The 72,089-nt window shown below is 48.7% G+C and overlaps 1 protein-coding gene across 1 annotated transcript; it reads left to right on the plus strand.

Moving 5' to 3' along the window:
- Positions 1 to 18,270: 18,270 nt before the first annotated feature.
- Positions 18,271 to 41,583, plus strand: CCDC25 (coiled-coil domain containing 25). The gene is made up of 10 exons (XM_077291796.1): positions 18,271 to 18,477; positions 19,480 to 19,566; positions 19,799 to 19,846; positions 19,937 to 19,976; positions 31,874 to 31,925; positions 32,010 to 32,085; positions 32,261 to 32,364; positions 33,053 to 33,255; positions 36,237 to 36,282; positions 41,042 to 41,583. The coding sequence occupies exons 2-10, from the start codon at positions 19,542 to 19,544 to the stop codon at positions 41,069 to 41,071; spliced, it is 624 nt and encodes a 207-aa protein (XP_077147911.1). The 5' UTR covers positions 18,271 to 18,477; positions 19,480 to 19,541; the 3' UTR covers positions 41,072 to 41,583.
- The last annotated feature ends 30,506 nt before the right edge of the window (positions 41,584 to 72,089 follow it).

The raw sequence follows: 72,089 nt of genomic DNA on the forward strand, positions 1-72,089 counted from the left end.
AAATGACCTTCGGGCGTATTGAATGCGGTTTTCCATTCATCACCTTGCTTAATGCGCACAAGGTTGTACGCACCACGAAGGTCTATCTTGGTGAACCACTTGGCACCCTTAATCCGGGCAAACAAGTCAGACAACAGCGGTAAAGGATACTGAAATTTGACAGTGATCTTATTCAAAAGCCGATAATCAATACAAGGTCTCAAAGATCCGTCCTTTTTTGCCACAAAAAAGAACCCCGCACCAAGAGGGGAAGAAGACGGACGGATGTGTCCTTTCTCCAGAGACTCCTTGATATATGAACGCATAGCGGTATGTTCAGGTACCGACAGATTAAACAGTCTTCCCTTAGGAAATTTACTGCCCGGGATCAAATCTATAGCACAGTCACAGTCCCTATGAGGAGGCAGTGCACTGGACTCAGACTCACTGAAGACATCCTGATAATCAGACAAATACTCCGGAACTTCCGAAGGCGTAGAAGAAGCAATAGACACAGGCAGGGAATCCCCATGAATACCACGACAGCCCCAACTTGAGACTGACATAGCCTTCCAGTCCAGGACTGGATTATGGGTCTGTAACCATGGCAGCCCTAAAACAACCAAATCATGCATTTTATGTAAAACCAGGAAACGTATCACCTCGCGGTGTTCAGGAGTCATGCACATGGTAACCTGTGTCCAATACTGCGGTTTATTTGCTGCCAATGGTGTAGCATCAATACCTCTAAGAGGGATAGGATTTTCTAATGGTTCAAGAGTAAAACCACAGCGCTTAGCAAATGAGAGATCCATGAGACTCAGGGCAGCACCTGAATCCACAAACGCCATGACAGGATAAGATGACAGTGAGCAAATCAAAGTTACAGACAGAATAAATTTAGGTTGCAAATTACCAACGGTGACAGGACTAACAACCTTAGCTATACGTTTAGAGCATGCTGAGATAACATGTGTAGAATCACCACAGTAGTAGCACAAGCCATTCCGGCGTCTATGAATTTTCCGCTCATTTCTAGTCAGGATTCTATCACATTGCATTAAATCAGGTGTCTGTTCAGACAACACCATGAGGGAATTTGCGGTTTTTCTATCACATTGCACCGAATTAGGTGTCTGTTCAGACAACACCATGAGGGAATTTGCGGTTTTGCGCTCCCGCAACCGCCGGTCAATTTGAATAGCCAGTGCCATAGTATCATTCAGACCTGTGGGAATGGGAAAACCCACCATAACATTCTTAATGGCTTCAGATAGGCCATTTCTAAAATTAGCGGCCAGTGCACACTCGTTCCAATGTGTCAGCACGGACCATTTCCGAAATTTTTGGCAATACACTTCAGCCTCGTCCTGCCCCTGAGACATAGCCAGCAAGGCCTTTTCTGCCTGAATCTCAAGATTGGGTTCCTCATAAAGTAAACCGAGCGCCAGAAAAAACGCATCAAGATCAGCCAATGCCGGATCTCCTGGCGCCAGCGAAAAAGCCCAATCCTGAGGGTCGCCCCGTAAGAACGAAATAACAATTTTTACTTGCTGAGCAGAATCTCCAGATGAACAGGGTCTCAGGGACAAAAACAATTTACAATTATTCACGAAATTCCTAAACTTAAACCTGTCTCCGGAAAACAGTTCAGGAATCGGTATTTTAGGTTCTGACCTAGGATTTCTGATAACATAGTCTTGTATGCCCTGCACACGAGTAGCCAGCTGGTCCACACTTGTAATCAAGGTCTGGACATTCATGTCTGCAGCAAGCATAGCCACTCTGAGGTAAAGAGGAAGAAGAAAAAAAAAAAAAAAAAACTCAGAATCTTCTTTCTTATAATCCCTCTTCTGCAATGCATTAAACATTTAATACTGGCCTGGCAAACTGTTATGACCCCAATGGCGAGGGTCTCAGAGGAACGTGGAAGTCTGCAGAATACAAAAATCCAGCTCATAGGGCAGTGGTAACTGGGTTGACCATATATCTACTCCTAACGCCAACACTAGAAGTAGCCGGGGATCATTCCTACGTTGATTCTAGATGACACGCGCCAGCCGGAGAATCTAGCTACCCCTAGTAGAGGAAAACAAAGACCTTTCTTGCCTCCAGAGAAGGGGACCCCAAAGCTGGATAGAAGCCCCCCACAAATAATGACGGTGAGGTAAGAGGAAATGACAAACACAGAAATGAACCAGGTTTAGCACAGAGAGGCCCGCTTACTGATAGCAGAATAAAGAAAGGTAACTTATATGGTCAACAAAAACCCTATCAAAATCCACACTGGAAATTCAAGAACCCCCGAACCGTCTAACGGTCCGGGGGGAGAACACCAGCCCCCTAGAGCTTCCAGCAAAGGTCAGGATATAGATTTGGAACAAGCTGGACAAAAATACAAAACCAAAACAAATAGCAAAAAGCAAAAGGCAGACTTAGCTGATATAACTGGAACCAGGATCAGTAGACAAGAGCACAGCAGACTAGCTCTGATAACTACGTTGCCAGGCATAGAACTGAAGGTCCAGGGAGCTTATATAGCAACACCCCTAACTAACGACCCAGGTGCGGATAAAAGGAATGACAGAAAAACCAGAGTCAAAAAACTAGTAACCACTAGAGGGAGCAAAAAGCAAATTCACAACACCTAACACTAACACCCAACACCAGACCTCCCCAGGCCAAGGAGGGATCAGGTAGAATGTGTGGGTGGAGAGTGAGGAGTTGTCAGGGGAGACAGGAGGGAGGAGTAGAGGAGTCTGTGAGGAGAGGCAGAGCTGAGCAGACATGGGAGTTTGCAGCTCCTGTGAGTGGAAGGAAAAGAAAGAAAGGAAGGAAGCTCCCAGGAAGAACAGAAAGGGTGTCAGGGGCATGGGAAGTGCGGAAGCCACCAGTGGGGCCCGCATCCAGTCTGACCAGCATCATGTTGGAGGGACCAGGTCGCAGAAAGGGGAACCGGCCCCTGATCTAGTGGAAGGACTGCAAGATTTAACTAGAAACCAGGAAGCTGTGGCGTATGTAAGAGCCACAACCATATCCACCTAGAACATACTAAAAAGGCAGCCGGATAGAACCCAGGGGACTCGTGGAGTGGAGACCAGTGTAGAGAGACGGCCAGGAAAGGCTTATAAAATGGGGTTCTGTGGGGAGCTGTACCAACTCTGCTGCAATACCATTAACTCCAGTGGTCCCCTTTAGGCAGTGTCGGCCATCCCTGGCCGAGTACCACAGGTGGCATCACGAACATTTCCCCTTTATCCCCCTTACAAACTTTATTCCCATTTCCCATCTTTTATTATTTTCATTTCACCACCCCTTTAATTGGATGTCCAGGGCCACGGACTGGGTCACTGCTGCCGTGACCATCCCTTTTAAGAGCTGTGTCTGGCCCAGTACCGAGTATCCCACTCGGGACCATGCATACCAGGACCGGGATGGGGGCTAATCATACCAGGATAGGGATGGGGCCATGCATACTAGGATGAGATGGGGGACCCTGCATACCAGGATAGGGATGAGGGGGACCATTCCTTCCATGATGGAGATAAGCGGGCATGCATACCAGGATGGGGATGAGGGGGGCCATGCACACCAGGGTATGGAAGAGGGGGGCCATGCATACCAGGATGGGGATGAGGGGGACCATACATAGCAGGATAGGGATAATGGAGCAATGCATACCAGGATGGGGATGAGGGGACCAGGATAGGGGATATTAAGTACAGAATTGACTACTTTTTTTGCTTCAATTTTTATTCCTAATATCATCCTCTAAAACTTAGGCGCGTCTTATGGTCCGGTTCATCTTATAGTCTGAAAAATATGGTATTTTGTTGTTTTGCAGTCGAAAACAGCATAGGGAGAGAACAGTGTAAGTGTAGGTAGAGTGATAGGAGCTTATAGTGAGCGCTATAAATTCCAAAAAGCTCTTTTAAGAGCTGAAGATTGTGAAAAGATTAATTATTTGTAAGGTGGAGATAGCGTAGGGAAAGATCTAATAGGAGGGAGGGTGAGAGGCAGGCACCTGGGTGTTCTCATCATTGCAAGTACATGCTGCAGATCTCTGCTATTTTCCACTGTGTTGTACAGTAGTTAATATTAGGAAAAGACTGTGGGATTAGGGTGCAATAGAGAGGGTTTCATCCACTACATAAATATACAAATCAGCAAACAATATTAGGAGGTACCAGCATTTACCAAACCATTTATGTGAGCTACATAATATTGCTGTGTAGCAGTCTGTAAATTTTTTTATTTACCACAAAATATTTTTCCTCAGTACCAGCATAAAGTAATATCCATTTTAAAAGCTAATTGCTAAGTAATATTCCTCGTCTATTGCTTAAATACCTAATATTTATCTAGCAGTTGTGCGATTGGTGAAAAACCTGACAAGCTACGGAAACGTCACTATTTACCAGCACCTGGATACCTTGGGTTATTTTTTTAAAACTTGGCACATTGTGCAACGGTGAAACTGGTACTCCCTATCTGTACCTCTGGTAATAACTGCTAAATGTATTGTGAGGTCCCCATCACGGCTTCTTTCAGCTTGTTTGATACAGATACAGACCCCATGGGGTAATTATTGGAAACCTTTGTACATTGTGCATTGGTCAAATTTCTACTCTCAATTTCTTTATTGTGTTGCCCTTCTCACATGTATCTGGTAGCCTGATGTTGATTTTTGGGTCTGCAAACATTAGACATTTTGGAACATCAATGCATTAATATGCTCCACACAACTCTTCAGGTTTCAGCCTTTCATAGAATAATAATATGAGTAATAAAATGTGCTCTCTCTATATATATTCTTCTAGTTTGAAAATCTTACCCACACATCCCTTTATAAAGGGAAATTCGACAAAATACCTCTGTTAGCAAACGCCATATACTGCTCATATACGCAGCACCCCAGTAGGTGGGTGGAACACCTTGGTGCAAAACCTGTGTCTGACGGTGAAACCACTGGCCCTTCTCCTGTGTTGTGTCACTCCCAATCAGCTGTCCAGGAAGCAGGCACTGAGGCCTCCAGACACAACAGTCAGCAACCACTTCCAGTTCTTTGTCCCAGCGCAGTTTTCAGTTGTCCCTTGTCAGCATATATGTCTGTTCACAAATTATTAGATAGGGCAGACACTTTTCATTGTCCGGTGTTGGACAAAGACCATTGCTGACTTTTCGAGACTCCTAAATGAGACTTGTGTCTCTTTATTAAACTGTTGCTTCCCTTACATTTTCTAATTTTGGGTCCTTATAAAAAATGGTGGTGGATTATTGCCCAGTTTCTGTATATTTTAAGCAGGTCTAAGAGACTTGGTTAATTCGCTCCACAGACCTATTCAGGCCCCAGCCTTACACATATTGGAACATGGTCATTGCCACGCCAAGGCCTTCACATGAACTCTGTAGCACTGCCTGTCACCTCAGTAATACACTCCACAGACCTTGTCAATCTCTGGGTCATATCCTGAAATTACTCCATTGTTGCTCAAAACCATAAAAAAGATCCATTCTGCCTTGGGTACTTTCCAGAAGAAGTGCTTGGTCTTGTGCAGATTGGTCAATGGCGCTCCTGGATCTTTCCCCTGAGGTGGCTGCTTCCAAGTAAATGAGGCTTGTACATGTTCCTGACATGGGTTTCAGGCCTGACAGACTGAGCACAATACAGGCCCTCGCTTGTTACACTATACTCAGAATTTACTTCTAAGGCTAGGTTCACATTGCGTTAGGGCAATCCGTTTAGCGCTAGCGCTAGCGGATTGCGCTAATGCAATGTTTATTTAGGGGCCGTGTTTGGGGTCGCGTTAACGTCCCCACTCTCGCAGATCCCCGATCTGCGAGAGCGGGGAACGGACCTCGGGCGCGCCGCGGACGCTGCAAGCAGCGTCCGAGGCGCGTCACAGAAGAACGGCACATCACTAGCGCGAGCCGAAAAAGGCACGCGCTAGTGATGCGCTGCAGGAGAAATTTACATTGCTGTCAATGGGCACGCTAACGGACCCGTTGCACGGCGTTAATTGCGACATTTTCGCCGTGCAACGCTGTCCGTTAGCGTGCACACATTAACGCAATGTGAACCTAGCCTAATGCTTTTGGTGTCTGGTAGAATCCAACTTCCTGACATTGATCATACAGCTCCCCAACTCCTGTATTATATTCACCTTACAGCGGCTTCACTCGCTATGACAGTGGCTCCATTGGGATCCGGTAGCCAAAATGAACTGTGGAGCTCACAAAACGCGGGTTTCACAGCACCTGGTGGCCCTCTGAAAATTAAAAGTGAGGGCGACATAATGACATGGTGGTGGTGGGCAAAGGTGAAAATTCAATTGGGCATGTTTTAGCTGGCATTGCAAAATGATGGGGAATATGTATTCCACTATATGGCTAACAATGGAATGAAGGTGGTGGCGGTGGTGAGGCAGAGCGGATGCTGCGTGCCCGGTGTCGGTGATGAGGTTGAGAGGATGTTGCAGGCCCGGTGTAGGCGATGAGGCAGAGCGGATGCTGCAAGCCCGGTGTCGGTGATGAGGCAGAGAGGATGTTGCGTGCCTGGTGTCGGTGATGAGGCAGAGCGGATTTGGCATGCCTGGTGTCGGTGATGAGGCAGAGTGGATGCTGCATGCCTGGTGTCGGTGATGAGGCAGAGCAGATGCTGCATGCCTGGTGTCGGTGATGAGGCAGAGCGGAAGCTGCATGCCTGGTGTCGGTGATGAGGCAGAGCAGATGCTGCATGGCTGGTGTCGGTGATGAGGCAGAGCGGAAGCTGCATGCCTGGTGTTGGTGATGAGGCAGAGCGGAAGCTGCATGCCTGGTGTCGGTGATGAGGCAGAGCGGATGCTGCGTGCCTGGTGTCTGTGATGAGGCAGAGCGGATGCTGCAGGCTCGCTGTTGGTGATGAGGCAGAGTGGATGCTGCAGGCCCGCTGTCAATGATGATGCAGAGCGGATGCTGCGGGCCCGGTGTCGGTGATGAGGCAGAGCGGAAGCTGCATGCCTGGTGTCGGTGATGAGGTAGAGCAGATGCTGCATGCCTGGTGTCGGTGATGAGGCAGAGCGGAAGCTGCATGCCTGGTGTCGGTGATGAGGCAGAGCGGAAGCTGCATGCCTGGTGTCGGTGATGAGGCAGAGCGGATGCTGCGTGCCTGGTGTCGGTGATGAGGCAGAGCAGATGCTGCAGGCTCGCTGTTGGTGATGAGGCAGAGTGGATGCTGCAGGCCCGCTGTTGGTGATGAGGCAGAGTGGATGCTGCAGGCCCGCTGTCAATGATGATGCAGAGCGGATGCTGCGGGCCCGCTGTCGGTGATGATGCAGAGCGGATGCTGCAGGCCCGCTGTCGGTGATGATGCAGAGCGGATGCTGCAGGCCCGGTGTCGGTGATGAGGCAGAGTGGATGCTGCAGGCCCGCTGTCAATGATGATGCAGAGTGGATGCTGCAGGCTCGATGTCGGTGATGAGGCAGAGTGGATGCTGCAGGCCCGCTGTCAAAGATGATGCAGAGCGGATGCTGCGGGCCTGGTGTCGGTGATGAGGCAGAGCGGATGCTGCAGGCCCGCTGTCGGTGATGATGCAGAGCGGATGCTGCAGGCCTGCTGTCGGTGATGATGCAGAGCGGATGCTGCAGGCCCGGTGTCGGTGATGAGGCAGAGTGGATGCTGCAGGCCCGCTGTCAATGATGATGCAGAGTGGATGCTGCAGGCTCGATGTCGGTGATGAGGCAGAGCGGATGCTGCAGGCCCGGTGTCGGTGATGAGGCAGAGCGGATGCTTCGTGCCCGGTGTCGGTGATGAGGCAGAGCGGAGGCCATTTTCTCGAAGCGTTGGGCCACCGAAGGCGGCACCTGCACAGACTGGGATCACGGCCTTGCCGAGTGCCACCTCCAGCCGCCATCTTCCTGAAGCCATGAAGCTTTATTGAAAGATATTTCTGATCTTCTATTTAAGATAAGGAAAAAAAAGAATAACTGCATCTCCACAACGCTTCCTTCTGTCTTTGGACGTAGATTCTCTCCCTAAGGGCTCATACCCACTTGTGAGCAAACCGGACGAGTGCAATCTGATAAAAAAAATTGGATTGCACTCGGACCAATGTTATTCAATGGGTGACGTCTCATCTGCGATTTTTTTCTCAGCTGAAATCGGACTGAGAAAAAAATTGCAGCATGCTGACGAGACTCGCCAATGCAAGTCAGTGGGTGCGAGAAAAAAAACACACAGCACTAATAATAATAATAATAATAATAATAATAATTTTATTTATATAGCGCCAACATATTCCGCAGCGCTTTACAACTTATAGAGAGGACTTGTACAGACAATAGACATTACAGCATAACAGAAATCACAGTTCAAAACAGATACCAGGAGGAATGAGGGCCCTGCTGCTCGCAAGCTACAATCTATGAGGAAAAGGGGAGACACAAGAGGTGGATGGTAACAATTGCTTTAGTTATTTGGACCAGCCATAGTGTAAGGCTCGGGTGTTCATGTAAAGCTGCATGAACCAGTTATCAGCCTAAGTATGTAGCAGTACAGACACAGAGGCTATTAACTGCATAAAGTGTATGAGAACATGATGTGAGGAACCTGATTATGTTTTTTTTTTTATTAGGCCACACAGGGATAGTTGGGTTAATGCGTTGAGGTGGTAGGCCAATCTGAACAAATGAGTTTTTAGGGCACGCTTAAAACTGTGGGGATTGGGGATTAATTGTATTAACCTGGGTAGTGCATTCCAAAGAATCGGCGCAGCACGTGTAAAGTCTTGGAGACGGGAGTGGGAGGTTCTGATTATTGAGGATGCTAACCTGAGGTCATTAGAGGAGCGGAGGGCACGGGTAGGGTGGTAGACTGAGACCAGGGAGGAGATGTAGGGTGGTGCTGAGCCATGGAGTGCTTTGTGGATGAGGGTAGTAGTTTTGTACTGGATTCTGGAGTGGATGGGTAGCCAGTGTAATGACTGGCACAAGGTAGAGGCATCGGTGTAACGGTTGGTGAGGAATATGATCCTGGCAGCAGCATTCAGGACAGATTGGAGCGGGGAGAGTTTGGTAAGAGGGAGGCCGATTAGTAGAGAGTTACAATAGTCCAGACGAGAATGAATAAGAGAAACAGTAAGAGTTTTTGCATAGTCGAAAGTAAGAAAAGGGCGAATTCTAGAAATGTTTTTGAGATGCAGATAAGAAGAGCGAGCCAGTGATCGGATGTGGGGGGTGAATGAAAGCTCGGAATCAAGGATGACCCCAAGGCAGCGGGCATGTTGCTTTGGTGTAATGGTGGAACCGCACACGAAGATGGCAATGTCAGGCAAAGGTAGGTTGGTAGAGGGAGAGAACACGAGGAGTTCAGTTTTTGACAGGTTCAGCACTATGTAATATCAAAAAAACCGAAATCATAATGAGCCTAACCCGGGAAAAGGAAACACAAGTGTGATAATTAATAATAACCCGGGCTCTTAATTCATTGCTCCAGCAACATTATATAAAAAGGAGAAACAGGGAGCCTAGAGTACAAATGTACGAAAATAGTTTATTTTTAAAATGTAGGACATGAAGCAAAACAAGATAATAGGGATACCACGACAACACATAGAAGGGAACAGAGAAGGAACAACTCGACCTGTCCGCCCCCCAAAATTAGATGTAATAGCTATAAATAGGCACAAATACAGGATGAAAAATAGTAAGTGCCAATATCGTGCAAAGTACTGGGAGGGTGGGAAGCACAGAGCACATGGTGTAAACACGCTGCTGTGTGACCAAGCAGAGAGACAATCTAAGGGCCAGTGCCCTGTACATTTATGTGAAAACCCGCCACACAGCAATAAAAAGTAGAAGTACCATGCTTACCACAATGAAGGGAGGTGGACAGGAGAGGGTCCCACCGGTGAAAAAGCCCCAACGCACGTTTCGCAGCGCTCGAACGCTGCTTTCTTTCTTTGCTGTGTGGCGGGTTTTCACATAAATGTACAGGGCATTGGCCCTTAGATTGTCTCTCTGCTTGGTCACACAGCAGCGTGTTTACACCATGTGCTCTGTGCTTCCCACCCTCCCAGTACTTTGCACGATATTGGCACTTACTATTTTTCATCCTGTATTTGTGCCTATTTATAGCTATTACATCTAATTTTGGGGGGCGGACAGGTCGAGTTGTTCCTTCTCTGTTCCCTTCTATGTGTTGTCGTGGTATCCCTATTATCTTGTTTTGCTTCATGTCCTATGGAGCGCCCCCACACCGCCGCAGGGCCGAGGGGTACCCGGAGCCGGGCCTCTAGGTCTCAGTCCTGGGGTTGTCACGGTGGCTAGACCCGGTCCGTGGCCCTGTCTGTCAGTGGGGGACGTCCGGTGCAATAAGTGATGTTGTAGCGGTGCAGTTGTGGGGTGCAGGTCGCGGTAAATAACGAGGACACCAGGTTGCAGTCTCTTTACCTCTTTACTGAAGCTCTCTGGGTCCTCAGTCCGGAATACGGCTCACCAGGCTGCGCAAGTCCGGCCAGTCCAATGGCACTTCCAGAGCTCTCCTTGCAGGTGGAAATCGGTGCCTTCCTTCTAGCGCTATGTGTTGCAGTCCTTCCCTGCTGTGCTTACGGAAAGTACCCCACAACTGTTGTGTCTGTTTCTCGTGTTCCCTCACAACAACTTAATTCGCAATGATCTTCCTCGTCCCTCCAGATACTATGGTAGGAACGCACCCGTATGACGGGGAGGCTCGGAGATCTTCCGGGACTCTATCTGCGCCCCTCTCCTGTTGGTACCCCCCTTTGCCTTCCTGGGTGATGCGTGAGACAGTCCGCCTCAAGCTAACTGCCCTGCCGTAGGTCTGAGGTATGGCTTGAAACTCTTTACCTCCTCGGCGTTCCGGCCACCGGTAGTGCGCCTCAGTAAGGTGCTGCCTCTTTCAGCACAACCCTCACTGGTATCTCCTTTCGCTTGATTTCGTTTCTCACTCAGCACAATCTATCTCGCTTCTTAGTCCTTCCTTGGGCACCGCCGCTATGCTGAGCAGGCACGGTCCCGTTACGTTCTTTCAATGCCAAGCCTCTGCCAGGATCCCACCCCTGGCAGAGACCCTACAGTCTCTCCCTTCACAACACCCTCTGCCACCAGGTGTTGCTCCGTTCAATCCCGTCAGCATTCTCTCTAACTTCCTGCCTGACCCCCAGTTTACCCACTATGGTGGGGAGTGGCCTAATGAATAGCACCCTTAGCTCCCCCCGGAGGCCCTACTGTGAAATGTCTTGGTGACTGTGATACCTGCTCAGAGAACTCCTTCCGTGCCATCGAACGCAGCATGGCCCCCCTTAGTGGCTGAACCATGCTACTGCAACGACCAGGACTCTGGGGCGCTGCATCCTACAATTTAAAAATAAACTATTTTCGTACATTTGTACTCTAGGCTCCCTGTTTCTCCTTTTTATATAAGGTTCAGCACTATGCAAGTGCTGTCCGTTTTTTTCTCACCGGTGTCCTTTGAAAAGCCGGCAATTCATGTGCGGTGTACAGTGAAATCACACTGACAGGTTAAGAATAGAAAAAATAGAATAGATACAGTATATACACATAGAATACTTATATATATATATATATACGTATATATATATATATATATATATATATATATATATATATATATATATATATATATACACTAGCTGTCGAACCCGTTCTACGCCCGGGTGGCGAGCATTTATATTGGTATATGGTCACCATCCTGGTATGTGCTGCTCCCATCTTGCTCTCCCATCCTGTCATGTGCTGCTCCATCCTGCGTCCCCATCCTGTCATGTGCTCCCATCCTACACCCCCATCCTGTCATGTGTGTGCCCCCATTCTGTCATGTGCTGCTCCCATCCTGTCATGTGCTCCCATCCTGCGCCCCATCCTGTCATGTGCTCCCATCCTGCACCCCCATCCTGTCATGTGCTGCTCCCATCGTGCGCAATCATTCTGTCATGGGCTGCTCCCATCCCGCGCCCCCATTCTGCCTGTTCCTGTTTCCATTCTGCCATATGTTGCTCCCATCTTTCTCTCTCCGGCTCTACTGCCCGAGTGCGGCTGTGCTGAGTGTGGGCGGCTGTGCTGAGTGTGGGCGGCTGTGCTAAGTGCGGGTGGCTGTGCTGAGTGCGGGCGGCTGTGCGTGGCTGTGCTGAGTGCGGGCGGCTGTGCTTGGCTGTGCTGAGTGCGGGCGGCTGTGCGTGGCTCTGGTGAGTGCAGGCGGCTGTGCGTGGCTGTGCTGAGTACGGGCGGCTGTGCGTGGCTGTGCTGAGTGTGGGCGGCTGTGCGTGGCTGTGCTGAGTGCGGGCGGCTGTGCGTGGCTGTGCTGAGTGCGGGCGGCTGTGCTTGGCTGTGCTGAGTGCGGGCGGCTGTGCGTGGCTCTGGTGAGTGCAGGCGGCTGTGCGTGGCTGTGCTGAGTACGGGCGGCTGTGCGTGGCTGTGCTGAGTGTGGGCGGCTGTGCGTGGCTGTGCTGAGTGCGGGCGGCTGTGCGTGGCTGTGCTGAGTGCGGGTGGCTGTGCTGAGTACGGGCGGCTGTGCGTGGCTGTGCTGAGTGCGGGTGGCTGTGCTTGGCTGTGCTGAGTGCGGGCGGCTGTGCGTGGCTCTCGTGAGTGCGGGCGGCTGTGCTTGGCTGTGCTGAGTGCGTGCGGCTGTGCGTGGCTCTCGTGAGTGCGGGCGGCTGTGCGTGGCTCTGGTGAGTGCGGGCGGCTGTGCGTGGCTGTACTGAGTGCGGGCGGCTGTGCGTGGCTGTGCTAAGTGTGGGCGGCTGTGCGTGGCTGTGCTGAGTGCGGGTGGCTGTGCGTGGCTGTGCTGAGTGCGGGCGGCTGTGCGTGGCTGTGCTGAGTGCGGGCGGCTGTGCTTGGCTGTGCTGAGTGCGGGCGGCTGTGCGTGGCTCTGGTGAGTGCAGGCGGCTGTGCGTGGCTGTGCTGAGTACGGGCGGCTGTGCGTGGCTGTGCTGAGTGTGGGCGGCTGTGCGTGGCTGTGCTGAGTGCGGGCGGCTGTGCGTGGCTGTGCTGAGTGCGGGCGGCTGTGCTTGGCTGTGCTGAGTGCGGGCGGCTGTGCGTGGCTCTGGTGAGTGCAGGCGGCTGTGCGTGGCTGTGCTGAGTACGGGCGGCTGTGCGTGGCTGTGCTGAGTGTGGGCGGCTGTGCGTGGCTGTGCTGAGTGCGGGCGGCTGTGCGTGGCTGTGCTGAGTGCGGGTGGCTGTGCTGAGTACGGGCGGCTGTGCGTGGCTGTGCTGAGTGCGGGTGGCTGTGCTTGGCTGTGCTGAGTGCGGGCGGCTGTGCGTGGCTCTCGTGAGTGCGGGCGGCTGTGCTTGGCTGTGCTGAGTGCGTGCGGCTGTGCGTGGCTCTCGTGAGTGCGGGCGGCTGTGCGTGGCTCTGGTGAGTGCGGGCGGCTGTGCGTGGCTGTACTGAGTGCGGGCGGCTGTGCGTGGCTGTGCTAAGTGTGGGCGGCTGTGCGTGGCTGTGCTGAGTGCGGGTGGCTGTGCATGGCTGTGCTGAGTGTAGGCAGCTGTGCGCGGCTGTGCTGAGTGCGGGCGGCTGTGCGTGGCTCTGCTGAGTGTGGGCGGCTGTGCTGAGTGCGGGCGGCTGTGCTTGGCTGTGCTGAGTGCGGGCGGCTGTGCGTGGCTCTGGTGAGTGCGGACAGCTGTGCTTGGCTGTGCTGAGTGCGGGCGGCTGTGCGTGGCTCTGGTGAGTGCGGGCAGCTGTGCGTGGCTGTGCTGAGTGCGGGCGGCTGTGCGTGGCTGTGCTGAGTGCGGGCGGCTGTGCTGAGTACGGGTGGCTGTGCGTGGCTGTGCTGAGTGCGGGCGGCTGTGCTTGGCTGTGCTGAGTGCGGGCGGCTGTGCGTGCCTCTGGTGAGTGTGGGCGGCTGTGCGTGGCTCTGGTGAGTGCGGGCGGCTGTGCGTGGCTCTGGTGAGTGCGGGCGGCTGTGCGTGGCTGTGCTTAGTGCGGGCGGCTGTGCGTGGCTGTGCTGAGTGCGGGCGGCTGTGCGTGGCTGTGCTGAGTGCGGGCGGCTGTGCTGAGTACGGGCGGCTGTGCGTGGCTGTGCTGAGTGCGGGTGGCTGTGCTTGGCTGTGCTGAGTGCGGGCGGCTGTGCTGAGTACGGGTGGCTGTGCGTGGCTGTGCTGAGTGCGGGCGGCTGTGCTTGGCTGTGCTGAGTGCGGGCGGCTGTGCGTGCCTCTGGTGAGTGTGGGCGGCTGTGCGTGGCTCTGGTGAGTGCGGGCGGCTGTGCGTGGCTCTGGTGAGTGCGGGCGGCTGTGCGTGGCTGTGCTTAGTGCGGGCGGCTGTGCGTGGCTGTGCTGAGTGCGGGCGGCTGTGCGTGGCTGTGCTGAGTGCGGGCGGCTGTGCTGAGTACGGGCGGCTGTGCGTGGCTGTGCTGAGTGCGGGTGGCTGTGCTTGGCTGTGCTGAGTGCGGGCGGCTGTGCGTGGCTCTGGTGAGTGCGGGCGGCTGTGCGTGGCTCTGGTGAGTGCGGGCGACTGTGCATGGCTCTGGTGAGTGCGGGCGGCTGTGCGTGGCTCTGGTGAGTGCGGGCGGCTGTGCGTGGCTCTGGTGAGTGCGGGCGGCTGTGCGTGGCTGTACTGAGTGCGGGCGGCTGTGCGTGGCTGTGCTAAGTGCAGGCGGCTGTGCGTGGCTGTGCTAAGTGCGGGTGGCTGTGTGTGGCTGTGCTGAGTGTGGGCGGCTGTGCGTGGCTCTGCTGAGTGTGGGCAGCTGTGCTGAGTGCGGGCGGCTGTGCGTGGCTCTGCTGAGTGTGGGCAGCTGTGCTGAGTGCGGGCGGCTGTGCTTGGCTGTGCTAAGTGCGGGTGGCTGTGCTGAGTGCGGGCGGCTGTGCGTGGCTGTGCTAAGTGCGGGTGGCTGTGTGTGGCTGTGCTGAGTGCGGGCGGCTGTGCATGGCTCTGCTGAGTGTGGGCAGCTGTGCTGAGTGCGGGCGGCTGTGCGTGGCTCTGCTGAGTGTGGGCAGCTGTGCTGAGTGCGGGCGGCTGTGCTTGGCTGTGCTGAGTGCGGGCGGCTGTGCGTGGCTCTGGTGAGTGCGGACGGCTGTGCGTGGCTCTGATGAGTGCGGGCGGCTGTGCGTGGCTCTGGTGAGTGCGGGCGGCTGTGCGTGGCTCTGGTGAGTGCGGGCGGCTGTGCGTGGCTGTGCTGGGGGCCTGAGCAGGCGGGGACACCGGTGCGCTGTGGGGCTCAGGTGCCGGAGTCGCCGCTAGCTCAGGCCCCCGGCACTTTCTATATTTACCTGTCCCCCTGTTCCACTGCTGCGCGCGGCTCCATATTCTGGGTCCAGTCCTCTGGCTGTGACTGTTCAGTCAGAGGGCGGCGCGCATTAAGCACGTCATCGTGCCCTCTGAACTGAACATCTCAGGCAGAGGAGGTGGAGGACGGAGGCTCGCGCAGCGGTGGAACGGAGGACAGGTAAATATACTCACCCTCCTGGCTCCGTGGCTCGTCCCTGCTTCTCCGTTGGAGATTGCGATGTGCGTTCACTGCTTACACATACCGCGATCTCCTGGGAGCATCACTCTGTGGGGTCCAGACTGCGCCGGCGCTTGCGCTTGCGCAGTCTATAAGGGCTTCAGACAGAGTGACGCTCCCAGCGTTATATTATAGATGTCAGTGACACACACATACAGTTAGGTCCATATATATTTGGACAGAGACAACATTTTTCTAATTTTGGTTATAGACGTTACCACAGTGAATTTTAAACAAAACAATTCAGATGCAGTTGAAGTTCAGACTTTCAGCTTTCATTTGAGGGTATCCACATTAAAATTGGATGAAGGGTTTAGGAGTTTCAGCTCCTTAACATGCGCCACCCTGTTTTTAAAGGGACCAAAAGTAATTGGACAATTGACTCCAAGGCTATTTCATGGACAGGTGTGGGCAATCCCTTCGTTATGTAATTCTCAATTAAGCAGATAAAAGGCCTGGAGTTGATTTGAGGTGTGGTGCTGCATTTGGAAGGTTTTGCTGTGAAGTAAACATGCGGTAAAGGAGCTCTCCATGCAGGTGAAACAAGCCATTCTTAAGCTGCGAAAACAAAAAAAAATCCGAGAAATTGCTACAATATTAGGAGTGGCAAAATCTACAGTTTGGTACATCCTGAGAAAGAAAGAAAGCACTGGTGAACTCATCAATGCAAAAAGACCTGAGCGCCCACGGAAGACAACAGTGGTGGATGATCGCAGAATAATCTCCATGGTGAAGAGAAACCCCTTCACAACAGCCAACCAAGTGACCAACACTCTCCAGGAGGTCGGCGCATCAATATCCAAATCTATCATAAAGAGAAGACTGCATGAAAGTAACTACAGAGGGTTCACTGCACGGTGCAGCCACTCATAAGCATCAAGAAGAAAAAGGCTAAAAAACATCTAAAAAAGCCGGCACAGTTCTGGAAGAACATTCTGTGGACAGATGAAACCAAGATCAACCTCTACCAGAATGATGGAAAGAGAAAAGTATGGCGAAGGCGTGGTACAGCTTATGATCCAAAGCATACCATATCATCTGTAAAACACAGCGGAGGCAGTGTGATGGCTTGGGCATGCATGGCTGCCAGTGGCACTGGGTCACTAGTGTTTATTGATGATGTGACACAGGAATGAATTCTGAGGTCTTCAGAGCCGCCATACTGTGCGCTCAGATCCAGCCAAATGCAGCCAAACTGATTGGTCGTCGTTTCATACTACAGATGGACAATGACCCAAAACATAAAGCCAAAGCAACCCAGGAGTTTATTAAAGCAAAGAAGTGGAATATTCTGGAATGGCCAAGTCAGTCACCTGATCTCAACCCAATTGAGCATGTATTTCACTTGTTAAAGACTAAACTTCAGACAGAAAGGCCACAAACAAACAGCAACTGAAAACCACCGCAGTGAAGGCCTGGCAGAGCATCAAAAAGGGGGAAACACAGCGTCTGGTGATGTCCATGAGTTCACGACTTCAGGCAGTCATTGCCAACAAAGGGTTTTCAACCAAGTACTAGAAATGAACATTTTATTTAAAATTATTGAATCTGTCCAATTACTTTTGGTCCCTTTAAAAACAGGGTGGCACATGTTAAGGAGCTGAAACTCCTACACCCTTCGTCCAATTTTAATGTGGATACCCTCAAATGAAAGCTGAAAGTCTGAACTTCAACTGCATCTGAAGTGTTTTGTTTAAAATTCATTGTGGTAATGTCTATAACCAAAATTAGAAAAATGCTGTCTCTGTCCAAATATATATGGACCTAACTGTATGTATTTATATTACATAGATAGAAGAATAGTCGTTAATTCATTTGTCAGCTTCTGTAACGTTAATGCAGGACCTGACAGGATAGAGGACACGGGTTACATACAGTAAATACACATAGAATAGTTAGATACATAGATGTCAGTGACGAGTACAATTAGTGCAGTGTGTGCAAATTATGGGACTTGTATGTATTGAATAAAAGAATATTTTTTGGGAAAAAAATGTCGTTTGCTCCAGTGCAATTTTCTGCGCTAGAGAGGGAAAGCCAATGCCTGTGGGCCGATATCAGATATTGATAGCAATAAATATCAAATATGTGTATTTTTTTATTTACTATTATTTTATTTTGAATAGGGTGAATGTGGGGTGATTTGAACTTTTATTTTTTGTTATTTTTTCACTTTTTACTTGTTTCAATCTTGAAGCTGCAATTCTCGGATCGCCTGCAGCCTTGCTCTGCGTAGCAGAAATGCTCCTCTGCTAGGAATGCCGGCCAGTGGACGCTGCTCCCAGCAAATGTCAATGACAACTGCAGTGATCTCCTGGTTGTCATGGCAGCTCATCAGCGACCAGCGGTCATGTGACAAGAGCGCCGATGGGCCGCTTTTGTGACGCACTTCCAGGGTGTGCATGTTAAATCAGAGATTGACAGCAGCATTTAACATGTTAACAGCCGCAGGTGGATTGTGATTCCACCCGCGGCTGTTAGGGGCACATGACAGTGGATGAAATCAGCTGACATGTGCCAGGAAAGATGCCGGCTCAGCGCTGGGGCACACATCAAAGGGGGAAAACTGACATGTGCCATGTCGTGAAGGGGTTAAGCAATGTTTTATGCATCATGAACATTCGTTATTCCATTCGTGTTGCCATATTCTCAGAGGAGCATTCCTTTACCTTGCCCCCTTTCTTCTCTGTCCCACATATTTTCTCCCTTTTTATAGCAATTTTATATTGGAATTATTGGGTTAATAAAGTGTCAGTCACTTTTATTTGTCCTCTTCTTGCCTCTGTGCTTCCCTTTGATACATTTATTATTAATCATTAGCATTACCTCTCCTGACCTGCAGGTGGCAGCAGTGCCTCTTTCATTTCGTTCGCTCTCGCAGATGGCCGCAGTCCTGTGGTTTCCTTTCCCGACCACTAGATGGCATTGTCCGCGCTAGCGCCGATATGTGCGCTATCATACACTGACCGCGGTCGTTGGTTGTGCGTCACTTCCGGTGTTTAAGCCGGGCAGGAAGCGTCCGGTGGAAGAAAGAACCGTGGTGAGTGTCGGGGTATTCGGGTTGGTGTCATGGTAACCGGGCAGGACTCCCCAAGACAGGAGTCACTAGTAGCAGCCGGTCCGGTGTGCGGGGCGGTTGGGGGCTGCTAGCTCAATAAAAAGCCTAAAAGCAGCCAATCAAATCTCTTCTTACATTTTCTCAGCGCAGGATAACGCATGAAAGCTGTGTTCTGATTGGTCACTTTTTCCCTTCCTGCCCAGCAGTGAACATCTGTGAGCGTCTCCCCCGCACTGACACAGTGTGACGAGCAGAGCAGCTGTGTGTGGTGACGGCAGCTGTGTGTGGTGATGGCAGACGTGCTCATCTTATTGGGATACCACAGGACGGGGTGGAATCTTGGGCTTTTTCTATATAGCGCAGTATAAAGATGGCGGCGAGGGGCCGGGCTGCCGTCCGCCGGGTAATTCCTGGGCTTTAGGCTGTGGTGCCTCTGGCAGCGACCCCTGCGGTGCGACTGGACGTGGTCGTACTCGACCACAACCAGCATATCTCTAGACCTACAGGCGGACGCCATGGCGTTTGTTACTTGTCGCTGTGGCGGACTCCATCGGGGGCACAATGCGACCCCTCCACAGCTCCAATGACCGGACTACACAGCCGGTGTCACTGCCAGAGTCGCCATGTCGCTTCGCTCTTACTCCGGACCTTATTGTTTTCTCACGCGTCCATCACAAGTAATATCGGCTGCCCGGGATTTATAGGTTCTGAGAATCTGTCCAGAAGAAGAAAAAGAGATGAACCTGGTTTGATCTGCATCTGCCCCTGCTACTATGGCAACCAAGCAGAGACTGACAGCAGCGGTCAGAGAGCCGGCACTAAATGAGACCCCCGGGGCTGTGCATTAATGATCAGTGCCCGATGGAGGACGACCCCGGCTGTCACCGATTGGTGTAGACAGGATTAAGGAATAAAGCTGGCCTCTGATTGGCCGGACCTGTCTTGTGAGATCCTCGGCATTAACCCTTGTGATTCCTTCTGCAGATCTCCTTATTCTCCCCTGGATCACGTGAGAGGGGCGCAGTCACCGTCCTCAGGGGGGCGCTATGGTGTTCTACTTCACTAGTAATGGTAAGTGCCTCGTCAGTGGGGTCCGCCAAGTGCAGACCCCAATAACACCAGGTCCATCACTATTCAACCATTCACCACATGCTGATCAGAAGGACTCCCGACACCCCCTGCAGACCGCGCTACACAATGGGGGGGATAATGTCCTCACCCCGAATCTCTTATCTGGGAATGGAGCTATTGTCTCCTGTTATCAGCCACTTCAGCCGCCATCATTTCTTTTCTTCTCTTGCAGTCGTCTCTCCGCCGTATACGATATACATGGGAAAGGACAAGTACGAGAGTAAGTGATGGGAACAGGGGGCCGAAAAATAATGGGGGCGGCCGCCATCTTCTCACATGTTCCCTATGTTTCTATTTCATTCTCTTTCAGATGAAGATCTTATAAAATACGGCTGGCCGGAAGATATCTGGTACGTGATAGTTGTATATAACCTCCATATAGAGGCCGCCCCGCGCTCTGTATGATGTATAACCTCCATAGAGCCTCCGCTCCGCGCTCTGTATGATGTATAACCTCCATATAGAGGCCGCCCCGCGCTCTGTATGATGTATAACCTCCATAGAGCCTCCGCCCCGCGCTCTGTATGATGTATAACCTCCATATAGAGGCCGCCCCGCGCTCTGTATGATGTATAACCTCCATATAGAGGCCGCCCCGCGCTCTGTATGATGTATAACCTCCATAGAGCCTCCGCCCCGCACTCAGTATGATGTATAACCTCCATAGAGCCTCCGCCCCGCACTCAGTATGATGTATAACCTCCATAGAGCCTCCGCCCCGCGCTCTGTATGATGTATAACCTCCATACAGCCTCCGCCCCGCGCTCTGTATGATGTATAACCTCCATAGAGCCTCCGCCCCGCACTCAGTATGATGTATAACATCCATAGAGCCTCCGCCCCGCGCTCTGTATGATGTATAACCTCCATACAGCCTCCGCCCCGCGCTCTGTATGATGTATAACCTCCATAGAGCCTCCGCCCCGCACTCAGTATGATGTATAACCTCCATAGAGCCTCCGCCCCGCGCTCTGTATGATGTATAACCTCCATACAGCCTCCGCCCCGCGCTCTGTATGATGTATAACCTCCATAGAGCCTCCGCCCCGCGCTCTGTATGATGTATAATCTCCATAGAGCCTCCGCCTCGCGCTCTGTATGATGTATAACCTCCATAGAGCCTCCGCCCCGCGCTCTGTATGATGTATGACCTCCATAGAGCCTCCGCCCCGCGCTCTGTATGATGTATAATCTCCATAGAGCCTCCGCCTCGCGCTCTGTATGATGTATAACCTCCATAGAGCCTCCGCCCCGCGCTCTGTATGATGTATTACCTCCATAGAGCCTCCGCCCCGCGCTCTGTATGATGTATGACCTCCATAGAGCCTCCGCCTCGCGCTCTGTATGATGTATAACCTCCATAGAGCCTCTGCCCCCTGTATGATGTATAACCTCCATAGAGCCTCCGCCCCCTGTATGATGTATAACTTCCATAGAGCCTCTGCCCCGCGCTCTGTATGATGTATAACCTCCATAGAGCCTCTGCCCCCTGTATGATGTATAACTTCCATAGAGCCTCCGCCCCGCACTCTGTATGATGTATAACCTCCATAGAGCCTCCGCCCCACCCTCTGTATTCTGTATGACCTCCATATAGAGCCTCCGCCCCGTGCTCTGTATGATGTATAACCTCCATAGAGCCTCCGCCCCGTGCTCTGTATGATGTATAACCTCCATAGAGCCTCCGCCCCGCGCTCTGTATGATGTATAACCTCCATAGAGCCTGCGCTCTGTATGATGTATAACCTCCATAGAGCCTGCGCTCTGTATGATGTATAACCTCCATAGAGCCTGCGCTCTGTATGATGTATAACCTCCATAGAGCCTCCGCCCCGCGCTCTGTATGACGTATAACCTCCATAGAGCCTCCGCCTCGCGCTCTGTATGATGTATAACCTCCATAGAGCCTCCGCCCCGCACTCAGTATGATGTATAACCTCCATAGAGCCTCCGCCCCGCGCTCTGTATGATGTATAACCTCCATAGAGCCTCCGCCCCCTGTATGATGTATAACTTCCATAGAGCCTCTGCCCCGCGCTCTGTATGATGTATAACCTCCATAGAGCCTCTGCCCCCTGTATGATGTCTAACTTCCATAGAGCCTCCGCCCCGCACTCTGTATGATGTATAACCTCCATAGAGCCTCCGCCCCGCGCTCTGTATGATGTATAACCTCCATAGAGCCTCCGCCCCGCGCTCTGTATGATGTATAACCTCCATAGAGCCTCCGCCCCGTGCTCTGTATGATGTATAACCTCCATAGAGCCTCCGCCTCGCGCTCTGTATGATGTATAACTTCCATAGAGCCTCCGCCCCGCGCTCTGTATGATGTATAACCTCCATAGAGCCTCCGCCTCGCGCTCTGTATGATGTATAACTTCCATAGAGCCTCCGCCCCGCGCTCTGTATGATGTATAACCTCCATAGAGCCTCCGCCCCGTGCTCTGTATGATGTATAACCTCCATAGAGCCTCCGCCTCGCGCTCTGTATGATGTATAACCTCCATAGAGCCTCCGCCCCGCGCTCTGTATGATGTATAACCTCCATAGAGCCTCCGCCCCGTGCTCTGTATGATGTATAACCTCCATAGAGCCTCCGCCTCGCGCTCTGTATGATGTATAACTTCCATAGAGCCTCCGCCCCCTGTATGATGTATAACTTCTATAGAGCCTCCGCCCCGCGCTCTGTATGATGTATAACCTCCATAGAGCCTCCGCCCCGCGCTCTGTATGATGTATAACCTCCATAGAGCCTCCCCCCCGCGCTCTGTATGATGTATAACCTCCATAGAGCCTCCGCCCCCTGTATGATGTATAACTTCCATAGAGCCTGCGCTCTGTATGATGTATAACCTCCATAGAGCCTCCACCCCGCGCTCTGTATGATGTATAACCTCCATAGAGCCTCCGCCCCCTGTATGATGTATAACTTCCATAGAGCCTCCGCCCCGCGCTTTGTATGATATATGACCTCCATAGAGCCTCCGCTCCGCGCTCTGTATGATGTATAACCTCCATAGAGCCTGCGCTCTGTATGATGTATAACCTCCGTAGAGCCTCCGCTCCGCGCTCTGTATGATGTATAACCTCCATAGAGCCTGCGCTCTGTATGATGTATAACCTCCATAGAGCCTCCGCTCCGCGCTCTGTATGATGTATGACCTCCATAGAGCCTCCGCCCCGCGCTCTGTATGATGTATAACCTCCATAGAGCCTGCGCTCTGTATGATGTATAACCTCCGTAGAGCCTCCGCCCCGCGCTCTGTATGATATATTATTATTATTATTTATTTATATAGCACCATTAATTCCATGGTGCTGTACATGAGAAAGGGGTTACATACAGAGTTATAGATATCATTTACAGTAAACAGGTTTACAGTGACAGACTGGTACAGAGGGGAGAGGACCCTGTCCTTGCGGACTTACATTCTATGGGATAGTGGGGAAGAGACAGAAGGTAGGGGTGAGGCGGCGGCGGCTCTGGTGGTGGTGAGGCGGCAGCTCGGTTATTGTAGGCTGTAGGCTTTCCTGAAGAGATGGGTTTTCAGGTTCCGTCTGAAGGATCCGAGGGTGGTGGATAATCGGACGTGTTGAGGCGTGGAATTCCAGAGGATAGGGGATATTCGGGAGAAATCTTGGAGGCGATTGTGTGAGGAACGAATAAGTGTGGAGGAGAGTAGGAGGTCTTGGGATGAGCGAAGATTATGTGAGGGAAGATAGTGGAAGATTAGTTCAGAGATATAGGGAGGGGACAGGTTGTGGATGGCTTTGTAGATCAGTGTTAGTAGTTTGAACTGGATTCGTTGGGGGATTGGGAGCCAGTGGAGGGATTTGCAGAGGGGAGAAGCAGGGGAGTAGCGAGGAGAGAGGTGGATTAGGCGGGCAGCAGAGTTGAGGACAGACTGGAGTGGTGCAAGGGAGTTAGCGGGGAGGCCACAGAGGAGGGTGTTGCAGTAATCGAGGCGGGAGATGATGAGAGCATGCACAAGAGTTTTGGTAGATTGTGGACTGAGGAAGGAACGGATTCTGGCAATATTTTTGAGTTGGAGGCGACAGGAGGTGGCAAGAGTTTGGACGTGCGGTTTGAAGGACAGAGCAGAGTTGAGAGTTACCCCGAGGCAGCGGATTTCAGGTGCGGGAGAGAGCGTGATGCTGTTTACCATAATAGATTGGGTAGCGGGGATACGTGAGGTGGGGGAAAGATGATGAATTCGGTTTTGTCTACATTGAGTTTTAGGAAGCGAGAGGTGAAGAAGGAGGATATGGCTGACAGACACTTCGGGATTCTGGACAGCAGGGAGGTGACATCTGGGCCAGAGAGGTAGATCTGAGTGTCGTCTGCATACAGGTGGTACTGGAAGCCATGGGACTTTGAGTTGTCCTAGGCCAAGGTTATAGATGGAAAAAAGTAGGGGTCCTAGGACAGAGCCTTGAGGGACTCCAACAGAGAGAGGGCGGGATGAGGAGGTAGTGTGGGAGTGGGAAATGCTAAATGTGCGGTTGGATAGGTATGAGGCAATCGAGGACAGGGCGAGGTCTTTGATGCCAAGGGACATATAGGGATATATAACCTCCATAGAGCCTCCGCCCCACGCTCTGTATGATGTATAACCTCCATAGAGCCTCCGCCCCACCCTCTGTATTCTGTATGACCTCCATATAGAGCCTCCGCCCTGAGCTCTGTATGATGTATGACCTCCATAGAGCCTCCGCCCCGTGCTCTGTATGATGTATAACCTCCATAGAGCCTCTGCCCCCTGTATGATGTATAACCTCCATAGAGCCTCCGCCCCGCGCTCTGTATGATGTATAACCTCCATAGAGCCTCCGCCCCGTGCTCTGTATGATGTATAACCTCCATAGAGCCTCCGCCCCGTGCTCTGTATGATGTATAACCTCCATAGAGCCTCCGCCCCGCGCTCTGTATGATGTATAACCTCCATAGAGCCTGCGCTCTGTATGATGTATAACCTCCATAGAGCCTGCGCTCTGTATGATGTATAACCTCCATAGAGCCTGCGCTCTGTATGATGTATAACCTCCATAGAGCCTCCGCCCCGCGCTCTGCATGACGTATAACCTCCATAGAGCCTCCGCCTCGCGCTCTGTATGATGTATAACCTCCATAGAGCCTCCGCCCCGCACTCAGTATGATGTATAACCTCCATAGAGCCTCCGCCCCGCGCTCTGTATGATGTATAACCTCCATAGAGCCTCCGCCCCCTGTATGATGTATAACTTCCATAGAGCCTCTGCCCCGCGCTCTGTATGATGTATAACCTCCATAGAGCCTCTGCCCCCTGTATGATGTCTAACTTCCATAGAGCCTCCGCCCCGCACTCTGTATGATGTATAACCTCCATAGAGCCTCCGCCCCGCGCTCTGTATGATGTATAACCTCCATAGAGCCTCCGCCCCGCGCTCTGTATGATGTATAACCTCCATAGAGCCTCCGCCCCGTGCTCTGTATGATGTATAACCTCCATAGAGCCTCCGCCTCGCGCTCTGTATGATGTATAACTTCCATAGAGCCTCCGCCCCCTGTATGATGTATAACTTCTATAGAGCCTCCGCCCCGCGCTCTGTATGATGTATAACCTCCATAGAGCCTCCGCCCCGCGCTCTGTATGATGTATAACCTCCATAGAGCCTCCACCCCGCGCTCTGTATGATGTATAACCTCCATAGAGCCTCCGCCCCCTGTATGATGTATAACTTCCATAGAGCCTCCGCCCCGCGCTTTGTATGATATATGACCTCCATAGAGCCTCCGCTCCGCGCTCTGTATGATGTATAACCTCCATAGAGCCTGCGCTCTGTATGATGTATAACCTCCATAGAGCCTCCGCTCCGCGCTCTGTATGATGTATGACCTCCATAGAGCCTCCGCCCCGCGCTCTGTATGATGTATAACCTCCATAGAGCCTGCGCTCTGTATGATGTATAACCTCCGTAGAGCCTCCGCCCCGCGCTCTGTATGATATATTATTATTATTTATTTATATAGCACCATTAATTCCATGGTGCTGTACATGAGAAAGGGGTTACATACAGGGTTATAGATATCATTTACAGTAAACAGGTTTACAGTGACAGACTGGTACAGAGGGGAGAGGACCCTGTCCTTGCGGACTTACATTCTATGGGATAGTGGGGAAGAGACAGAAGGTAGGGGTGAGGCGGCGGCAGCTCTGGTGGTGGTGAGGCGGCAGCTCGGTTATTGTAGGCTGTAGGCTTTCCTGAAGAGATGGGTTTTCAGGTTCCGTCTGAAGGATCCGAGGGTGGTGGATAATCGGACGTGTTGAGGCGTGGAATTCCAGAGGATAGGGGATATTCGGGAGAAATCTTGGAGGCGATTGTGTGAGGAACGAATAAGTGTGGAGGAGAGTAGGAGGTCTTGGGATGAGCGAAGATTATGTGAGGGAAGATATTGGAAGATTAGTTCAGAGATATAGGGAGGGGACAGGTTGTGGATGGCTTTGTAGATCAGTGTTAGTAGTTTGAACTGGATTCGTTGGGGGATTGGGAGCCAGTGGAGGGATTTGCAGAGGGGAGAAGCAGGGGAGTAGCGAGGAGAGAGGTGGATTAGGCGGGCAGCAGAGTTGAGGACAGACTGGAGTGGTGCAAGGGAGTTAGCGGGGAGGCCACAGAGGAGGGTGTTGCAGTAATCGAGGCGGGAGATGATGAGAGCATGCACAAGAGTTTTGGTAGATTGTGGACTGAGGAAGGAACGGATTCTGGCAATATTTTTGAGTTGGAGGCGACAGGAGGTGGCAAGAGTTTGGACGTGCGGTTTGAAGGACAGAGCAGAGTTGAGAGTTACCCCGAGGCAGCGGATTTCAGGTGCGGGAGAGAGCGTGATGCTGTTTACCATAATAGATTGGGTAGCGGGGATACGTGAGGTGGGGGAAAGATGATGAATTCGGTTTTGTCTACATTGAGTTTTAGGAAGCGAGAGGTGAAGAAGGAGGATATGGCTGACAGACACTTCGGGATTCTGGACAGCAGGGAGGTGACATCTGGGCCAGAGAGGTAGATCTGAGTGTCGTCTGCATACAGGTGGTACTGGAAGCCATGGGACTTTGAGTTGTCCTAGGCCAAGGTTATAGATGGAAAAAAGTAGGGGTCCTAGGACAGAGCCTTGAGGGACTCCAACAGAGAGAGGGCGGGATGAGGAGGTAGTGTGGGAGTGGGAAATGCTAAATGTGCGGTTGGATAGGTATGAGGCAATCGAGGACAGGGCGAGGTCTTTGATGCCAAGGGACATATAGGGATATATAACCTCCATAGAGCCTCCGCCCCACGCTCTGTATGATGTATAACCTCCATAGAGCCTCCGCCCCACCCTCTGTATTCTGTATGACCTCCATATAGAGCCTCCGCCCTGAGCTCTGTATGATGTATGACCTCCATAGAGCCTCCGCCCCGTGCTCTGTATGATGTATAACCTCCATAGAGCCTCTGCCCCCTGTATGATGTATAACCTCCATAGAGCCTCCGCCCCGCGCTCTGTATGATGTATAACCTCCATAGAGCCTCCGCCCCGTGCTCTGTATGATGTATAACCTCCATAGAGCCTCCGCCCCGTGCTCTGTATGATGTATAACCTCCATAGAGCCTCCGCCCCGCGCTCTGTATGATGTATAACCTCCATAGAGCCTGCGCTCTGTATGATGTATAACCTCCATAGAGCCTGCGCTCTGTATGATGTATAACCTCCATAGAGCCTGCGCTCTGTATGATGTATAACCTCCATAGAGCCTCCGCCCCGCGCTCTGTATGACGTATAACCTCCATAGAGCCTCCGCCTCGCGCTCTGTATGATGTATAACCTCCATAGAGCCTCCGCCCCGCACTCAGTATGATGTATAACCTCCATAGAGCCTCCGCCCCGCGCTCTGTATGATGTATAACCTCCATAGAGCCTCCGCCCCCTGTATGATGTATAACTTCCATAGAGCCTCTGCCCCGCGCTCTGTATGATGTATAACCTCCATAGAGCCTCTGCCCCCTGTATGATGTCTAACTTCCATAGAGCCTCCGCCCCGCACTCTGTATGATGTATAACCTCCATAGAGCCTCCGCCCCGCGCTCTGTATGATGTATAACCTCCATAGAGCCTCCGCCCCGCGCTCTGTATGATGTATAACCTCCATAGAGCCTCCGCCCCGTGCTCTGTATGATGTATAACCTCCATAGAGCCTCCGCCTCGCGCTCTGTATGATGTATAACTTCCATAGAGCCTCCGCCCCCTGTATGATGTATAACTTCTATAGAGCCTCCGCCCCGCGCTCTGTATGATGTATAACCTCCATAGAGCCTCCGCCCCGCGCTCTGTATGATGTATAACCTCCATAGAGCCTCCACCCCGCGCTCTGTATGATGTATAACCTCCATAGAGCCTCCGCCCCCTGTATGATGTATAACTTCCATAGAGCCTGCGCTCTGTATGATGTATAACCTCCATAGAGCCTCCACCCCGCGCTCTGTATGATGTATAACCTCCATAGAGCCTCCGCCCCCTGTATGATGTATAACTTCCATAGAGCCTCCGCCCCGCGCTTTGTATGATATATGACCTCCATAGAGCCTCCGCTCCGCGCTCTGTATGATGTATAACCTCCATAGAGCCTGCGCTCTGTATGATGTATAACCTCCGTAGAGCCTCCGCTCCGCGCTCTGTATGATGTATGACCTCCATAGAGCCTCCGCCCCGCGCTCTGTATGATGTATAACCTCCATAGAGCCTGCGCTCTGTATGATGTATAACCTCCATAGAGCCTCCGCCCCGCGCTCTGTATGATGTATAACCTCCATAGAGCCTGCGCTCTGTATGATGTATAACCTCCGTAGAGCCTCCGCCCCGCGCTCTGTATGATATATTATTATTATTATTTATTTATATAGCACCATTAATTCCATGGTGCTGTACATGAGAAAGGGGTTACATACAGGGTTATAGATATCATTTACAGTAAACAGGTTTACAGTGACACACTGGTACAGAGGGGAGAGGACCCTGTCCTTGCGGACTTACATCCTACGGGATAGTGGGGAAGAGACAGAAGGTAGGGGTGAGGCGGCGGCAGCTCTGGTGGTGGTGAGGCGGCAGCTCGGTTATTGTAGGCTGTAGGCTTTCCTGAAGAGATGGGTTTTCAGGTTCCGTCTGAAGGATCCGAGGGTGGTGGATAATCGGACGTGTTGAGGCGTGGAATTCCAGAGGATAGGGGATATTCGGGAGAAATCTTGGAGGCGATTGTGTGAGGAACGAATAAGTGTGGAGGAGAGTAGGAGGTCTTGGGATGAGCGAAGATTATGTGAGGGAAGATAGTGGAAGATTAGTTCAGAGATATAGGGAGGGGACAGGTTGTGGATGGCTTTGTAGATCAGTGTTAGTAGTTTGAACTGGATTCGTTGGGGGATTGGGAGCCAGTGGAGGGATTTGCAGAGGGGAGAAGCAGGGGAGTAGCGAGGAGAGAGGTGGATTAGGCGGGCAGCAGAGTTGAGGACAGACTGGAGTGGTGCAAGGGAGTTAGCGGGGAGGCCACAGAGGAGGGTGTTGCAGTAATCGAGGCGGGAGATGATGAGAGCATGCACAAGAGTTTTGGTAGATTGTGGACTGAGGAAGGAACGGATTCTGGCAATATTTTTGAGTTGGAGGCGACAGGAGGTGGCAAGAGTTTGGACGTGCGGTTTGAAGGACAGAGCAGAGTTGAGAGTTACCCCGAGGCAGCGGATTTCAGGTGCGGGAGAGAGCGTGATGCTGTTTACCATAATAGATTGGGTAGCGGGGATACGTGAGGTGGGGGAAAGATGATGAATTCGGTTTTGTCTACATTGAGTTTTAGGAAGCGAGAGGTGAAGAAGGAGGATATGGCTGACAGACACTTCGGGATTCTGGACAGCAGGGAGGTGACATCTGGGCCAGAGAGGTAGATCTGAGTGTCGTCTGCATACAGGTGGTACTGGAAGCCATGGGACTTTGAGTTGTCCTAGGCCAAGGTTATAGATGGAAAAAAGTAGGGGTCCTAGGACAGAGCCTTGAGGGACTCCAACAGAGAGAGGGCGGGATGAGGAGGTAGTGTGGGAGTGGGAAATGCTAAATGTGCGGTTGGATAGGTATGAGGCAATCGAGGACAGGGCGAGGTCTTTGATGCCAAGGGACATATAGGGATATATAACCTCCATAGAGCCTCCGCCCCACGCTCTGTATGATGTATAACCTCCATAGAGCCTCCGCCCCACCCTCTGTATTCTGTATGACCTCCATATAGAGCCTCCGCCCTGAGCTCTGTATGATGTATGACCTCCATAGAGCCTCCGCCCCGTGCTCTGTATGATGTATAACCTCCATAGAGCCTCTGCCCCCTGTATGATGTATAACCTCCATAGAGCCTCCGCCCCGCGCTCTGTATGATGTATAACCTCCATAGAGCCTCCGCCCCACGCTCTGTATGATGTATAACCTCCATAGAGCCTCCGCCCCGCGCTCTGTATGATGTATAACCTCCATAGAGTCTCCGCCCCGCGCTCTGTATGATGTATAACCTCCATAGAGCCTCCGCCCCACGCTCTGTATGATGTATAACCTCCATAGAGCCTCCGCCCCGCGCTCTGTATGATGTATAACCTCCATAGAGCCTCCGCCCCACGCTCTGTATGATGTATAACCTCCATAGAGCCTCCGCCCCGCGCTCTGTATGATGTATAACCTCCATAGAGTCTCCGCCCCGCGCTCTGTATGATGTATAACCTCCATAGAGCCTCCGCCCCACGCTCTGTATGATGTATAACCTCCATAGAGCCTCCGCCCCACCCTCTGTATTCTGTATGACCTCCATATAGAGCCTCCGCCCTGAGCTCTGTATGATGTATGACCTCCATAGAGCCTCCGCCCCGCGCTCTGTATGATGTATAACCTCCATAGAGCCTCCGCCCCACCCTCTGTATTCTGTATGACCTCCATATAGAGCCTCCGCCCCGTGCTCTGTATGATGTATAACCTCCATAGAGCCTCCGCCCCGCGCTCTGTATGATGTATAACCTCCATAGAGCCTCCGCCCCGCGCTCTGTATGATGTATAACCTCCATAGAGTCTCCGCCCCGCGCTCTGTATGATGTATAGCCTCCATAGAGCCTCCGCCCCGCGCTCTGTATGATGTATAACCTCCATAGAGCCTCCGCCCCGCGCTCTGTATGATGTATAACCTCCATAGAGCCTCCGCCCCGTGCTCTGTATGATGTATAACCTCCATAGAGCCTGCGCTCTGTATGATGTATAACCTCCATAGAGCCTCCGCCCCGCGCTCTGTATGATGTATAGCCTCCATAGAGCCTCCGCCCCGCGCTCTGTATGATGTATAACCTCCATAAAGCCTCCGCCCCGTGCTCTGTATGATGTATAACCTCCATAAAGCCTCCGCCCCGCGCTCTGTATGATGTATAACCTCCATAGAGCCTCCGCCTCGCGCTCTGTATGATGTATAACCTCCATAGAGCCTCCGCCCCGCCCTCTGTATGATGTATAACCTCCATAGAGCCTCCGCCCCGCCCTCTGTATTCTGTATGACCTCCATAGAGCCTCCGCCCCGCGCTCTGTATTCTGTATAACCTCCATAGAGCCTCCGCCCCGCGCTCTGTATGATGTATAACCTCCATAGAGCCTCCGCCCCGCGCTCTGTATGATGTATAACCTCCATAGAGCCTCCGCCCCGCCCTCTGTATGATGTATAGCCTCCATAGAGCCTCCGCCCCGCCCTCTGTATTCTGTATGACCTCCATAGAGCCTCCGCCCCGCGCTCTGTATTCTGTATAACCTCCATAGAGCCTCCGCCCCGCACTCTGTATGATGTATAACCTCCATAGAGCCTCCGCCCCGCGCTCTGTATGATGTATAACCTCCATAGAGCCTCCGCCCCGAGCTCTGTATGATGTATAACCTCCATAGAGCCTCCGCCCCGCCCTCTGTATTCTGTATGACCTCCATAGAGCCTCCGCCCCGCCCTCTGTATTCTGTATAACCTCCATAGAGCCTCCGCCCCGCGCTCTGTATGATGTATAACCTCCATAGAGCCTCCGCCCCGCGCTCTGTATGATGTATAACCTCCATAGAGCCTCCGCCCCGCGCTCTGTATTCTGTATAACCTCATAGAGCCTCCGCCCCGCGCTCTGTATGATGTATAATCTCCATAGAGCCTCCGCCCCGCGCTCTGTATGATGGATAACCTCTGGTCCTTTCTCCCAGGTTCCATGTGGATAAGCTTTCCTCCGCTCACGTTTACCTCCGGTTACACCAGGTCAGTGTTTCCGCCGCTCGGTTCGGGCCGTCTGTAGACGTCTCTCGGCTCGTCTGTGTTATTAATATGACTCCGCGGTTGCAGGGACAGACGATAGACGACATCCCGAAAGACGTCCTGACGGACTGCGCACATCTGGTGAAGGGCAACAGCATCCAAGGTGCGTGTGACGCTGGGGGTCCGACCCCTGGTGTGACCTCTGACCCTGACACCTCAGGGCTGCGGAGTATGGAGAGGTCCTGCACGGACTCCTGCCCCCTGGTGGCCACATCTGGAGAATGTGTAGGATTTGGCGCATTACATAATAATGTCCTTTTTTTTTTTTTTCTCATCAGGCTGCAAAATGAACAACATCAATGTGGTTTACACGCCGTGGAGCAACCTGCGCAAGACCGGAGACATGGACGTCGGTCAGATCGGGTTTCATCGGCAGAAAGATGTAAATTCATCAGGAATGGATGTGCAAGTACAGCATGGCACAGGGGGAGCGACAGCGCGCCTCCTGTTGGGCGCAGGTGGTGGGTGACTGCAAAATCTACATCAGAGATTACTGGCAGCGGTGGATTTTGGAGCAGCTCCACAATATCCTCCTGTGTGACCGTGTCTGTATCACTGACCTAGAAAACCTTCATCCTGTATACTGCAATGTGCCCAGCAGATGGCGCACATGAGCCACCAAGCGAGTGAGGCTGGGTCAGTCATGCGAGCTGTCGTCCCCCACTGTAATCACAGCGTACATGACTTGCTCTGTGAGTACAGACCCCCTGAGCGAGGGAATGAGCTTTACGCTGTGACAAGACCCCCGCGGCCGTATGATGGTGGTGACCCTCGTATAGCCTCTGGTAGAGTGAAATTAGTGGAACAACCCTATTAACTCTTAATATAAGATTAAAGGGCGAAGGAAAACTTTTTCTATCCCCGTGTCTGAAGTTTGGGGTCCGGGTCACTGGGGAGGGGCAGAAGTCTGCGAGTGTGAACACTGCCATGCTCCAGCTCCGAGGATCAGCAGATCACGTCTGCCGCCATCGCTGGAGATCTCAGGACCCCGGCCCCCCTGGTCCAGACTTCTACTACATGGCTCTAACATGCCAGATGTCTCCTCTGAGGGTCCATTACGTCTCTTCCAGGTGAAGAGCATCAATGTCGAGAAGAAAGTCAACGAGATCCTGAACCGGTTGGAAAAAACGAAAGACGAGCGGTTTCCGGACCTGGCGGCAGAGAAGGAATCCCGAGATCGGGAGGAGAGGAACGAGAAGAAGGCTCAGATCCAGGAGATGAAGAAGAAAGAGAAGGATGAAGTGAAGAAGAAGAAAGATATGGAAGAACTCAGGTCAGTGTCATGTCCAGAGTACGACTGATAATCTGCTGACGAGGGTCTTATAGTGAGGGGTCTCCATCTGCCATAATACCACTGACAGGTGATGAGAATAACACTGGTTGTCTCGGGACGTTGGAGGTGGGGTATAGTATGGGGGCTGCGAGAGGCGGAATTGTGGCAGGTGATCCCGGTATACACCAGATCTTGTGGGGTGTTCCCGGTATACGGCAGGTCTTGTTGGCTGTTCTCGGTATACGGCAGGTCTTGTGGGGTGTTCCCGGTATACGGCAGGTCTTGTGGGGTGTTCCCGGTATACGGCAGGTCTTGTGGGGTGTTCCCGGTATACGGCAGGTCTTGTGGGGTGTTCCCGGTATACGGCAGGTCTTGTGGGGTGTTCCCGGTATACGGCAGGTCTTGTGTGGTGTTCCCAGTATGTGGCAGGTCTTGTGTGGTGTTCCCAGTATGTGGCAGGTCTTGTGTGGTGTTCCCAGTATGTGGCAGGTCTTTTTGGCTGTTCCCAGTATACGGCAGGTCTTGTGGGGCGTTCTCGGTATACAGCAGGTCTTGTTGGCTGTTCCTGGTATACGGCAGGTCTTGTGGGGTGTTCCCATTATACGGCAGGTCTTGTTGGCTGTTCCCGGTATATAACAGGTCTTGTGGTGTGTTCCCGGTTTATGGCAGGTCTTGTGGTGTGTTCCCGGTATATGGCAGGTCTTGGGGGTTCCCGGTATACGGCAGGTCATGTGGGGTGTTCCCGGTATGCGGCAGGTCTTGTGGGGTGTTCCCATTATACGGCAGGTCTTGTTGGCTGTTCCCGGTATATAACAGGTCTTGTGGTGTGTTCCCAGTTTATGGCAGGTCTTGGGGGTTCCCGGTATACGGCAGGTCATGTGGGGTGTTCCCGGTATACGGCAGGTCTTGTGGGGTGTTCCCGGTATACGGCAGGTCTTGTGGGATGTTCCCGGTATACGGCAGGTCTTGTGGGATGTTCCCGGTATACGGCAGGTCTTGTGGGGTGTTTCCGGTATACGGCAGGTCTTGTGGTGTGTTCCCGGTATATGGCAGGTCTTGGGGGTTCCCGGTATACGGCAGGTCATGTGGGGTGTTCCCGGTATGCGGCAGGTCTTGTGGGGTGTTCCCGGTATACGGCAGGTCTTGTGGGGTGTTCCCGGTATGCGGCAGGTCTTGTGGGGTGTTCCCGGTATACGGCAGGTCTTGTGGGGTGTTCCCGGTATACGGCAGGTCTTGTGGGGTGTTCCCGGTATACGGCAGGTCTTGTGGGGTGTTCCCGGTATACGGCAGGTCTTGTGTGGTGTTCCCAGTATGTGGCAGGTCTTGTGTGGTGTTCCCAGTATGTGGCAGGTCTTTTTGGCTGTTCCCAGTATACGGCAGGTCTTGTGGGGTGTTCCCAGTATACGGCAGGTCTTGTGGGGTGTTCCCGGTATACGGCAGGTCTTGTGGGATGTTCCCGGTATACGGCAGGTCTTGTGGGGCGTTCTCGGTATACAGCAGGTCTTGTGAGATGTTCCCATTATACGGCAGGTCTTGTGGGATGTTCCCGGTATATAACAGGTCTTGTGGTGTGTTCCCGGTTTATGGCAGGTCTTCTGGTGTGTTCCCGGTATACGGCAGGTCATGTGGGGTGTTCCCGGTATGCGGCAGGTCTTGTGGGGTGTTCCCGGTATACGGCAGGTCTTGTGGGATGTTCCCGGTATACGGCAGGTCTTGTGGGATGTTTCCGGTATACGGCAGGTCTTGTGGGGTGTTTCCGGTATACGGCAGGTCTTGTGGGGTGTTTCCGGTATACGGCAGGTCTTGTGGGGTGTTCCCGGTATACGGCAGGTCTTGTGGGGTGTTCCCGGTATACGGCAGGTCTTGTGGGGTGTTCCCGGTATACGGCAGGTCTTGTGTGGTGTTCCCAGTATGTGGCAGGTCTTGTGTGGTGTTCCCAGTATGTGGCAGGTCTTTTTGGCTGTTCCCAGTATACGGCAGGTCTTGTGGGGTGTTCCCAGTATACGGCAGGTCTTGTGGGGTGTTCCCGGTATACGGCAGGTCTTGTGGGGTGTTCCCGGTATACGGCAGGTCTTGTGTGGTGTTCCCAGTATGTGGCAGGTCTTGTGTGGTGTTCCCAGTATGTGGCAGGTCTTTTTGGCTGTTCCCAGTATACGGCAGGTCTTGTGGGGTGTTCCCAGTATACGGCAGGTCTTGTGTGGTGTTCCCAGTATGTGGCAGGTCTTGTGTGGTGTTCCCAGTATGTGGCAGGTCTTTTTGGCTGTTCCCGGTATACGGCAGGTCTTGTGTGGTGTTCCCAGTATACGGCAGGTCTTGTGGGGTGTTCCCGGTATACGGCAGGTCTTGTGGGGTGTTTCCGGTATACAGCAGGTCTTGTGGGGTGTTCCCGGTATACGGCAGGTCTTGTGGGATGTTCCCGGTATACGGCAGGTCTTGTGGGGTGTTTCCGGTATACGGCAGGTCTTGTGTGGTGTTCCTGGTATACGGCAGGTCTTGTGAGGTGTTCCTGGTATACGGCAGGTCTTGTGGGATGTTCCCGGTATACAGCAGGTCTTGTGGGATGTTCCCGGTATACGGCAGGTCTTGTGGGATGTTCCCGGTATACAGCAGGTCTTGTGGGATGTTCCCGGTATACGGCAGGTCTTGTTGGCTGTTTCCGGTATATGCAGCTATGATATCACAGTGTCTGAGCACACAGAGCAGCGGTTGCAGACTGGTTTTACAGCTCATGATGGTGACGCTTCCTAGAAGGAGCCTGAGATCAGGACTGGAGCTTGGAGCGATGGAGGAGGCTCCTGCTCAGGTGATACCTGGAGACCCCCAGATCTCCGTCCGGTCAGCCATCTTTGGGAGGCCGCAGCAAGCGACGCATCGGATGGACAGGATCTGATGGAGCCAGAGCGCACCGGACACATCTGACCTCCCTCCATGGCGCCCTGTGTGTGCGTCCTGCATATTAACCCCCTCTGTTCTCCCTCCAGGAATTACACCTCCTTGATGAAGTCAGAAAATATGTCTTCTAATCAGGTAAGAAAAGTGACATCGTCTGCAGCTTTCTGACCCACATTGTCTCATTATTCCCATTGATCAGTGTCAGTGAATGGAACCACTCCTTGTTTGTTGCTGCTCACACAGCTGCAGGGCTGTCACAGTGTGCCAGTGTCGGGTATGGTCGCACACTGTAGAGTGCAGGCGCTAACATTCGCCTATAGCTGTGTGAGAAATAATTAATCCTTTCTAATCACGTGTCATGGAATAAATGCATCTTGGGAGGATGCGGCACCTTCAAGGACATTTTTTATTTTTCAACTTAAATAATAAATATCGCCATTACTTTTCATTAACCCCTTCACCACCTTGTGATTTTTTAGTCTCCATTTTTTGGGGATCTGGGGCCTGGTGGCGAGGGCTTATTTTTTGCGCTCCGAGTTGACGTTTTTCTAGATGCCATTCTCGAGTTGATACAATGTTTTGATGGCCCCGTTATTGCAATGTAGCGGCGACCAAACAAAATAGAATTTGTGTTGAATGTTGCCATCACTGATTGACAGCGGCATTTAACAAGTTAACAGCCGCAGATGGATGGTGATTCCACCTACGGCTGTTAGCGGCACGTGATCAAACCTGCTGTCATGTCCTGGAAAAGATGCGGGCTCAGCGCCCGAGCCCACGTCAAAGGGACAGAAACAACCTTGGACGTTCCTATAGGTCCAAGATCCTAAATGGGTTTTAAATGTTCCTCCATTTACCTTCTACACCGTGTTCCAAATTATTATGCAAATGATATTTTTCTCGGATTTTCCTAAAAGGTCGGTGCAAATGACAGTCCGTCTAATAAAAGTCATCACCCGTTAGATTATACATCAAATTTTATTGAAGAAACCTCCCAATGATAACAGTATAATCTCCAAAATGAATAAAACCTCACAATGCACTGCTCCAAATTATTAGGCCCAGTAGAATTTCTAACCATTTGATGTTTTAACCCTAGAATGTGTGACCATAGAAATCTACACTATTACGTACCTGGGGCCTTTGAGGCCTGTTTTCAAATAACATGGAATAACTCCAAAAATTTTTTTTTCAAAGTTATTTGAAAGTAAGCATGCATTCCCACTAGCTCTGGGGTCCGCCTGGACGGGATTTCGTAATGGATCTGACCTGGTGACCCCGGCTAAGGCTGGTAGAACGCGTACCTGGGGCCTCGCAGGCCTGTCAGGTTACTTGTTTATTATTTTCTGTAAAACTACTTTAGTTACAATTTTGAAACTCTAGGTATTCCTCAGCTATATAGTTGTTAGTAATTTCCAGTTGTTCGTATATTTTTATGTTATAGGCATTTCGTTTTTCAACGCTTTTTTTGTGACTACCCCATATTCACGTACCTGGGGCCTTTTAGGCCTGTGTGCAAATAACATGGAATAACTCAAATAAAAATACTTTTCAAAGTTTATTTTAAATTTGCAAAGTAAGGATGCATTCCCACTAGCGCTGGGGTCCACCAGGAGGGGATCCGTAATGGATCTGACCTCCTGGTGACCTCAGCTAAGGCTGGTGGAATCCCGGCATTCCATCAGCCTTAGCTGGAGTTACCAGGAGGTCAGATCCATTATGGATCCCATTCTGGTGAACCCCAGCGCTACTTGGAACATAGCCTAAGATGTGTATAATTCCCCAAAAAAATTATGTACATAAAACAACAAAAATGTAACTAAACGGGCACGCCCAATATATTCACTCAGTACAATTTTTTATGATGGATACATTTTTTCTTATAAAAAGTTTTTACATAAAGTCTGTAGCAAACTTGGTGCAGGAATATTTATTTTCCACTTTACATAATCCCCCGACAATTCTTGCATATTATTTTTTCTTCAGAATGTTCCCTGCATACATTTTGTCCGCAAGTAGAACAGAAACGCTCCGATTTTCTTTCTTTCTTTGCTGGACAAATATAGCAGCGCTTTCTTTTTTTTTCTCTTTGCTCTGGCTGTTCCTGAAAGCGTATTGCACATCGGATCATTGCCGCCGTAATTTGCCTTGATAAGCATATCATGCTGCTTCTCTCTAGCTTAGTAGGCATCAAAAGTTCATAACAAAGTTCTGTCAAAAATAGACGTCTATTGTCCTTCCTGTTGGCATGGAATTCTGGATTAGTTTGACAATAAACAATATAGCTATTGAGGGATGACACATCAAGGATATTGGAAAAAAGGGCAACAGGCCAACGTTTAGTCTGCCTTTTACACGAATATTCAGTAATCATTTCGTCCATCTTGTCGACACCTCCTTTTGTCTTATTATAATGAAGTATAATTTCAGGTCATTGGTGTCAATACTTCCATCGTGATGCATTGTGCTCAGTAATATCACAGATTTTTCTTTCTTGGCTTTATAGGACACCATTGTTGCCTCATTGCAGAAACCGAATACACTCTCGTAGATTGGTCGCTGTGCATTGTGCTTCATTATTGGTGGAATTTCGCGGCGGTTTGGTCTCATTGTACCAACAAGTGTTAGTTGTTTCTGAAGCAAAAAAACTAGGATTTAGGACTAAAGGACCTGTACTGACATCATAATCACGTTACTTTGTGAGGGGAAACTCCCTTCCAGGATCACATTACCATGTCAGGCAGAATCCACACTCTTCCCAGCAACAGCCATCGAACAATAGTCATAAAGACTGAGTCATAAGTTCTTCCCCAACAACAGTACAGACAAAAAGACTGAGGAGTACATGTAAACCAACGCAGGCCTCAAAGGCCCCAGGTACGTGAATCTGGGGTAGTCACAAAACAAGCGTTGCTATACGAGATGCCTATAACATAAAAATATATGAACAACTGGATATTACTAACAACTATATACCTGAGGATTACCTTGAGTTTCAAAATTCTAACTAATGTAGTTTTACAGATAATAGAAAACAAGTAACCTAGCAGGCCTGCGAGGCCCCAGGTACGCGTTCTAGGGTTAAACAACTGAAAAGTCTCATTTGTGGAATTTGCAGCATTAGGAGGTCACATCCACTGAACAAAAAAGCTATTTAACTCCAAAACCTCCTAACAGGCCAAGTTACATGATCACGTAGGACCCTTCTTTGATGTCACCTTCACAATTCCTGCATCCATTGAACTTGTGAGTTTTTGGAGAGTTTCTGCTTGTATTTCTTTGCCTCCAGAGCTGCTGTTTGGATGTGAACGGCCTCCCACCCTCATAGATCTTTTGCTTGATGATCCTCTAAAGGTTCTCTATAGGGTTGAGGTCAGGGGAAGATGGTGGCCACACCATGAGTTTATCTCCTTTTATGCCCATAGCAGCCAATGACTCAGAGGTTTCTTTGTAGCATGAGATGGTGCATTGTCAGCATGAAGATGATTTTGCTCCTGAAGGCACGTTTCTGCTTTTTATACCAGGGAAGAAAGTTGTCAGTCAGAAACTCTATATACTTTGCAGAGGTCATTTTCACACCTTCAGGAACCTTAAAGGGCTCTACCAGCTGTTTCCCCATGATTCCAGCCCAAAACATGTCTCCTCCACCTCCTTGCTGACGTCGCAGCCTTGTTGGGACATGGTGGCCATCCACCAACCATCCACTACTCCATCCATCTGGACCATCCACGGTTGCTCAACACTCATCAGTAAACAAGACTGTTTGGAAATTAGTCTTCATGTATGTCTGGGCCCACTGCAACCGTTTCTGCTTGTGAACACTGTTTAAGGGTGGCCGGATAGTAGGTTTATGCACCACAGCAAGCCTTTGAAGGAGCCTACACCTTGAGTTTTGAGTCTAGAGGCCCCAGCAGCTTCAAATAACTGTCTACTGCTTTGTAAAGGTATTTTGGCAGCTGCGCTCGTAATCCAATGAACTTGCCTGTCAGAAACCTTCCTCATTATGCCTTTATTTGCATGAACTCTGTCTGTGCTCTGTTTCAGTCGCAAATCTCTTCACAGGACGATGATCACTCTTAAGTTTTCGTGAAATATTTAATGTTTTCATACCTTGTCCAAGGCATTGCACTATTTAACGCTTTTCAGCAGCAGAGAGATCCTTTTTATTTCCCATATTGCTTGAAACACTGTGGCCTGCTTAATAATGTGGAACGTCATTTATAAGTAGTTTTCCTTTAATTAGAATCACTTGGAAAACCAATTATCACATGTGTTTAAGATTGATTTCAGTGATCCATTGAGGCCTGAGACACAATACCATCCACGAGTTTATTTGAAAAACAAAACAATTAAATCTTTACGACACTTAAATCCAATTTGCATAATAATTTGGAACACGGTGTATACTGCACTGTCTATAACTGGCTGCAGAATGAGTTAACAGGAAATGTGATCTCGATGTGACAGGGGAGCTTGTAACTCTGTCTTTTTATAACTCCTTGGTGCTGATTTATAGCTGCAGAGTAGATGAAAGTTAAGCTGAACTTTGCTGCGGTCATAAACCCACTTATGGGAAAGTTACAAAGCTGCCCCTAAAAATATAAAATGTAAAACGCTTCATGAAAAGTTTTAATATTCCTGGGTGATGTTCCCTTCCATATATCCACTGACCTTTCCTTTTCCCTAATTCCCCCAGCACAATCCTTCCCTAGGTTTCTATTATGGGGTCACAACTCTTATGCCCCGCCCCCGAGGAGCGTATTCTCTTTACGACAACCCCACTATAATCAATGTACACAGATTTAGGGGTGCACATTTGTCCTTCCTGGAGTCCGGGATCATAACACTATAAGATTGTGAAGTTTTTTTTTTTTTTTTTTTTTTTTTCTTCCAGGACGGCAACGACTCCGACGAGTTCATGTAACGCGGGCAGCGCCCATTGTTAAAGAGATACGGACTCATCTGCGTTGGTCGGGGGACCGTCTACTCAATGCCAAAATAAAGGACCTGTGCATTCAGTGCCTGCTTCACTGCTCCGGCCCGCCTCAGCCGCCAGGAATCCCTCTGGGATGAGACGGGCCGTCTTCATGTATCATGGAGACTATGGGGGTGGATGAGGGTTTGTACTAAACGTGCGCGGAGTCCGTCTGCGGCCCCCTGTGGGCCGACATCCTCCTGTGGGCCGCACCTGCCCATAGCATCGCCCTATGCAAGAAGCCTCCAGAGACGCTACATCCCGCTGCGCCTTCTCCACCGGCAGCTGCTGGACGGAATGTTTTAGCATTTTTGATGCTCTCCAACATCTCGATAAGCGGAGTCGTGTATTTTTGAAAGCTCCCGACCGGGGTTCACTGCTGCACGTCACTGGCACCATTGATCGGCCTCATCTCGCTGCCTGGAACAAGCAAGCTGGCAAATAAAATCATGGCTGAGGAGGGACGGCTCCGTGCTCTTGTTTTAAGCCGCGGCATCTAATGTGAGCGTGTGTACAGAGTTTCGGAGGTGCGGAACCTTAAAGGGGCACTCTGGGGAGATATCGTATCCCTTCTGTGCTTATCTGCCCCTGTTCTGTTCCTGAGGGCCCCTGCTCCCTTCTGGGACCAACATCGGGCCTGGGCGAGCTTTCAGCTTATTATGAAGGCCAAGCCGTCTGACACTATAATCAGTCCTGTGCAAAAAATTTAGGTATCTGGTGACCACCCGTCTCCTCCATCATCAGTATCTGGTGACCGCCCGTCTCCTCCATTATCAGTGTCTGGTGACCGCCCGTCTCCTCCATTATCAGTGTCTGGTGACCGCCCGTCTCCTCCATTATCAGTGTCTGGTGACCGCCCGTCTCCTCCATCATCAGTATCTGGTGACCACCTGTAGCCTCCATCATCAGTATCTGGTGATCGCCCGTCTCCTCCATCATCAGTATCTGGTGACCGCCTGTCTCCTCCATCATCAGTATCTGGTGACCGCCCGTCTCCTCCATCATCAGTATCTGGTGACCGCCTGTAGCCTCCATCATCAGTATCTTGTGACTGCCCGTCACCTCCATCATCAGTATCTGGTGACCGCCCATCACCTCCATCATCAGTATCTGGTGACCGCCCATCACCTCCATCATCAGTATCTGGTGACCGCCCGTCACCTCTATTATCAGTATCTGGTGATCTCCCGTCTCCTCCATCATCAGTATCTGGTGACCGCCCGTCTCCTCCATCATCAGTATCTGGTGACCGTCCGTCACCTCCATCATCAGTATCTGGTGACCGCCCATCACCTCCATCATCAGTATCTGGTGACCGCCCGTCACCTCTATTATCAGTATCTGGTGACCGCCCGTCTCCTCCATCATCAGTATCTGGTGACCGTCCGTCACCTCCATCATCAGTATCTGGTGACCGCCCATCACCTCCATCATCAGTATCTGGTGACCGCCCGTCACCTCTATTATCAGTATCTGGTGACCGCCCGTCTCCTCCATCATCAGTATCTGGTGACCGCCCATCTCCTCCATCATCAGTATCTGGTGACCACCCATCCCCTCTATTATCAGTATCTGGTGACCGCCCGTCTCTTCCATCATCAGTATCTGGTGACCGTCCGTCACCTCCATCATCAGTATCTGGTGACCGCCCATCACCTCCATCATCAGTATCTGGTGACCGCCCATCACCTCCATCATCAGTATCTGGTGACCGCCTGTCACCTCCATCATCAGTATCTGGTGACCGCCCATCACCTCCATCATCAGTATCTTGTGACTGCCCGTCTCCTCCATCATCAGTATCTGGTGACCGCCCATCCCCTCTATTATCAGTATCTGGTGACCGCCTGTCTCCTCCATCATCAGTATCTGGTGACCGCCCATCCCCTCTATTATCAGTATCTGGTGACCGCCCATCACCTCCATCATCAGTATCTGGTGACCGCCCGTCACCTCTATTATCAGTATCTGGTGATCTCCCGTCTCCTCCATCATCAGTATCTGGTGACCGCCCGTCTCCTCCATCATCAGTATCTGGTGAGCGCCCGTCTCCTCCATCATCAGTATCTGGTGACCGCCCGTCTCCTCCATCATCAGTATCTGGTGACCGCCCGTCTCCTCCATCATCAGTATCTGGTGATCTCCCGTCTCCTCCATCATCAGTATCTGGTGACCGCCCGTCTCCTCCATCATCAGTATCTGGTGACCGCCCGTCACCTCTATTATCAGTATCTGGTGATCTCCCGTCTCCTCCATCATCAGTATCTGGTGACCGCCCGTCTCCTCCATCATCAGTATCTGGTTACCGCCCGTCTCCTCCATCATCAGTATCTGGTGATCGCCCGTCACCTCTATTATCAGTATCTGGTGATCTCCCGTCTCCTCCATCATCAGTATCTGGTGACCGCCCGTCTCCTCCATCATCAGTATCTGGTGAGCACCCGTCTCCTCCATCATCAGTATCTGGTGACCGCCCATCACCTCCATCATCAGTATCCGGTGACCGCCCGTCACCTCTATTATCAGTATCTGGTGATCTCCCGTCTCCTCCATCATCAGTATCTGGTGACCGCCCGTCTCCTCCATCATCAGTATCTGGTGAGCGCCCGTCTCCTCCATCATCAGTATCTGGTGACCGCCCGTCTCCTCCATCATCAGTATCTGGTGACCACCCATCACCTCCATCATCAGTATCTGGTGAGCGCCCGTCTCCTCCATCATCAGTATCTGGTGACCGCCCGTCTCCTCCATCATCAGTATCTGGTGACCGCCCGTCACCTCCATCATCAGTATCTGGTGACCGCCCGTCTCCTCCATCATCAGTATCTGGTGACCGCCCGTCACCTCTATTATCAGTATCTGGTGATCACCCGTCTCCTCCATCATCAGTATCTGGTGACCGCCCGTCACCTCTATTATCAGTATCTGGTGATCTCCCGTCTCCTCCATCATCAGTATCTGGTGACCGCCCGTCACCTCTATTATCAGTATCTGGTGATCACCCGTCACCTCCATCATCAGTATCTGGTGACCGCCCCTCGATGGAGGCGATGGGCGCTAACCAGATAGTGGCAGGATTGACTTTTCTCAGTTGTCCATTTTCTTGTCGGTCTTGCTCTGCTGCATCGCGCCCCTCCGCCGCCGATCCCTTTTGCACTCTGCTGTATACACATCTCTTATGACGCCCGCGGGATACATGTAGTGGAATGGCGTCTTTCTGTACATAGATGTAAAGAGCTGAATGACGGAGATGACCCCTGCACAGGACTGTCCGCAGCTGCTCTGCTTGTAGTTCACTCGTTGTCCACTAGGGGTCCTCACATGACCATCATGGCTGACCCAGGACTCCGCCGCAGTCTGAACGCGGCCATATTCGTGCTGTGCGTGGCGTTCACTCTGTGTTTAGTGATGATGGGGGTTGTAGTTGTGAGGGGATCTGCTTTGATCTTTATGAGTTTTCTTTGGTCTCAGGAGGGGTCTGCACATCGGGGTCGGTAGGGTACTGGCTGGTGGGCCCGGTACAGATGTTACAGAAGCACTGGGATGACAATCTAACTGGGCTGCTGGTACAACATACAGTATGCACACCCCACCACTTTGCACCTCCGGGGGCTTCTCTGCCCACCATTTACATCTCAGGTATAACGGCCCTCGCTCTTTTGAGAAGGATTTCCATAAGATGTTGGACTTTTTTTTTTTTTTTTTGCCTATTTATGGGGTCAGACCCTGATGTTGGGGGTCCGGGCTCACAAACTCCATTATAAGTGGTGGTCCGGGCTCTGTGTGGCCGCTCATGTTCCCCCCATGTCTGTATGGAGCCAGTGCACTGGGCTCAGTCATGGGGGACAGTCGAGGGTCTTCCCCAAACTGATCATATAAAGTTGAAGCTACGATTGTCCTCAATATCTTGTGCAGAATAATAAGATTTCCCATCACTGGAGCTAAGGGCCCAATGCCGACCCCTGATAACAGCCCATAGCATTATCCCCCTCCACCATCTGTACACAATACAGTCGGGGTAACGTCCTCCTGGAGGAGGATAGAGAAGAGTGATCCGTCACTGCACAGAACACGTCTCCTCCGGAGTCCAGCAGTGGCTGCTTTACTCCACTCCATCCGACGCTCGGCATTGTGCTTGGTGATGTACGGCTGCATGCAGCTGCTCGGCCATGAATCTCCTGGTGGTGGTGCAGTATTAATGCAGAAACCAGAGGAGGTCTGGACTCTGTAGTTATGGGGTCAGCAGAGTGTTGGTGACTTTTCTGCTCCTCGGCACTCGGCCCCCCACTCTGTAACGTTACGGGGTCTATACTTCGTGGCTGAGTTTCCTTCCACTTCTCGATAATATCACTCGTGATGGGGAAGATTCAGGAGAAAGACTTGTCATGGACGGACTTGTTACCCCGGTGGCTCCTATTACAGGACCGTGGTGGGATTAGGGAGCTCCGCAGGGGAGGGGCCAGATTTCATCAAGTTTTTTCATTCGCTGCCACGTGTTCTAAACCTTCCATCCTGATTCTTTTTTTCTCTTGTTCTCCCTCACGGCTTTAGCTGGCACCAGAGAGCCGACTTTCCTCCTCCTGGAGGAGAGCTAATTTGCATACCCTTTCCCCAGCAGGTAATTATTGGGCCATGTTGTCCAGGCCATGTTTGACTCCTCTGCATCTGGTGACAATGACGGCCCGTTCCGGATATTTTTGTTTTTCCACCTGTGACCTGATATTCCTCATTCCATCCAAGCAGCGCCCCCTGCAGGGAGCATTATGTAATGACTCCTATCGATGCTCTTTGGATGGATCTTCACATCCCGTTCCAAGCCGCATATATGTATCACATTCCGGGACACGGGTGACGGCTCAGCCCGAGGCTTTCTCTTTACGCGTGCCAAGGATTTAGCGGTACCCCTCCCAGGTCGCCCCCTCAGCGCTCCTAATAATAATCTGGGCCGGGTGTGGTTTTGTTTTTGGTTTCTTTGTCACATGACGTCCATTCTCTCCCTCCTGCCATATACACATCGGGTCTCACTGACCGGCTGCTTCCTTGTGTTTATATCCTGAGGAATCGGAGAAAACGAGAAGCAGATGAGGGAAAGTGATCCAGACTAATTACTGAGAGGGCTGTGTACGAGAAACAACAGAAACTGCTCCAGCAGAATAGTGAGTGCAGCTCTGGGGTATAATACAGGATGTAACTCAGGATCAGTAATGTAATGTATGTACACAGTGACTGCACCAGCAGAATAGTGAGTGCAGCTCTGGAGTATAATACAGGATGTAACTCAGGATCAGTAATGTAATGTATGTACACAGTGACTGCACCAGCAGAATAGTGAGTACAGCTCTGGAGTATAATACAGGATGTAACTCAGGATCAGTAATGTAATGTATGTACACAGTGACTGCACCAGCAGAATAGTGAGTGCAGCTCTGGGGTATAATACAGGATGTAACTCAGGATCAGTAATGTAATGTATGTACACAGTGACTGCACCAGCAGAATAGTGAGTGCAGCTCTGGAGTATAATACAGGATGTAACTGAGGATCAGTAATGTAATGTATGTACACAGTGACTGCACCAGCAGAATAGTGAGTGCAGCTCTGGGGTATAATACAGGAGGTAACTCAGGATCAGTAATGTAATGTATGTACACAGTGACTGCACCAGCAGAATAGTAAGTACAGCTCTGGAGTATAATACAGGATGTAACTCAGGATCAGTAATGTAATGTATGTACACAGTGACTGCACCAGCAGAATAGTGAGTGCAGCTCTGGAGTATAATACAGGATGTAACTCAGGATCAGTAATGTAATGTATGTACACAGTGACTGCACCAGTAGAATAGTGAGTGCAGCTCTGGAGTATAATACAGGATGTAACTCAGGATCAGTAATGTAATGTATGTACACAGTGACTGCACCAGCAGAATAGTGAGTGCAGCTCTGGAGTATAATACAGGATGTAACTCAGGATCAGTAATGTAATGTATGAACACAGTAACAGCACCAGCAGAATAGTGAGTGCAGCTCTGGGGTATAATACAGGATGTAACTCAGGATCAGTAATGTATGTACACAGTGACTGCACCAGCAGAATAGTGAGTGCAGCTCTGGAGTATAATACAGGATATAACTCAGGATCAGTAATGTATGTACATAGTGACTGCACCAGCAGAATAGTGAGTGCAGCTCTGCAGTATAATACAGGGTGTAACTCAGGATCAGTAATGTATGTACATAGTGACTGCACCAGCAGAATAGTGAGTGCAGCTCTGGGGTATAATACAGGATATAACTCAGGATCAGTAATGCAATGTATGTACACAGTGCCTGCACCAGCAGAATAGTGAGTGCAGCTCTGGGGTATAATACAGGGTGTAACTCAGGATCAGTAATGCAATGTATGTACACAGTGCCTGCACCAGCAGAATAGTGAGTGCAGCTCTGGAGCATAATACAAGATGTAACTCAGGGTCAGTAATGTAATGTATGTACACAATGACTGCACCAGCAGAATAGTGAGTGCAGCTCTGGGGTATAATACAGGATGTAACTCAGGATCAGTAATGTATGTACACAGTAACTGCACCAGCAGAATAGTGAGTGCAGCTCTGGGGTATAATACAGGAGGTAACTCAGGATCAGTAATGTAATATACAGTGGGTACGGAAAGTATTCAGACCCCTTTACATTTTTCACTTTTTATTTCATTGCAGCCATATTGTAAATTTAAAAAAAAAATCATTTTTTTCTCATTAATGTTCACTCTACACCTCATCTTAACTGAAAAAAACAGAAATGTAGGAGTTTTTGCAAATTTATTAAAATGGAAAAAGTGAAATATCACATGGTCATAAGTCTTCAGCCCCTTTGCTCAGACACTCATATATAAGTCCCATGCTGTCCATTTCCTTGTGATCCTCCTTGAGATGGTTCTACTCCTTCATTGGAGTCCAGCTGTGTGTAATTAAGCTGATAGGACTTGATTTGGAAAGGCGCACACCTGTCTATATAAGACCCCACAGCTCACAGTGCATGTCAGACCAAATGAGAATCATGAGGTCAAAGGAACTGGCCAAGGAGCTCAGAGACAGAATTGTGGCAAGGCACAGATCTGGCCAAGGTTACAACAGAATTTCTGCAGCACTCAAGGTTCCTAAGAGCACAGTGGCCTCCATAATCCTTAAATGGAGGAAGTTTGGTACCACCAGAAGTCTTCCTAGACCTGACCTTCCAGCCAAACTGAGCAATCGTGGGAGAAGAGCCTTGGTGAGAGGTAAAGAAGAACCCCAAGATCACTGTGGCTGAGCTCCAGAGATGCAGTAGGGAGATGGGAGAACGTTCCACGAAGTCACCTATCACTGCAGCCCTCCACCAGTCAGGCCTTTATGGCATAGTGACCCGACGGAATCCTCTCCTCAGTGTAAGACATATGAAAGCCGCATAGAGTTTGCTAAAAAACACATGAAGGACTCAGACTATGAGAAATAAGATTCTCTGGTCTGATGAGACGAAGATAGAACTTTTTGGTGATAATTCTAAGTGGTATGTGTGTAGAAAACTAGACAGTGCTCATCACCTGCCCAATACAATCCCAACAGTGAAACATGGTGGTGGCAGCATCATGCTATGGGGGTGTTTTTCAGCTGCAGGAACAGGACGACTGGTTGCCATTGAAGGAAACATAAATGCGGCCAAGTACAGAGAGATCCTGGATGAAAACCTCTTCCAGAGTGCTCTGGACCTCAGACTTGGCTGAAGGCTCACCTTCCAACAAGACAATGACCCTAAGCACACAGCTAAAATAACAAAGGAGTGGCTTCAGAACAACTCTGTGACCATTCCTGACTGGCCCAGCCAGAGCCCTGACCTAAACCAAATTGAGCATCTCTGGAGAGACCTGAAAATGGCGTCCACCAACATTCACCATCCGAACTGGAGAGGACCTGCAAGGAAGAATGGCCGAGGATCCCCAAATCCAGGTGTGAAAAACTTGTTGTATCATTCCCAAGAAGACTCATGGCTGTACTAGCTCAAAAGGTGCTTCTATTCAATACTGAGCAAAGGGTCTGAATACTTATGACCATGTGATATTTAATTTTTTCTTTTTTAATAAATTTGCAAAAATTACTACATTTCTGTTTTTTTCGGTCAAGATGAGGTGCAGAGTGTACATTAATGAGAAAACAATGAACTTTTTGAATTTACCAAATGGCTGCAATGAAAAAAAGAATAAAAAATTTTAAGATGTCTGTATACTTTCCATACCCACTGTATAGACAAGAACACTGAAGCTAAATTAAAAGTGACTCATAGCCTCCTCACCAAGTTTTGCCTTGACAGGCTTTCTCAGGGGGCTACGGCTAAAGTGATGGATTATTATAGCCTTAGCCCCTGAGGAAGCCTGTCTGTTGGCAGTGTATTTTGCAATCCGGGACACCCAAGTCAGACAGTTTTTAACTTAGGTACCAAACTAAACATCCTGCCCAGTGTCGGTAATGGGACGTTGCGCAGTGAGGCAGTTTGTACTGACAACACATAATGCTGATTCACTGTAGCTCCTTCACGGGTGCCACACTGAAGAAAGACTTGGAAATGTAGCTCTGTATTAAGCCAAGAATACCTGATGGACAGTACAACTATAGGAATTTTATATAGTGCTGGACTATGCACCCCTAGGTTGGAAGGCACTCAACAAGCTATTGGGGAAGAGCAGATGGTCCACCTTAGTATGACCAATGCTCATGTTGTACCAGGATCAAAGCCTGAAGGATGTCTTGGTGCTGATATCGCATGGTTAAAATGGAAGATCAAAATCTGCAGAGATATCATAAAGTTCGGAACTTGTAATGTACGAACCATGAACCAAGGCAAACTCAACATCATCAAAGCCGAAATCGACTGAGCAGGACTTGACTTGCTCAGAATTAGTGAACTAAAATGGACTCAATCCGTACATTTCCAGTCAAATGAATATTAGGTCTACTATTCTGACCGATAACCAAACACAAAACTGTCGCTTTTATTCTCAACTGAAGATTAGCCGGCACTGTCCTGAAGTACAATGTGGTCAGTGATTGTCATCACGATACGACTACGAGGAGCACCAACCTATGTCACAAGTCTACTCTCCTACAACAGATGCCGAGGAGGACATTGAACTATTCTACCATCAAGTTCAAGAAGAAATTGATAAAATGCTGAAACAAGACATACTCATTATCATGGTAGACTTCAATGCCGACGTGTTCCACGGCAAACATGGAATTGTTGTTGGAAACTTTGGACTTGATGAACGGAACAAGGTTGGAGGAAGATTCATTAACTTTCGTATGACAAACTGTCCATCATGAACACCTTCTTCCAACATCACAAACGGAGACTCTACATATGGACATCATTGAATGGATCCTATAAGAATCAAACTGACTACATCTGTGTTCACCAAAGATGGAGGTTGTCGATCGTTAACTTGAAAACAATGCCAGGAGCTGACTGTGAAACTGATCATGAACTGAAAGATGAAAGTCAAGCTGCACAAATGGAATAGACAACAGGCCGTTTCCAACTTCGATTTGTCCAACATACCTGAAGTTTTTTGGAACAGTCTGCACAACAGATTTACATCACTGGACACAAATAATCAAAAGCTTGAGAAATTATGGACACGTATAAAAACGTAGATAGCCATTCAATCAAAGAACTTTATTACCAAAAGATGTATACAGAGATAGAAAACAAACAACCGAGGAGCAAGACCAGGGAGGCGTACCGAAAGACCAAAGAAATACCACGAAAGTTTCAACCAAGAGTGGGAATGTTGAAAGACTCTAATGAGAACAAACTAAGCCAGAACAGATCAATGAGAGATGGAAATAATACATGGAGCACCTCTACTAGAATGACTCATTGATATGGAGAAAATGAGATTAGAAATTATTAATAGAGAGACAAACATCTTAAAAGATGAAATCATTGCTTTGACAAAACTTCTGTCAAACAACAAAGCGCCTGGATGTGACAATATTCCAATAAAGCTAATAGCTTTTTGTGGTTCAAGTGTTTTTATTAAACTTTTAAACATAACAACAAACTTTATGCATTAATTTTGTATTGATATATGCTTCATCTATAGATACATATGAAGGAACATGGGGAAGGGGAGTGGTGAGAAGGGGGGAGGAAAGGTAAAAGAAATAACCGTAGTGTAGACAGACTATTATTGCTTGTAAAGATTTGTCTCCTAATCTGTCTTGTCACCAGCTTCAATTTTCCTATATTAAAGGTAAACTTATATACACGTAAGGAATGCATCAACATTCCGTAACTCCACAATTAACAATTAATTTTGGTATATGGTGTTCCAAATATTCCACTTTTTTTTATATTTATGTATACAATCGTTCATTATAGCAAATTTAAGATCAAGCGCATTGTGTGTTTGTAGCCTGTCCACAACGTCATGGAGCCTTGGGGGTTCAAGTCTCTTCCAGAATGCAGCAATCAGATTTTTTGCAATCAACAGGATATGGATGATGACATGTCTTGTGGAAGGGTGGATGTCTTCCAAGTTCAATGAGAACAGTAGGCCTAGCGAAGAGAGAACAAAGTCTCTGCTAATCAGTTTGCTGATGTATTCCGAAATTTCTCTCCACAAACCCCCAAGTTTCGGGCACGACCAAAAGACATGCAACATGTCACCTTTTCCTCCACAACCTCTCCAACATAATGGGGACTCGTCCTCCCTGAAATGTGCAACTCTGGAAGGTGGGAGATACCACCTGGTTAGAATCTTGAGATAGGACTCATGCAGAGGAATCGAAATTGTTGACGCATATGTGTAGTTAATGGCAATCTCCCACTTTTTCCTAGACACCCTAAACTGTAATTCCTTCTCCCATTTTTGTATGTACCGATTTTTCCTAAACTCACTATCCTTATTAAAAAACCTGTATATGAATCCTGTACTCCAGAAAATCTTATGTGTAGTATTTTTGAGGAGGAGGTGGGAAATTTCTGATTTAATAGTAGCTCTACCCAAGAATTTTTTTATTAAATCCTTTATTATGAAGAACTGCATGATTTCTTCCGATGGGATGTTACATTTTTTCTTTATTTCTGAAAAGGTCTTGATCTTATTATCACAGGCCAGATCACCCATCTTGTCTATACCCCCCTTTATCCAGTTTTCTGGGAAAGTGGTCCCGAAGGCAGTAGCTATTAAAGTCAATGGAAGTTTGTCTCCAGTGTTCCCCTCTGTTTTGTCCTTTTGGTTGGTCAGGGATCCCCAAGCACATACAATTGCCGATAAGATAGGATGTTTTGATTTATGATTATTTAGATTAAATATATGTTCAAGGAGGATTCTCTTTATGGGTTTGGTATCATGAATCTGTGCCTCCAAATCTATCCATGCAGGTGTTATACCCTCCATTAACCAAAATTGGCTCTGTTTGATTAAATTTGTTAAGTAATAGGCATGTATGTTTGGGACTCCCATTCCTCCACTGGACTTACTTTTGTGCATGATGTTCCTGGAGACTCTAGCTCTCTTCCCCTTCCAGATGTGTTCAAAGATTTTTTTATTGCAGTCTCTGAAGAAGGTTGCTGGAAAGTTCAAGGGTAAAGTTCTGAATAAATATAACAGCTTAGGTAGAATTATTGTTTTGATTGCCAAAACTTTTCCGAACCAAGATAATCCCACATTTTCCCATGCCAGTAGATCCTTTGTAATAGTGGACAATAATGATCTGCAATTCGCGCTGACAGTATCTGCCATATTCCTCCTAAATGCAACCCCCAAGTAGCTGATTTCCTCCCTCTCCCAGCAGAAGTCCGATACCTTCTTAACAGACTCTATCAAATCGTCAGTCATGTGGAACTGCAAAATTTTAGATTTATGATTGTTGATTTTAAAGTCAGAAATCAGGGAAAATTCTCTGAGAGTTTCCATTAAAGCTTTGGTAGAGTTAAGTGGGTCTGTGAGGGTCAACAACATGTCGTCTGCAAACAGACTAACCTTGAACTGTCTGAGTGTGGATTCAATTCCCGAGATATTAATATTTTGTCTCACTGCCTCCGCCAAAGGCTCAATTGCCAGTGCAAAGAGCAGGGGTGACAATGGGCATCCCTGTCTCGTACCGTTTCCTATCCCAAAAGGCCTGGAGAGGCTATTGTTAATGTAGACTTTAGCACTTGGGCTGGAGTAGAGGGAAAAGACCGAATCCACCCATGAGTTATCAAAGCCAAATTTCAGAAGGACTCTTTTTAGATAGGGCCAATTAATTCGGTCGAAAGCCTTCTCAGCATCCAAGGCTACCAGTATTGACGGGGTATGAGTGGAGTTAATTTTATGAATAATATTTATAAGCCTTCTAGTCCCATCGGATGTTTGCCTGTCTTTTATGAAACCTGTTTGGTCACTGTTGATTAACTTGGGGAGTATAACTCTCAACCTTGTGGCCATGATTTTGGAGTAAATCTTGATATCCGTGTTGATGAGAGATATTGGCCTGAAATTTCCGACCTCCTCCGCATCACTCTGAGACTTCGGGATCATTATAAGAGTAGCTTCTAGCATCTCCCCTGGGAACTGTCCGGATTGTGAAGCCCGATTAAAGACTCTAGTTAAACATGGGACAAAAGCTTCCGTAAATTTCTGATAATACTCATTAATCAGACCATCCGGGCCTGGGGATTTCTGGGATTTTAATGATTTGATTGTTTCCCTAATCTCTGATTCATTAAAGGGTTGGTTAAGAGTGAGCAAGTCTGTTTTGTCAATTTGATGGAGACTTAATCTGTCCAGGAATTCTATTGTTTGTTGGGTTCTTGTTGGAAAATCTGACTTTATATTGTACAATTCCCTATAAAAATTAGCAAATTCCTCCGCAATATCCTGCGGATGGTATTTTATGTCCCCATTGGGAGTTCTGATTTTGAGCACCCTGTTTTTTATTCTTTCTTTCTTCATTTTTGCCATCGTGAATTTAGTGGGCCTATTCGTTTCAGCATATGTTTTAAATTTAAATTTATTTGAAATTTTTTCAAAGTCTTCCATGATCACCCCATTCAAATCCTGTTTTAATCTAAGAGTGTCAGTGTATATCTGTTGGGAGTTGGGGTCTTTGTTATTGATAAGGGTTTCATTTGTCCTAATCTGTATCTGAATGGTTTTAATCCTTTCCCTCCTCTTTGAATTATTTTGTGCTGTCAGTTGGATCATCTTTCCCCTCACCACCGCTTTGTGGGTGCACCATATTGTAAGGGGGCTCATTCCCTCGGTTTCGTTCTCCTTAAAATATAATTTCAGAGAGGACTCAATCTCTTTTCTGCACTCTGGCATGTTCAACAAATAATTGCTGCACTTCCAAAGAGCGCTGTTTTTGAAAATAGGTCCAACCACAACTTCCGTTATGATGGGAGAATGATCTGAGAACGTCTTGTCTATAATGACTGATTTTTTTATGTTGGTGAGGGAGAAGATGTCTGTGAGAAAAAGGTCTATCCTTGATGAGGTTTTGTGAACAGAGGAGAAATGTGTGTATTCTTTTGATGATGCATTCAGACATCTAAACGTGTCGTATAATTCATTGTTCAATAGCCAATTTCCTAGGTCTCCAGATAGGTGTCTAGTCAGTGATGAAGAGTCTATTTTACTATCAGGCACCATATTGAAGTCTCCCATTATGTATAATTTCCCTTTTCTATTTTTTTGAATTTTTTTGGCAATCTTATTAAGGAAGTTCATTTGCTTTTTATTAGGGCCGTATATATTGACAATCGTGCACGTAGTTGAATTTAACTCGCAAACCAAAATGTGATATCTACCCCCTGGGTCAGTGTGTTCCTCAATGAATTTGAAGGGGACTGTGTATTTTATTAAGGTGATCACCCCTGCCTTTTTCTTTGAGGCTGACGACCTGAACGAGTGTGCAAAGTCTCTGCTGGAGAGGTGTGGATAGTTATCATTCTGAAATTTCGTCTCCTGTAAACATGCGACATCAACCTGAAGTTGTTTCAATTCCCTCAAAAGCGTATATCTCTTCCAGGGACTGTTAAGCCCCCTGACGTTGTAGGACGCGAACCTGATCATTACCGTGTGGAGATGTAAAACCTATTGGAACACTTAAACTTAGAAGTTCGAACAAAGAAGTTAGTGAACAAGAAATTGAACAAAATAATACAATACGATCAACTGTAAAATATTAACTCTAACTGTTCAGTTTCAGATCTAGATCCGAATAGGGATCTTGACCTATGGGGAAAGTTCGTGTGTGTTTCAACTCTCCCATTTCTCCCATTTCTTGTATGGGGACTAAATTTATTCAACAGCCTTCTTCTTTAGAAAATAAAGTCCTGGGGAAGAAGGACAAAAAGAATCACACTGCCTAACATGAACACAAATTTTCAAACATTAGATGTAAAGAATGATCTTCCCTCCTCAACAGAATTAAGCACTATGAGTTTTTCTTTATGATAAAACAGGAGTTTGGTCGGGAAACCCCACTTATATCTGATGTGTTTCTCCCTTAGGATATCCGTGATAGGTTTGAAGGACCTGCGCAGGTCCAATGTGTGCTTAGATAAATCCGTGTAGATTTTAAGTTGATGGTAAGGATCTGGTAGTGCGCCATTGTCTCTGACGTAGTTCTGAATTTTTTCTTTGGTACTAAAGAAGTGAAGCCTCATAATTGTATCCCTAGGCTTATCGACATGAATTCCCTTTGGCTTAGGGAGCCTGTGAATCCTGTCAATACATAGATCCATGTTGGTAGCCTTTGGAAGAGTCTTCTTAAAGACAGTTTTAACGAAGTCCGCCAAATCCTCCTGCTTGACCTCCTCTGGAATACCCCTGATCTTGATGTTGTTACGGCGGCTTCTGTCCTCTATATCCGCCACTTTGGATCTGAGCTCATTGATTTCCTGCTTAAGGATAGTGTTCTGAGAAGCTAAAGCGTCAGTCTTTTGCGTTAGTTCTTCAATCTTTTTTTCATTTATCTCTAGTTTTTGTACTATGCCTGCACATACTTCCTCAATTTTGGTATTATATTTTGTAAATCCTTCCTCCATTTTGGTATCTATCAGAGTGATAACTTTCTGAAAAAATTCCTCCTCAGGGGTCTTTTTTACATTTATTTGTTCTAAATCGGAACGCTCTCTTTTGAGTTTAGGATCAAATTCTTCGGATGACCTATGGTCTGGGGCACCCCTTTTAGCAGAAATGGATGAGTCCATTGCTGGTTCCTCTGATGAGTCTTTTTCAGTTAATGAGAGAGGGTCTTTGTTTATTGTGTCAGGTTTAGTTTTTCCACTAGAACGTTGTGCAGGGATAATCCTTTGGGGAAGCATTATTGATGGTTTGATAACTTTAGCTGTGTTCCCCTTTTGAGGTGATGTGGATTTGACAGGACTTAGTAAATTAGAAATATCTACGTAAGATTTAGATGCTAATTTCCTGGATGAGCTCATTGGTGCAGTCTGTTGGTATAATCACTTTATTTAGGATTCTATGGGAGTATCTATGCAGACTCCTGATACTTGTCTCAGAATGGGTTAATAATTGAACTTGAGCTAGGACTCAGTCTCTGTGTCTCAGTACGATGTTACAGCTTTGGCTCCTATCCCTCTGTAGTAACAAAGCTCTTCCCTTTTCCCGTTTCTCTTCTCCTTTTAATATGGGGAATTAATCCTTAATCAACTGCTGTTCTTCTGCCTGGGAGTTATAGGAAAGAATGAAATTCCCCAGATCCACTGCCCTGGCTCCTGCTGTGATTCTACTTGATCTGCTAGTGGGAAGCACTGATGCTTAATAATTAAGCGCTGACCCCTAATGGGTTAATAACCTGGATGAATCCAGTGATGCTAAATGTATTATCCCTTTATGGGGGTTTATGACAGATATCCGCTGACCAAAGAGGTATAGAATGAGTTAATTAGCTGCAGGTTCCGGCTCAATGCGGTGCCTATGTCTGATAAACTTGCATTCCACAGGCGCCGCTCACAATCAGAGGTTCAGACCCAAAATGAGGGTTAATCCCAATCCCCCTAGCAGTCCTAGGACTATACCCTTGGTATCAGCAGGGTTTATGATTTGTGTGACAGTTGTTCCACAGCTTAGCTCTCGCTACAGTTCTGGCAGTATGATAGGCTCGTTGTTGACTATGTGGGACTCTGAGGTCTGCTTACCTCCGGGCCGATAGGTGTGAGATGCTCCAGAGTCGTTGGGCATCTGTCAGCTGTGTCCTCCCTCCAACTGCGGGTCACTGTCGGTCTTCGGTCGCTCCTCAGCGGTATCGCCAGGGACGGCTCTTCCGGTCGCGTTCCTAGGGCAGTGCAGGGGCTCCAGTCAGCGTCAAGGGAAAGAGGCGGCCATCGCTGGAGGTTGCAGGAAGCTCCGCTCCTCTCCGGTCTTCCTCCTCCTTAATCCTCTGCGTCGCAGATCTCCCTCTCCTCCCGGTTACTGTGGGGATTCAGTTTTCGGTCCTCCGCCGCTTGCTGTCTGTCGGCACTTCTCTTGCTTCCCCAGTACTGGACCCCAATCAGGTAAAGCCAACACTGCAGGCGATGAGCTGCAGACGATGAGCTGCTTGGGCCACTGTGTTAATATGGAGGAGATGCGTGGCCAAGATGGCGGCTCCAGACTCCCTCAGGCTGACAGAGAAGGGCCGGTAAGAGTAAACACCTCTGTGCTTCAGCCAGAGGTCCATCCCTGGTCTTAAATGAAAGCCTATGTATAAAGGCTGCTTCATATCTTCAATAAAAGCGTTTTAGTCCCAATATAAAGCTTTTTAGTCGCTTTTGAAGGGAAATCTGAGAGAGCTCCAAGCTCCTGCTTCTTCACATGGCAAGAGCTAGGCCACGCCCCGCTAATAGCTTTTTGAAGCCGCAGTTGATGTCATGTGTGAACAGATATGGACAACTGGTAAATCGCCCAAGGAGTGGACAAGATCCGTATTTATTCCTATTCCGAGGGAGATGCTACCAACTGTGGATACTATCTGACCATTGCGCTCATACCAACAAAATACTACTGAAGATCCTACAAAGTCAGTTACTGCTTTACTTTGACTTAGAGCTGCCAGAGGAACAAGCTGGATTCAGAAAAGGCAGAGGATCCAGAGATGTCATTGCTAACATTAGACTTATAATGGAAAAGGTCACAGAATTCAGCATGGAGATCTATTTTTGCTTCATCGACTACAGCAAAGCCTTCGACTGTGTTGATCACCAGAAACTTCGAAAGATATTGGTGTGCTGCACCATCTTATCAGTCTCATTAGGAAACCTTACATTGACCAAGAAACAACAGTCCGAACAGAACATGGCGACACAGCATGGTTCAAAGTAGAGTGAAGCATCAGGCAAAGCTGCATCCTGTGACCATTACTCTTCAATTTATATGCAGAAGCTAGTTTCCGGAAGTCTGGACTTGCCAAAAATGAAGCAATTACAATTGCTGGAAGAATCATAAACAATATTAAATATGCAAACGATACAACATTGAACATTGGCAGCAACAAGCGTAAATGGAATGAAAGACATTTTGGAGGGTCAAGATGAAGAGCTTCAATATGGGACTGATACTCAATATAAAGAAAACAAAAAGAATTGACTAGTGCCAGGTACGACACATTTCAGATGGGCGGCAATGAACCAGAAGTTGTAAAGAACTTCAACCTACTCGGACCAATAATCACTCAAGTCAAGTCAATTTTGAAATAAATCAAGAAAGATATGTTACTCTAAGTAAGGATTACCAAGCTTTGAATTGCCTACTTTGGACACATATGTAAGGAGAAAGACCGGGCTACGGGTACTTGTGCGATGCCGGGTCCGGAACTGTCGAGGCTGTGTCCAGTGTTGCCGTGGGGAAAGAATGGGGAACCAGACAGGACCCATGACCTGGTGAGAGGGGGCATTGTTATGGTTCTCAATGGCAAGAGAACATAGCCCAGCATACATAGGAACTAGCTCTTGGAAGGATGGAAACTTAAACTGACCATGAACTAAACCTGCCGCACAACTAACAGTAGCCGGGTAGCGTAGCCTGCGTTTTATCCCTAGACGCCCAGCGCCGGCCGGAGGACTAACTAATCCTGGCAGAGGAAAATATAGTCCTGGCTCACCTCTAGAGAAATTTCCCCGAAAGGCAGACAGAGGCCCCCACATATATTGGCGGTGATTTAAGATGAAAATGACAAACGTAGTATGAAAATAGGTTTAGCAAAATCGAGGTCCGCTTACTAGATAGCAGGAAGACAGAAAGGGTACTTTCATGGTCAGCTGAAAACCCTATCAATACACCATCCTGAAATTACTTTAAGACTCTAGTATTAACTCATAACATCAGAGTGGCAATTTCAGATCACAAGAGCTTTCCAGACACAGAAACGAAACTGCAGCTGTGAACTGGAACAAAATGCAAAAAACAAACAAGGACAAAAGTCCGACTTAGCTGGAAGTTGTCTGGTAGCAGGAACATGCACAGAAAGGCTTCTGATTACAATGTTGACCGGCATGGAAGTGACAGAGGAGCAAGGTTAAATAGCGACTCCCACATCCTGATGGGAACAGGTGAACAGAGGGGATGATGCACACAAGTTCAATTCCACCAGTGGCCACCGGGGGAGCCCAAAATCCAATTTCACAACAGTACCCCCCCCCTCAAGGAGGGGGCACCGAACCCTCACCAGAACCACCAGGGCGATCAGGATGAGCCCTATGAAAGGCACGGACCAGATCGGAGGCATGAACATCAGAGGCAGTCACCCAAGAATTATCCTCCTGACCGTATCCCTTCCATTTGACCAGATACTGGAGTTTCCGTCTGGAAACACGGGAGTCCAAGATTTTTTCCACAACGTACTCCAACTCGCCCTCAACCAACACCGGAGCAGGAGGCTCAACGGAAGGCACAACCGGTACCTCATACCTGCGCAACAATGACCGATGAAAAACATTATGAATAGAAAAAGATGCAGGGAGGTCCAAACGGAAGGACACAGGGTTAAGAATCTCCAATATCTTGTACGGGCCGATGAACCGAGGCTTAAACTTAGGAGAAGAAACCCTCATAGGGACAAAACGAGAAGACAACCACACCAAGTCCCCGACACAAAGCCGAGGACCAACCCGACGCCGGCGGTTGGCAAAAAGCTGAGTCTTCTCCTGGGACAACTTCAAATTGTCCACCACCTGCCCCCAAATCTGATGCAACCTCTCCACCACAGCATCCACTCCAGGACAATCCGAAGATTCCACCTGACCGGAGGAAAATCGAGGATGAAACCCCGAATTACAGAAAAAAGGAGACACCAAGGTGGCAGAGCTGGCCCGATTATTGAGGGCAAACTCCGCTAAAGGCAAAAAAGCAACCCAATCATCCTGATCTGCAGACACAAAACACCTCAAATATGTCTCCAAAGTCTGATTCGTCCGCTCGGTCTGGCCATTAGTCTGAGGATGGAAAGCAGACGAGAAAGACAAATCTATGCCCATCCTAGCACAGAATGCCCGCCAAAATCTAGACACGAATTGGGTTCCTCTGTCAGAAACGATATTCTCCGGAATACCATGCAAACGAACCACATTTTGAAAAAACAGAGGAACCAACTCGGAAGAAGAAGGCAACTTAGGCAGGGGAACCAAATGGACCATCTTAGAGAAACGGTCACACACCACCCAGATGACAGACATCTTCTGAGAAACAGGAAGATCCGAAATAAAATCCATCGAGATGTGCGTCCAAGGCCTCTTCGGGATAGGCAAGGGCAACAACAATCCACTAGCCCGAGAACAACAAGGCTTGGCCCGAGCACAAACGTCACAAGACTGCACAAAGCCTCGTACATCTCGTGACAGGGAAGGCCACCAGAAGGACCTTGCCACCAAATCCCTGGTACCAAAGATTCCAGGATGACCTGCCAACGCAGAAGAATGAACCTCAGAAATGACTTTACTGGTCCAATCATCAGGAACAAACAGTCTACCAGGTGGGCAACGATCAGGTCTATCCGCCTGAAAATCCTGCAAGGCCCGCCGCAGGTCTGGAGAAACTGCAGACAATATCACTCCATCCTTAAGGATACCTGTAGGTTCAGAATTACCAGGGGAGTCAGGCTCAAAACTCCTAGAAAGGGCATCCGCCTTAACATTCTTAGAACCCGGTAGGTATGACACCACAAAATTAAACCGAGAGAAAAACAACGACCAGCGCGCCTGTCTAGGATTCAGGCGTCTGGCGGACTCAAGATAAATCAAATTCTTGTGGTCGGTCAATACCACCACCTGATGTCTAGCCCCCTCAAGCCAATGACGCCACTCCTCAAAAGCCCACTTCATGGCCAAAAGCTCCCGATTCCCAATATCATAATTCCGCTCGGCGGGCGAAAATTTACGAGAAAAAAAAGCACAAGGTTTCATCACGGAGCAGTCGGAACTTCTTTGCGACAAAACCGCCCCAGCTCCGATTTCAGAAGCGTCGACCTCAACCTGAAAAGGAAGAGCAACATCAGGCTGACGCAACACAGGGGCGGAAGAAAAGCGGCGCTTAAGCTCCCGAAAGGCCTCCACAGCAGCAGGGGACCAATCAGCAACATCAGCACCCTTCTTAGTCAAATCAGTCAATGGTTTAACAACATCAGAAAAACCAGCAATAAATCGACGATAAAAGTTAGCAAAGCCCAAAAATTTCTGAAGACTCTTAAGAGAAGAGGGTTGCGTCCAATCACAAATAGCCCGAACCTTGACAGGATCCATCTCGATGGAAGAGGGGGAAAAAATGTATCCCAAGAAGGAAATCTTTTGAACCCCAAAAACGCACTTAGAACCCTTCACACACAAGGAATTAGACCGCAAAACCTGAAAAACCCTCCTGACCTGCTGGACATGAGAGTCCCAGTCATCCGAAAAAATCAGAATATCATCCAGATACACGATCATAAATTTATCCAAATAATCACGGAAAATGTCATGCATAAAGGACTGAAAGACTGAAGGGGCATTTGAAAGGCCAAAAGGCATCACCAAATACTCAAAGTGGCCCTCGGGCGTATTAAATGCGGTTTTCCACTCATCCCCCTGCTTAATTCGCACCAAATTATACGCCCCACGGAGATCTATCTTAGAGAACCACTTGGCCCCCTTTATGCGAGCAAACAAATCAGTCAGCAGTGGCAACGGATATTGATATTTAACCGTGATTTTATTCAAAAGCCGATAATCAATACACGGCCTCAAAGAGCCATCTTTCTTAGACACAAAGAAAAAACCGGCTCCTAAGGGAGATGACGAAGGACGAATATGTCCCTTTTCCAAGGACTCCTTTATATATTCTCGCATAGCAGCATGTTCAGGCACAGACAGATTAAATAAACGACCCTTAGGGTATTTACTACCCGGAATCAAATCTATGGCACAATCGCACTCCCGGTGCGGAGGTAATGAACCAAGCTTAGGTTCTTCAAAAACGTCACGATAGTCAGACAAGAATTCAGGAATCTCAGAGGGAATAGATGACGAAATGGAAACCAAAGGTACGTCCCCATGCATCCCCTTACATCCCCAGCTTAACACAGACATAGCGTTCCAGTCGAGGACTGGGTTATGAGATTGCAGCCATGGCAATCCAAGCACCAACACATCATGTAGATTATACAGCACAAGAAAGCGAATAATCTCCTGATGATCCGGATTAATTCGCATAGTTACTTGTGTCCAGTATTGTGGTTTATTACTAGCCAATGGGGTGGAGTCAATCCCCTTCAGAGGTATAGGAGTTTCAAGAGGCTCTAAATCATACCCACAGCGTTTGGCAAAGGACCAATCCATAAGACTCAAAGCGGCGCCAGAGTCGACATAGGCATCCGCGGTAATAGATGATAAAGAACAAATCAGGGTCACAGATAGAATAAACTTAGACTGAAAAGTGCCAATTGAAACTGACTTATCAAGCTTCTTAGTACGCTTAGAGCATGCTGATATAACATGAGTTGAATCACCACAATAAAAGCACAACCCATTTTTTCGTCTAAAATTCTGCCGTTCGCTTCTGGACAGAATTCTATCACATTGCATATTCTCTGGCGTCTTCTCAGTAGACACCGCCAAATGGTGCACAGGTTTGCGCTCCCGCAGACGTCTATCGATCTGGATAGCCATTGTCATGGACTCATTCAGACCCGCAGGCACAGGGAACCCCACCATAACATCCTTAACAGCATCAGAGAGACCCTCTCTGAAATTCGCCGCCAGGGCGCACTCATTCCACTGAGTAAGCACAGACCATTTACGGAATTTTTGGCAGTATATTTCAACTTCATCTTGCCCCTGAGATAGGGACATCAAGGCTTTTTCCGCCTGAAGCTCTAAATGAGGTTCCTCATAAAGCAACCCCAAGGCCAGAAAAAACGCATCCACATTGAGCAACGCAGGATCCCCTGGAGCCAATGCAAAAGCCCAATCTTGAGGGTCGCCCCGGAGCAAGGAAATCACAATCCTGACCTGCTGAGCAGGATCTCCAGCAGAGCGAGATTTCAGGGACAAAAACAACTTGCAATTATTTTTGAAATTTTGAAAGCAAGATCTATTCCCCGAGAAAAATTCAGGCAAAGGAATTCTAGGTTCAGATATAGGAACATGAACAACAAAATCTTGTAAATTTTGAACTTTCGTGGTGAGATTATTCAAACCTGCAGCTAAACTCTGAATATCCATTTTAAACAGGTGAACACAGAGCCATTCCAGGATTAGAAGGAGAGAGAGAGAGGAAGGCTGCAATATAGGCAGACTTGCAAGTGATTCAATTGAAAGCACACTCAGAACTGAAGGAAAAAAAAAAAAAAAAAAATTTTCAGCAGACTTCTTTTTTCTCTCCTTTCTCTGCCAATTAATTTAACCCTTTGTGGGCCGGTCAAACTGTTATGGTTCTCAATGGCAAGAGAACATAGCCCAGCATACATAGGAACTAGCTCTTGGAAGGATGGAAACTTAAACTGACCATGAACTAAACCTGCCGCACAACTAACAGTAGCCGGGTAGCGTAGCCTGCGTTTTATCCCTAGACGCCCAGCGCCGGCCGGAGGACTAACTAATCCTGGCAGAGGAAAATATAGTCCTGGCTCACCTCTAGAGAAATTTCCCCGAAAGGCAGACAGAGGCCCCCACATATATTGGCGGTGATTTAAGATGAAAATGACAAACGTAGTATGAAAATAGGTTTAGCAAAATCGAGGTCCGCTTACTAGATAGCAGGAAGACAGAAAGGGTACTTTCATGGTCAGCTGAAAACCCTATCAATACACCATCCTGAAATTACTTTAAGACTCTAGTATTAACTCATAACATCAGAGTGGCAATTTCAGATCACAAGAGCTTTCCAGACACAGAAACGAAACTGCAGCTGTGAACTGGAACAAAATGCAAAAAACAAACAAGGACAAAAGTCCGACTTAGCTGGAAGTTGTCTGGTAGCAGGAACATGCACAGAAAGGCTTCTGATTACAATGTTGACCGGGATGGAAGTGACAGAGGAGCAAGGTTAAATAGCGACTCCCACATCCTGATGGGAACAGGTGAACAGAGGGGATGATGCACACAAGTTCAATTCCACCAGTGGCCACCGGGGGAGCCCAAAATCCAATTTCACAACAGGGCATGGCAAGACTGGGCAGAGCGCAAAAAGCTTGTTAATCCTTGCTCTACATTCCCTGCATTATTGCATCCCTTTACCTGCTTATGTAAGGGGTTGTAAGGGCTGATGTGCGCCCCTACCCTTTTAATTTTGTCAGGTTCTATTATTGTATATATATTTGACGAGTGTATGTATTTATAGTATTCTAGCTGTTGCTGCACAGTGTATGTTGTTTTACTATAGGGAAAGTGCAGTGCTTAGTTCAGCCACATGACGGGGGCACAGGGAGTATGGGACTGTACATAGTATAGTAGGAGTTTCCGATAGTCGATGGTTAAACATAGGAGAGGCACGCCGGATAAGGCAGGAGGGACTTCCTGATAGATCTCGGTTAGGGCCAGGGCACCCGTGCAGCTCACTTGGGCTAGCCAGCCCCGGGGCAACACCGTGCGATGCAACATTTAAGAAGTTTAAGCCCCAGCCATATAACATTCCTGGTCAGGACCTCATCAGAAGAAGCAACAGAGCTAGCGGTGCAGTATTAGTGGAACTTCAGTTGCTGGAGAAGGCTAAGTAGTACAGGCAGGTCGCTCATAATGTGGCTGCTTATTGTGTGGGCTAACGCCCTCAGAAGTGGAATGAAACAGCTGAGGGAGTCCACAAACGAAGTAAGGCTGAGCAGAGAGGACGCTGAGGGATCGAAAGGTACGGTTCCTCCCGGAAGCGAGCTAATCGACAGAGAGAGGAGGACAGGAACAGAAGAGGAGTTGCACGTTGTAAAACCTGATGTTGATGCTGGAAAGAATATGGATGTGCAGCGTACAGAACCAAGTAAAGCTGTTGTTGTTAAAGTTGAGCTGGACGGTGTCTCTCTTTGTACAGTGCCATCTAAAAAGAACGTCCGGCTGTCCAGGGTGGACCCTGATAGCCTGGGGACATAGGTACGCAGGAGGATAGACATTATTGTATTGTGAGGGGAGGCCAGGGTGTGATACAGGGATTGCTGTCAGCCATGGTTACCGCCTGTGGCCCACCCTCACACATACAAAGAGAGCAATTACTGGAGAAAGGACATCATGGTTGAAAGAATAGAAGGAACAAGGAAGGAATAGGAAAACTAGCAACCTGATGGCTTGATACAATCAAAATTACATCAAAGAAGACCCAGATGGACATACCTAGGCTCGCACAATATCAATCTGCCTACAGATCGTTCATCCATCAAGTTGCCATGGCTTGAGATTGAGCCCAAGGCAGATAAATAATAAAAATAAGTGCATCTTATGTTGTTTTGCCTCCTTTTTCGATAAGATTTGATGCAGCTGAGCCTGCTGATTTTCAGTGGAAAACCCGTAATCTGCTGGATTTTACTGTCCTGTTTAAGCAATAAATATGAAATAACTCCAGGAATGTTCAGATGGCTGGGAAATGTGTTGTTTTTATTCAAGTGAACGGGCCTGGATAGCAATGATTGCTGCAGAGAACAAGTTCAAGGTTGACCCTGGAACCACATTGGGCTTTAATTGGGACCTTGTAGAATCACAAGAACAAGTCTAAAGAAAGACTTTGAACATGTTGGAGCAGTCTAGTCACATTCTGGGCCTGAATTGCACTCAGATCTTTGGCACAAACATAAAGCAGTTTTCTCTGCCATACCTATCACCTATTCCAAGTTACTGACCCGATAAATACTGAGAATAGGGCTCTGGAGTTTGAAGTGATGGTCCCACATGCGCACCACCGCTCTCTTTATTGTCCATGGAAATGACCTAGTATCAAGAGTTGGACCCAAGGTTTTATTACTGGAGGCGTAGCCATCACCAAGATATGAATGTAAAGATATCATGGTATTAACCTTTGAGTAACTGGATCTCAAGAGTAATATTGGAGACCTTGCAAACTATTAGGATGGTGTCAAGAGTCTTGTCTACCATCAAGATACAGTATGATCTTTCTAAAGAAGAACGAAGCAGATTAGACAGCTGAAAGCGTAGGAAGGTATTTAGATAAGGTGAGATGAAATGTCGAAGCCTTCAGAGAAGATGTCACCTCCCTAATATCCAGTAGATATGGACCCATACAGTAGTGGTAAACGCAATCTATAGCCCTGGTATGGTGGTAGCTATGGAACATGCCTGGCGGTACATATGGATCTAAAAATGTAGGCAGGTCTCTGGACTTAGGAGTCATAACGTGGAATATTTTGCCTTAACACAAACATTGTCCCTGATGGTCTGAAGAGCAGCACAATAATGAGGGTCTGCAGGAACAGTGATGCACGGTGGAGGATCCTACAGGCTTGTGCCACATTTCAGCAAATGGAGTTGTGGATTTGGTCAGGATTAATGGCATCCTAAATGCTGGGAAATCAAGGCAGATACTTATCCATTATGTAATACCATCAGGAGGCATCTGATTGGCTTCAAATGTATTCTGCCGCAACAATACCCTCCAACATGCAGCCAATGTAATTAAGAACGAGGAGTCCTGTGGGTGATGATCTATGTGATCTCACATCATCCTGTCTGTCTGACATCACATGAAGATGAAGAGACAGAAGGATCCACACAAGCCTCATACACTGAAGATCTGGGGTTCATGGTGGCTTGTCCCCATATATGCACCAGTCTTCAAAAGAGCTCCTTTTTTTGTTTTTTCTCTCTTCGCGCCTGCTCACCTCTTATTCATCTCCATGATTCCTTCCCCTGTACTCTGACCCTCCTTACCCTACCACATCAGATTGTCCTCCATGAATAAAGCCTTCAGATGCCACCTGTAAACCTACATCTGTACAAAGACGTAGAACCCAGCTGCCAGCACATTACTGAGATACATCTGTGGTGTTTTGAGATATTGAAGCTCCTAAACCTTCTATGTTGCCATCGTTTCAAGAATTTTTCCCACAGTCCCAGGGAGGATTGTGGTCGTCTTTGTGCACATTCTTCTCCACAGTACAGTTGGCTGAAACTCCATTCTCTGCTGCTCCTGTAACCACACGGAGGATGACTATGCTAGAAAACTGTATGTGGTTATATATACAGGAGACGTGTTTATGAGCGTAGAGGAAGACATCACATTCTGCACCGAGGACTGGACCAAAACTTCACCTCCAGGACCATAAGACTGTACTGAGGACTTTACATCTTAGTATAAGCCATAGATGAATCTAACCATAGCACGGTGCCCTATATGAGCCCCACTTCCAGGATCACCTCCATATGTGGGATATTATGTAATCCCGAAATACATAATGTCCGCACAAACAATGCACACACGACACATCTGCAGATAGTGTCTGTGAGGGACGAGGGAGACTCCATTTTGGATTTCTTAATTCAGGCCCAATATATTACACAGAGATCTCCTTCTGCTCCCGGAACTGTGGCCCCCACCCATGGGATAAGTACACAAATTCCCAAAAGAACAGAAACATGCCATATGGCCAAAGAATTAGAGGCCACGTGTTAATTAAGGTGAGGAGGAACAGAGCTGGAACCCCCTGCTGTCTTTTGTGCAAGGCGGACAACATCAATCAGCTATCAATGGAAGGCGTAGACAGTTGGACACCGACACCTAGAGTTGAATTGTGAGAGTACCATGCATCTCAGTGTTGAGTCCAATATACCACCAGAATCCTGGGAGCCTTCCGCACACACCCCTGTGCCTCATCGTTCTCTAGCTGTCCCTCATACAGAGCTTTCGAGACTGGATCTCCAGCACCACTTAGCCAACCCAAGTTGGACTCTCCATATCAGTCCAGTACCAATGAACTCGTTGAGACGTCAGTCCCATTTGGACCTCCCACTAGGAAGTTATGACCCATCCTAGATATTGGGAATTTTTTCAGCTAGGAGGTCAAGGGAGGAGATTTCAGTCCAACCCAGAGGGGCAGTGGCAAATATAGGAAGGGGTGAGCTAAGGGTTATAAGCTAGCTATACACCTTTCACCAGTGTCATTGTTCTGCCATGGAAACTGCGTCACGTCACACGTGCAGATGGACTAGAAACTAAGAAAGTGCCTGTGGCATCGAGCACTTCCCTGGGGCCCACATGTTATAAGGAATGGTAACATGACACATACAGCTAACTGCAATCCCATACCTGTACCTGTAATTCTGGCTGTAATAGCTGTATATTACTCTGTATATATTTGTATTATCTAATGCGCCTTTCAGCAATTAAAATGTCAATTAATTTTGGGCTGCTCTTTTATCTCAAATCCCAACTTCCCACGTCCGTGAATCTGGCTAGTACTTATACGCTACCTGGGGTTGGTTTCTGACCCGATATAAGCTTGATAACGGACTGGGCTTATATCTAATGAGGAACTGGTGGCAGCATACCGTTCTGGTGTTATTGGGGGATCCTGGCAGTGACGGACCGGAGGTTTATGTATACAGTATATTCCCGGCCTAGTACTGGTGATATATATAAACTAGAATAATAAATGGGTTTGGTATGTAAAACAATTAACAGTAACATTAATAAATAAAAGTAAATATTTATTATATTGCAAACATGATACAATGTAATTTTATGTGTTTGGGGGCGAAGCAAGGTAATAGGGTCTCCACACACGGGCCATGCACAAGGCTCCTCAGTTGTCAGCGTTCACCTCTGTATAGGGTTAAATAGCAAATAAGACGGATGACTCAGAAATAGAGGAAATCAGCACATTTCAGCATAAGAGCTGTGTGCCCAGCTGCAGAGCCAAGCAGTCAGCAGCTCCTGACACATGCTCAGCTCCCACCCACAGCCATCCTGCAGACATGGAGGGCAGCCTTAATTTTAAAGGGCACCTGACACATAAGAGCCTGCACCAGGAGAGAGCTGTGCCTGCATCCTTTATCCCCTCCTTCCAGATTCTCCTATAGACTGAGCATGTACAGAGGGAAACATCATGGATATCCCAGTGATAAAATCAATATTTTACTTCTTAGAGCAGCAGCTTGTGCTCCAGAGCTGCTCTTCCTACGGGAACTTTGTGCATTAATTCTATTATCATTGATGTCACCTCTGATCTCTGGTGATGGATAGGAGACATTCTCAGTGATGTCACCGCTGATCTCTGGTGATGGATAGGAGACATTCTCAGTGATGTCACCGCTGATCTCTAGTGATGGATAGGAGACATTCTCAGTGATGTCACCTCTGATCTCTGGTGATGGATAGGAGGCATTCTCAGTGATGTCACCTCTGATCTCTAGTGATGGATAGGAGACATTCTCAGTGATGTCACCTCTGATCTCTGGTGATGGATAGGAGGCATTCTCAGTGATGTCACCTCTGGTGATGGATAGGAGACATTCTCAGTGATGTCACCTCTGATCTCTGGTGATGGATAGGAGGCATTCTCAGTGATGTCACCTCTGATCTCTGGTGATGGATAGGAGGCATTCTCAGTGATGTCACCGCTGATCTCTAGTGATGGATAGGAGACATTCTCAGTGATGTCACCTCTGATCTCTGGTGATGGATAGGAGGCATTCTCAGTGATGTCACCTCTGGTGATGGATAGGAGACATTCTCAGTGATGTCACCGCTGATCTCTGGTGATGGATAGGAGACATTCTCAGTGATGTCACCTCTGATCTCTGGTGATGGATAGGAGGCATTCTCAGTGATGTCACCTCTGATCTCTGGTGATGGATAGGAGGCATTCTCAGTGATGTCACCTCTGATCTCTGGTGATGGATAGGAGGCATTCTCAGTGATGTCACCTCTGATCTCTGGTGATGGATAGGAGACATTCTCAGTGATGTCACCTCTGATCTCTGGTGATGGATAGGAGGCATTCTCAGTGATGTCACCTCTGATCTCTGGTGATGGATAGGAGGCATTCTCAGTGATGTCACCTCTGATCTCTGGTGATGGATAGGAGACATTCTCAGTGATGTCACCTCTGATCTCTGGTGATGGATAGGAGACATTCTCAGTGATGTCACCTCTGATCTCTAGTGATGGATAGGAGGCATTCTCAGTGATGTCACCGCTGATCTCTAGTGATGGATAGGAGGCATTCTCAGTGATGTCAACTCTGATCTCTGGTGATGGATAGGAGACATTCTCAGTGATGTCACCGCTGATCTCTGGTGATGGATAGGAGGCATTCTCAGTGATGTCACCGCTGATCTCTGGTGATGGATAGGAGGCATTCTCAGTGATGTCACCGCTGATCTCTGGTGATGGATAGGAGGCATTCTCAGTGATGTCACCGCTGATCTCTGGTGATGGACAGGAGACATTTTCAGTGATGTCACCTCTGATCTCTAGTGATGGATAGGAGACATTCTCAGTGATGTCACCGCTGATCTCTGGTGATGGATAGGAGACATTCTCAGTGATGTCACCGCTGATCTCTAGTGATGGATAGGAGGCATTCTCAGTGATGTCACCGCTGATCTCTAGTGATGGATAGGAGGCATTCTCAGTGATGTCACCGCTGATCTCTGGTGATGGATAGGAGACATTCTCAGTGATGTCACCTCTGATCTCTGGTGATGGATAGGAGGCATTCTCAGTGATGTCACCGCTGATCTCTGGTGATGGATAGGAGGCATTCTCAGTGATGTCACCTCTGATCTCTGGTGATGGATAGGAGGCATTCTCAGTGATGTCACCTCTGATCTCTGGTGGTGGATAGGAGGCATTCTCAGTGATGTCACCGCTGATCTCTGGTGATGGATAGGAGGCATTCTCAGTGATGTCACCGCTGATCTCTAGTGATGATGGATAGGAGACATTCTCAGTGATGTCACCTCTGATCTCTGGTGATGGATAGGAGGCATTCTCAGTGATGTCACCGCTGATCTCTGGTGATGGAGAGGAGGCATTCTCAGTGATGTCACCGCTGATCTCTGGTGATGGATAGGAGGCATTCTCAGTGATGTCACCTCTGATCTCTGGTGATGGATAGGAGGCATTCTCAGTGATGTCACCTCTGGTGATGGATAGGAGACATTCTCAGTGATGTCACCGCTGATCTCTGGTGATGGATAGGAGACATTCTCAGTGATGTCACCGCTGATCTCTGGTGATGGATAGGAGACATTCTCAGTGATGTCACCTCTGATCTCTGGTGATGGATAGGAGACATTCTCAGTGATGTCACCGCTGATCTCTGGTGATGGATAGGAGACATTCTCAGTGATGTCACCTCTGATCTCTGGTGATGGATAGGAGGCATTCTCAGTGATGTCACCTCTGATCTCTGGTGATGGATAGGAGACATTCTCAGTGATGTCACCGCTGATCTCTAGTGATGGATAGGAGGCATTCTCAGTGATGTCATCGCTGATCTCTGGTGATGGATAGGAGACATTCTCAGTGATGTCAC

Source organism: Ranitomeya variabilis, chromosome 2 (genome assembly GCF_051348905.1).
Source record: "Ranitomeya variabilis isolate aRanVar5 chromosome 2, aRanVar5.hap1, whole genome shotgun sequence".
In the NCBI taxonomy this organism is placed as follows: Eukaryota; Metazoa; Chordata; class Amphibia; order Anura; family Dendrobatidae; genus Ranitomeya; species Ranitomeya variabilis.

Excerpts from the sequence above, each read along its gene's own strand:
- CCDC25 (XM_077291796.1), top strand. The coding sequence starts at position 19,542 with ATGGTGTTCTACTTCACTAGTAATG. Across the intron at positions 19,567-19,798 it reads GTTCTACTTCACTAGTAATG|TCGTCTCTCCGCCGTATACG; the intron begins GTAAGTGCCTCG and ends CTTCTCTTGCAG. Across the intron at positions 31,926-32,009 it reads TTTACCTCCGGTTACACCAG|GGACAGACGATAGACGACAT; the intron begins GTCAGTGTTTCC and ends CCGCGGTTGCAG.